This window comes from Pomacea canaliculata, linkage group LG8 (assembly GCF_003073045.1).
Source record: "Pomacea canaliculata isolate SZHN2017 linkage group LG8, ASM307304v1, whole genome shotgun sequence".
NCBI lineage: Eukaryota > Metazoa > Mollusca > Gastropoda > Architaenioglossa > Ampullariidae > Pomacea > Pomacea canaliculata.
The window spans coordinates 12,747,240-12,811,000 of record NC_037597.1 but is presented as its reverse complement, the minus strand read 5'-3'; the positions used below and the strand labels follow the sequence as shown (position 1 = coordinate 12,811,000).

General features: G+C 40.4%; 5 protein-coding genes across 6 annotated transcripts; 2 read left to right on the top strand and 3 right to left on the bottom strand.

The window, feature by feature from the left end:
• Window positions 1-12,177: 12,177 nt before the first annotated feature.
• LOC112571020 (N-alpha-acetyltransferase 20-like) lies at window positions 12,178-22,248 on the bottom strand. The gene is given in 7 exon segments (XM_025249799.1): window positions 12,178-13,103; window positions 19,128-19,161; window positions 19,163-19,265; window positions 20,955-21,084; window positions 21,281-21,371; window positions 21,824-21,848; window positions 22,089-22,248. Coding segments are annotated over 7 exon segments (624 nt in total). The 5' UTR covers window positions 22,244-22,248; the 3' UTR covers window positions 12,178-13,017.
• Window positions 22,249-28,400: 6,152 nt separating this feature from the next.
• Window positions 28,401-33,294, bottom strand: LOC112570188 (aldose 1-epimerase-like). The gene is given in 10 exon segments (XM_025248498.1): window positions 28,401-29,090; window positions 29,308-29,369; window positions 29,372-29,478; window positions 29,755-29,905; window positions 30,117-30,198; window positions 30,557-30,606; window positions 30,609-30,765; window positions 31,099-31,253; window positions 31,614-31,747; window positions 33,135-33,294. Coding segments are annotated over 10 exon segments (1,038 nt in total). The 5' UTR covers window positions 33,197-33,294; the 3' UTR covers window positions 28,401-29,012.
• Window positions 33,295-34,297: 1,003 nt separating this feature from the next.
• Window positions 34,298-39,920, bottom strand: LOC112570189 (aldose 1-epimerase-like). Its single transcript, XM_025248499.1, has 8 exons — window positions 39,785-39,920; window positions 38,865-38,998; window positions 38,389-38,543; window positions 37,773-37,982; window positions 37,462-37,558; window positions 36,057-36,192; window positions 35,601-35,772; window positions 34,298-35,419 (listed from the first exon to the last, which is right to left on the bottom strand). The coding sequence occupies exons 1-8, from the start codon at window positions 39,844-39,846 to the stop codon at window positions 35,342-35,344; spliced, it is 1,044 nt and encodes a 347-aa protein (XP_025104284.1). The 5' UTR covers window positions 39,847-39,920; the 3' UTR covers window positions 34,298-35,341.
• Window positions 39,821-50,002, top strand: LOC112570187 (heterogeneous nuclear ribonucleoprotein L-like). The gene is made up of 17 exons (XM_025248497.1): window positions 39,821-40,106; window positions 41,679-41,846; window positions 42,012-42,050; window positions 42,564-42,637; window positions 43,419-43,494; window positions 43,631-43,716; window positions 43,860-43,956; window positions 44,372-44,435; window positions 46,302-46,376; window positions 46,592-46,770; window positions 46,875-47,030; window positions 47,247-47,368; window positions 48,418-48,548; window positions 48,755-48,828; window positions 49,196-49,253; window positions 49,422-49,517; window positions 49,711-50,002. The coding sequence occupies exons 1-17, from the start codon at window positions 39,969-39,971 to the stop codon at window positions 49,764-49,766; spliced, it is 1,689 nt and encodes a 562-aa protein (XP_025104282.1). The 5' UTR covers window positions 39,821-39,968; the 3' UTR covers window positions 49,767-50,002.
• A 201-nt stretch (window positions 50,003-50,203) lies between these two features.
• On the top strand, window positions 50,204-59,983 carry LOC112570342. Of its 2 annotated transcripts, XM_025248739.1 has the most exons (4): window positions 50,204-51,425; window positions 52,980-54,681; window positions 55,891-56,079; window positions 58,215-59,983. In XM_025248739.1, the coding sequence occupies exons 2-4, from the start codon at window positions 53,646-53,648 to the stop codon at window positions 58,325-58,327; spliced, it is 1,338 nt and encodes a 445-aa protein (XP_025104524.1). In that variant the 5' UTR covers window positions 50,204-51,425; window positions 52,980-53,645; the 3' UTR covers window positions 58,328-59,983. The 2 variants fall into 2 exon arrangements, 1 of the variants encoding a protein (XP_025104524.1); XR_003100622.1 differs by lacking the exons at window positions 50,204-51,425; window positions 52,980-54,681; window positions 55,891-56,079 and adding an exon at window positions 56,099-57,755.
• Window positions 59,984-63,761: the final 3,778 nt, after the last annotated feature.

The following is a 63,761-nucleotide window of genomic DNA, read 5'->3' as shown; positions in this document are numbered from 1 at the left end:
TCCGGTGAGATTTCAGCGATAACACTTCGTGCTACCACAGCATCGCACTCTATAATATCGGGAAAAAAAAATGCTGCAAAAAATGTTATCTTTCTCTGTATGGTGGTGTAATAAATCCTTCAACATAAAGATGACTTTGTCTGATGTGCAGACGATAAAGAAGGGGTCTTTGTGAAGAATTACTCCTTTCCCTACTAAACTGGTGGCTTCTTGCTTTCTTCCCATACCATTCGTCGCTCCCTACTCCACTCTCTTCTTCTCACCACCTGTCTCCATCCCATTCCCCATCTCTCTCTTTCTCTTCTGTTTTGTTTCTTTTTAGTCTTTTTTCTGTCTCCCTATCTCTCCTAAACAAAGTTAAAACAAAACGTCGTGCTACCTACGAACAGAAAATTATTTCCGCATTTCAAATCATCACCATGCTGAGGTCGTCTTCATCAACATCGTCGTTAACAAACATTTATTGATGACAATGTGAGACCTCACCCTATATTGCACAGATTGCTATCCTCAGACAACTATTCCTGCGAAGCTGTGGCTGGTACTTGGAATGAAGGAAAGGAAAGGAAAACGGACCTCAATCTGCGGAAGTGCTTTCATTATAGGAGTGATAGGAGTGGTCATCGTGTTTAACTTTCGAGACCCCCGGCGTGGTTAATGGAGGGTACGTCAGCTTAAAACTGCCCTCCGTGCTTGCTAATCCCACAAGAGCAGCTGCCCCCAGCGGAAATCGACCCCACCTCATCAGGTCGCTGGCCACCGCGGACCGGACCTCATCAAAAGATGTCCGCGGCCATGGACGGCATGGCGATCGCCTGCTAAGATGGCGAGTCAATAGCCTCGCGACTTCGCTTTCAACAATTTCTCACACCTAACTGACTGTGTGTGAGTGAGAGAGAGAACAAACAATTTATTAGATGAGCCAATGACCTTTCCAAAATCAGGGTAAAATTCGTCCTATTTGGACTCCATCCATAGTTTCATCACTTTTGGCGAGAAGATCAAATTCAAAAATACAAAACGAAAGTAAAATATATCACTGTGTCGTTTATTTATGGTCTAACACATATTTACGGAAGACATGAGAGAGAGAGAGTGTATACACCAGAAAAGAGAGACAGAGCCAGAAGACCTGTCATTATCAGGATTTCACCGTTATTTTCCAGTAAACATAGACTTCCAAAGAGTACGGAAGATAAATCTCACCATGTCCGTTTGCGGAATGTTCTTGACAACAGGAATGCTACTGTCACAACGCCGGTCACAAGGGGGCGCTGACTGGCAGGTAATGTAGGAAACACGATTACAAATGAGGCCGGACGACTAGGTCGGGTCACCCATGGCTGCGGCTATCACTGTGGAGGAGATCAGGAGGGCAGGAACCTTGTCATCAGATGCTGTTTACTGGTCACGTGATAAGTAATCGCCGTTAATAACGATATGGCTTCAGAGATTTGTATACTCTTTGATGAAGAGGGTGTGTGTGTGTGAGGAGTGGGAATACACCCACGGAGGTGTATTTTCCACAGGAGCGGTGTATCTTGTGACATTTTCGTGTTTTCACACGTGAGACAATTGCAAGCAATAAGCACAAACACCTGTCCAGTTCTTCTGGTGCAAACTTTCAGCAGCGATGTTGAATGCTTCTCTAGCCATGTAGGCTGGACGTGGCACGAGCTAGACAAATGTTTCTCTAGTCTTGGAGGCTACACATGGCAGACGACAGACGAGGAGCCATTGCTGCAGGGCGTGAGCTCTTGGAGAGACACCCAGGGAAGATAATGCCAAGTGATGATTACTCGCTTCTGATTGTTGGCATTTGCTCTTGGCCTGCCAGGCTAGGCTGATGAACCACCACCAGAATATCAGCTTTGAAGCGACTGTTGCTTTTTATAAGATATTTCTGCCTCTTTGATCTCGTGCCGCATGATATGAGTGTTCATTACTGGATGCCAAATTTTTTAGGGGGAGTAGTGGTGTGAGGAGATACAAGGATGATGTAGATGTGAAAGTTTTATTTTAGATACAACCTCTACCATGTCCCATCCCCCAGTTTCACCGACCAAAATTTGAATCTACTAATACATGCAATATTTATATTATGATGTCAGATTGAAGTCCCCACACTAAACCTGTCTTTAAATGACACAAAGATCACCTTGTAGGTTGTCAAAACTTTCAAAATAAAACCCACATTGATTGTTGCCTCATAATTCTTTCCTTTCTCCCCTAGAACATTCACAATATATAAAAGTAATGAAGTGCCCCTTGCCAAATATATATTTATGCTGATATTGGTTCCTTAGTATCCCAGATTTTCCAACAATAAATTGAATCATAAACCCAGATACCTGGTTGCCAGGGGTTACCTCTCATATTCGGACGTTTTGCACATATGCGGCGTGGCTGGCGCGAGAATTAGGACAGGTGATAAGCAAGCAGTTCTCCATTGTAAAGAAAGAATGCATAATGTCCCATGAGCAGTTCCATAAACAAATGGACCCAAACAATAGCCCCGAGAAGAAGGAAATTAAGACACTCTCAGTCACACCCTCACCACACTGAGCAGACTGTCCTGGACGCTGTGTAAACAGCAGGCGTGGGAAAGTGAGCTGTAAACTGCTACGAACACACGGGTGCGTGCTGCTCCCGTTTGTCTTAACCTTGTTTAGGGGAGATAGGGAGACAGGAGACAGAAAGACGAAAAAGGAGAAAGAATGAGAGAGAGAGATGGGGTTGGAGAAGACAGATGGTGAGAAGAAGAGAGGGGAGTAGGGATGGATGATAGGGGAGGAAAGTAAGAAGCCAGCAGTTCTCTAGTTCCATATCCGGATGAATGCGGCTCAAAATAACCTTGCATTACCTCATTATTGCTGGCTTCTTCCGTCTGAACTTTCAGGCTGTTAACGAACCCGTAGACCATCCGCCAGGACGAGGTTGGCGGGAAAGTATAATGCCGTGCAGCCGTTTGTAATTACGACCTGGAGTGCCATCCATACAATACCTGCTCTCTGGCTCTCTACATCTCAAGCTTCCATCCTCTCTCTGCCTCCTCTCTCTGTCTCAGTCGCTTTCTTGGATGGACTAAGCTGAACCTTCAAGCCCCTTCCCTAGTCTCCCCCTTTCCTGCGAGCCCCGTATGTTGATGGCGAGCTGAATGCGCTGCACGTGTGATGTGTCGTTGAGTTCGCCCGTGCAGATTCCTACCAGCAGGTGCACTATTCCCGTGCATGTCTTTACAATAGTTTTATTCTGCTACCACCCACTTTTAATGCTAACCCTTAAAACCACTTTCATCAATATTACAACAACAATTGTGATGATGACAAATATTACAGTCTGACGAAGCTTTCACTTGAAGTTTTAATATTTAACCGATTCTCTCTTTCGTGGTTATTTAATAGTATTGCACACGTTTTGGAGTTTATTCTCGCAAGACATGAAAATAAAACAAAATAGCTAAGGGTTTATTTATGAAGCAAGGGTAAGTCGTTGTCCCGGGGAAATCAAGGGCAAGCGTCTTGACTCCGTAGTTATAATGTCCACACCCTACGGACGCTGACTTTACCACTGGGACCATAATTATAAATCAGTGGCAAAGATTCCCTAAGGTAAAGTAACATAAAGCAATATTCGGAGTCTGGGCGGTTTTCCCCATTTTACCCCTGGACAACGACTTATCCCCACCTCATGAAGACGGTCCCTGGTCTGTGTTCTGCGCCACACGTGCATGCATCATGCAGCTACTTGTGTGGTTGTGAAAGTTTTGCCCATGCCACTCACTGGGGACTCATTTCTTCAAGAAAACACAATTCTCCATAGAGCTGTTTCACAAACGGTCCAATCCTCTCAAAATCCCACAACTGTCACACGTTATCCCCTTTAAGTTTCTTTTTACCCCGCTATACCGCCATGATTCATCCTTCTTCTGCTTTACAGCATTTTCTCCTCAGAGAAAGTGATGATACAAGGAGCCCCAAACACGAGTTTCAGTAAGCCAGCAAACTTTACAAGAGAGTAGCTATGAAGTGAGAGTGAGGCGTCGTCCAGGGCAAAATGAGGAAAGTAAGAAAAGCTTTCTGTCTTCAATAATATAGAGGTGTCTAGACCCGCGGATGTTGTCTTACGTCGCACTTACAAAACAGTGGCAAAGATACTCTGCAGGGTCTGGACCCAGCTCCGTAGCTAAGATTAAGAAATTGTGCTTCCCCTTTTTGCCCCCAGGGTTACAACTCTGCCTCTCTTCGCAACAACGGATCCAGATGAGTGGGTTTCTGGACAAATTAAGAGATCGGCCTACGAAACAGATCGGCCATGCCCCGGTCTCCTTGTTTAGCAGAACCTGAAATATTCCGCATCGTATTCAGGTATATGAACCATTCATCGCCACCAGACACAATATTTACACCTGTCTCATTTTCCTTTCCGATCCTGCCCTGACATGAAATCAGACAGGCGCCTAATTGTGAGAGCATTGTTTCTGGCACTAAGACACAAGACAACTTGTTTACTCCCGAGAAATCAGATTGTAAAGATATCCATCGAGCAATCAAATGTAAATAATAGCCCTAAACTGTTATTCGTCAAAATTGCAGCAGAGCGAATAATTCACATGAGCACTTCTGGATCTTATCCCCGCGAAAGCAACAATCGTTTTCTTCCCTGTCTAGTCTTGCCCTCACCTAATTTGGTCTCTGGAAGTGGGCGAATTTTCCCCTCATGAACATCGTGAGACTAACGTGTTATTTCAAGCGTGTTATTTCCTTGGATTAGACTCTCGGTTATTCTCGGCACCTGCCTCATTACAAACCTCTCCTGACGACCCGTCCTTCCTTGGTTTGCTTTAACTTGGCGATTTAGTCTGTCTGGAGTTCACTTTGTGTTTGTTTGTTTGGTCGTGAGACTAATTATTTAACATTAGAGTGATTTCTGGATTCACCTTGTTGGTCCAGAAGTAAAAGCAAATGAGATGCAGTATGACAGTCCTAGCAGTAATATATATATATCAATATATGGATTTCGACATACGAACTTTTGTAACATATTTTTAAAAAGGAAAGAGTGTGTGTGTGTGTCGTCTTGCAAAGTCAACCAAAAAAAAAAAAAAAAAAAAGAAAAAAATCCAACAAACAAACAAATAAAAAACAAAAAACCAACAACAAACAAACAAAACAACAAAAAACAAACAATCAAAAAAAAAAAAACCAACCAACCAAACAACAACAATATGATGAATCCTTTTCACGGAGGTGTTGTCGTCGGAAGGCCAATGTTGTTTTCACCTTTGTCTGATTCTTTATCTTTGATAAGAAGAGCAGACGTCGGCTGCGGGAAGCATTACATGGCAATGCCTTGTTATTTGGAAATGGTGTTGACTTGTCTCCACATTTAGGGCTATGTCTATAGAACAGAAGCGGGGAAAAAAAAAACTTTGCCAAAGTCGGGTTTCTTGTTCGCTGATTCGCATCAAGACAGATCGAAGAAGAGGTCTGGAGATGGTAATGGGTTTTTTATCGCATCATGTGATAGGCAATTTCACATCTCTGTCCGGCGAAGCTCTGTAATTCAGTCTGGACAGGGAAGCCAATCTGGGGGTGAGATGAGGCGAAAGGTCAGCGGGTTATTCTGTGACACTGTTGCTTCTTATTCAGTTAACCAGCCCACCGGGTTATCCTAGAGTGGTGAGTGAGACTGCGGGCCCGAGTGGTTAAAGGGAATGGCAAGTGAAGAAGCAGATAAGCTTCTATCACAGCCGCTGACTTTCTGAAATATTTCCGCTGAGAGTTTTGGGATGCAAAAGAATCATGTATTTACAATTGTTTCTAGAACACATTTTAGGTCATTTTATTTATCTATTTATTTTTTGCATTAACTTTTCACACACCATATTTAACTTTTTTTTTTCTTTTGGTAAGATAGCTTAGTGGTTTGGTCTTAGAGTTTTGATGTAAACTTTTGTTTTAGGAAAAATAGTTGAGCAGACAAAGCAATATGGTCACGGTTTGTTAAGCTGGCAACCGCATTTTGGCCGTTCGTAACAACCAACTACACACTCTGATAAAACAAGAACAGTATTTTATTAGACATTGAAAGAGTTAAGTTTCCTAAGGAAGAATAGTCTATATTGATTCGTCTTACATAAAACATTAGAAAGATCAGCTCAGCTTAGTTAAAGGAGAGGATCCACATGCTGTGAACCAGTTGGGTTCATGGCCTGTAAGCAATGGGTCTCTTTGTCTTTTAACCTTTTAACCACGTTTGGTTTGAAAACTAAGCATGAGCGAACAAGCAAATCTTGGTGCATCGCTGCTTTGTCCATTTTTCATTGTGACTTCAAGCCCCTGAAAACCAGACACAGAGGTCTCGGAAGAGGAAAGCGAATGGTGACTGCCATGATCTGAAAACCGCGACCTCTCTCATTTATTTAAATACACTTCTCCCCAGATTTTCACTTTAAGCCTGTCCCCTTATTGACACACTGCGATCTCCGATAGCAGCTTCCTTTGCACATTTGTCCTATTCACCAAAAAGTCGCGATCGTATTCTCTCCTCAATGCGAATGTGGGCTCGGACCTCGGTTACCCCCCGACACTCCACCCCACCCTGGACCACAGGGGAATCCACCCGTTCAGAGTTTCATTTCCTTCCTCGGGCTGTCCGCTCCGGCTTCTGTCCTGGGGAGGGCGCTGGTGTTTGCCGAGGACGTTATCCGCAAGGCTGTGAACAAGCACGACGGCAGATCCCTGAAAAAGGACGAGTCAATACGAGACGAGAACGATTCAACAGCTTTTTGTTGAGGCTCACCAGACACCGCGATGACCTCGCCAACGAGATCTCGTGGCCGCGCGTGATAACTTTGTAACACTCTCGAGACCCGCACCATCCACCGCCAAGCTTCAAAGAGAAGGTGAAGGAGGTGGACATTGCAAAGAAAAACAGGACCAGTCATGCTTGTTGTCTGTCTGGAGTAACTTTTGAGAGCCAACACTTGCGTTGAACTGAGAAAGGTATAAAATATTTTTTTTAATAAAAAAAAGGACCCTTGTTTGAGTAAGTGTGTTTGGAGTTGGATATATAGGTACGAAATGTGTCTTTGGTTCAAGAAGTACATTCTGAAACTGTATCTTCTTTAAAGTGCGTGCGTTTGTTCGTGGAATTCAATGTGTGTGTGCTTTTTCTTTTGCAGGCCCTATGTGTCACACGAAACTTTATTCTGCAAGAGAAATATTTTGCTTCCTACCTCATCTTTGTTAACTCAAAATATATTAGGCTTCACGTTTGTTGGGCGCCACCACCGCACTTCACTTCCTCCCGCTCTTTTTTTTCCCCTTTTATCTAAATTTTTCTCTCAGAGCCAAAACCTTGTTTCATTACATTTTTTTCCCCTCATTTTTCTTAGTCGCCCGGTCTGGAAAAAAGTATCCGTGTTTACCTAAATCACGTTTAATGAAGGTAGTTCACTTCCAAAGAAAATACCTCACGTCTCTGGTAATTGGACTTCAGTTTCGCCAAGACAGGAAACAAAATCGCAGCTTTCCTGCTTCTAGAAGATGTCACTGTGACTGGCGACTGAACTTTTGTTTGTTTTTTGAGGGGAGGGTTAATTTTATTGTTTTATTTACTGTCCTTTTGCCTTTGTGTGGGTGCGTGAGTGTGCGCGTGCTCTCCAGCATTGTTGGAGGATGTGTATGCCACTTGCATGTAATCGTGAGAGCTATAAATAAGAGTAACGATGGACGGGAAATTCTGAAGGCGATAACAAATCTGGGCATTAGTCACCTGGCAAGGCCGGTAATTCCTGCGAGTCGCACGATCTCAGGTTGCGCATTGGGTGGCAGGAGGACTAGCTGGTCTCCATCATCTTGATGAACCCAGGGACATCTGTGTGCTGCAAGAAGCCCTCTGGTCCACCAGGGATGTTTGCTCTCTGTGCCTGATAATGCATCATAGAGCTGCCTCTGCTCCATCCTTGCTGTTGGCGACTGGTACACGTGGCAGTGCGTGATGGAGAGAGGGTGAGAGAACTGCTACACTAGCGCAGGGGTGAGGAACCTTTTTTTCTCCAAGGGCCATTTTGATATTTATAACATCGTTTACGGTCCACATAAAATTATCTACTTAAAAATTAGTCTGGCATTAGTCATGCAAAACACTCGAAAATTAGATAGGTGTTTTAACCAAACCAAGCAGAGGTCGTGAGGGTTGGAGGAACTTACACTAGCTCATACTCGAAAATGCTTCAGTTATTTGTGTATTCAAATTATCTTCAGCATCGCGAGGAGCTGTCGTCACTATTAAAATAAAAACCTCCCATTGTGGTTGTTTCAAAACAAACATATCTTTATTTGCTCGCAGCTGTAACGACACTCATATCTTTGAGAACTCTGAATTCCAGAACTGCAGACTATTTTCCCGTGTACCCAGTTTTGTTAAATATCCGACAGGGTTCACTCAGATACAAGGAGAAGAGTTGTGGTTGTTCATGTCAGACAGAAAGACAACACTTTGCACAGACTAAAGGTCTCGTTAGAATGCGAAACAGGATGAGGTGCTATCCTAGATAAAAAAATTGGGGAGGAGGATGAAGTGTTCGTTGTTATTTCTATTTTCAATAGTATCTTAGGACCGATGACTACCAAGTCTCTGCTGAACAGACAAAGACTTCAATCAGCAGCTGAATGGAAGCAAGGTTGGGGTTCATAGGTCACGTTAAGGTCACGAGCTCACAGTATTGACACTCAGCTGCACCACATTCGCCATTCCCATGACATGGACCATGATTGGCCTGTCCTCCTGATACCTCCTCCATGCCAGCCTTGTCTGTCTTTCCCGCTGGAAACCTTTTCAAGGTGCCAGAACTTTTCTTGTTCTCAGATTTTTTGCAAAGTAAACGTACAGACGTAGCCCGGGATCCAGTCTATTAAGCCGAGTTTGAAGCCGTTTATGAGTATTCATGTTGACACTTGCTGCAATCAGGAAAATATCAGACTTACTTGCTAATGTAGGTGAGGAAATATGAATGGCGTTTAAATAACTGTGGAAAGTGAAAACCTTTCACCGTGGTTGCCTGAGTGGCGGCGGAAATAACTTATTGCACAGCGAAGAAAATAAAAGTTTTGTCAGTCTCTCTTTTTTGTGTTTGGCGAGTATTGCACAACAAAGGCCTGTTTCATGTTTAGTTTTCTTTTTTCCTAGGGGAGGAGTGATTTTTTTCTGTTTATTTTTGCTGTCTATGTGGCGCGAGACCAAAGAAAACTTAAAGCAATCACGTTCTGAAATAAATTTGTTGGCAGTGTTGAGGACGTCTTCCAGGTTGTCTGCGTGTATAATCTGTTGTCGCACACATCCACATTCTCCTCATAGCACCACCACCACCACCACCACCACCACCACCACACATATACCACTAGTCCAACTCCATAAGGTGCCCTTTCCTAAAATTCCCCTTCTTTGTTTATCCTTATTTCTGACAAAGACTTATTTCTGGCCGAATGCTGCGCGCCCTCTCTTCTCGCCCCCACCTTTGACAATGCAGCAAAAAAGATAAAAGCGTGGTATGCACATGTTGGAGGGGTGAGAGGGGGGCACATTTAGGCACAAAAACACTTTGGGATGTGTCAAACGCTACTCTCTTAAAGGGCGGCAAACAAACAGCGGCGAGCGCGCGGCACCTCTTTGAGGGGCCAGATCCTCCCTCAGCAGCGCGCCCAGAGCAAACAGCCTGCAAGACCCACAGGAGCAGGTACCCTGACTTCTACTTTCAGCACCAGTTAATCAGGTGAAGGTGAAAGGTCAAAGGTCGAGAAGATGCGATGGCAACTGAACCGGCAAGACAGCTGTATCGGCGAAGGCGCTCGCGTTCTGAAAATGTTTTTCGTGGAAAAGGAAAAAAAGAAAGAGAAAAAAAGATCTGAGAGACAAAAACTTAGGAAAGGAGTGGGTGTTAAAACGAGTGATGATTGTTGAGTTAGGTTTAACAAAAAAAGCGAACACATTGTAAAAGATGTGGAACTTGGAATCATAATGTTTCATTCACTGACCTGCACTGACTGACCCCAGAGAACACAGTAGTGTGCTTGGAAACCGTGAGAGATGCCGCTGTGATTCCACTCCTTGCTTCCTCGCAAGAATGTTGGGGGTAAAAATGTTGGTTTACATTTTCTTGGAAAGTGAAATAATTGATATCTCAAGGTTACTAATTTTGTACTATTATCTACTGTAATGGAACCCGTCTTGATCTGTTACCTTTCAGTTGCAAGGAATGCACTTTTCTTACCTTCACCTCTTTAGCAGTATTCTTCGGCGTCTTCACTCTCTCTCATTTTATTAACAACAGTAATAAAGTGTGAATTAGTCAGCGCATACTCACGTTCACGAAGGAACATGCTCTCAGTGCTCGAGAGAAGGAGACATGGACAGTATACAAAGGATGGAAGGAGAAACAACCGTGCAGTTAGGACTGATGCAGCTGTCATACTGATACAATTGTAATGCATCTTGATACAGTTCCTTATCTCATTGGCAGTCAAAGCGGAAAATGCTAAAGTACCAGTAAGTACATTGGTAAGTGGAAAGAATTCCCTCTACAACAACGCACTATGTTAAAAAGTGTTACTGGAATAGTTGTTTTCTTTCCCCTGAATTGAAAGCCTATAATACCCGATGTTTCATCTAATATTTCCTTGTCTCAGTCTTCAGAAGAACGGGGTGGATCAACGCACGAGTGGCTGGCGGCGATCATGTGCCTCAAACACCCGTCTCAGTCGCTTTACCAGATGCGAGGAGACCCAGTTCCCTTTAACAGAGGTGATATCTTCTGCAGAACTAATTTCTAGAACATTAAATTTTGCTTTGAGATTGAAACTTTGGCCGGCCCCTCTTCCCTTTTCTGGATTCTGAATTTTCTGGTAGTAACAGTCATCACCTTCATCATGAGAATTAAAAAACTGATGACATGACAATGTATGCAGTTTAAAAATATGTTCAAACTCAAAAAAATAATAGATTTATTTACCACTTTTACAAAAGATCAGCCACGTTTCTGAGTTATAGTAGAAACTTTGAAAAAAAAAAATAGGAACACATAAGCCTCAAATATTAGTAGAGGATGAGTAGAACAATGTTAAATGTGCAATCTTACAGCAGACGACGTCCCACTTCCGGTTTGACAGCTGAGTGCATTGGTAATATAACATATGGATCTTACACGTATGTCCCAAACTTATCGCATGTAAGTTACATAAAGTCACCCTGTGAAAAAAAAACACACATAAAATAAATAAACCCAAAGTTTTCGCTTTGTCAACCTGTGTTGCACGTTACATGGTTGAGAACTCTTGTGCTTTGGCATAAATTTCCTCATCTTAAAAAAAATTACTTTCTAAATGCAAAGTCTACTGTATTTTTTAAACGCGGTTTCTTCTCCTAATCCATAAACCCCAAAATTACAAAAAATATATCAAACGAAAGTGTAAACTTTCCCACCTTTCATTGGCTATATTTGCAAGTTATGATCCGTATAAATGTGCGCAACCTGGAATTTTTCCGAGGACACTGGTTTTTACTCGGTCAAAAATGGCCGCCGGCGAAACGCAATCAAGTGTATATTTTTGTTTTTGTTTTTAGCAACACAGACTCACAATACAATTAAATAGTAGGACGGTGGGAAATCAAATCTTTAATTTCATGGTTTGTTGTTTTGTTTTCGCAAAGAAACTGAGGTATAAAGTAACAGAAAGCAGTTCTGAACATAAAAATTTCAACTACAAAAAATATTATTCAACAATAGTTTCGTCTCTTTTACTTAATGGTCAGTTGCAGCTGACATACTTGGACTGTGATCCGAGTCTTTAAAGGCTAATTTGAATGTAAAATTATTCTCAAATGAGTGGGTTTATTTCACTGAGATTCACAAAATCTGAACAGAAAACATGTTACGTTCACAAGAAACAAGCCTTTGAGTGTAAGGTCAAGACCTCAAATTCTGTAATGTCACAAATATCAGCTCGCTGATTTCTTAAAAACAGCAATTAAAATTTACTGCGCGGTTTTGAAACCAGAAAGCTGTACTTTTCCTCTAACTTGATAACAACTTGAGCTTAATTTTACAATCAACCCTTCACAGACCTTGCAGCAGAACACCCGGCCTCCCTTTCACACACATCATAAGGCGAGACGCTGGACAAGACATTTATTTACAGCCTCTGTTGGCACTTCAGGGATCAAACACGGAAATGGTTATTGGCTGGTGTCAGTGGTGTAGGGCTTTTAGCACCCTCTCAGGTGTGAACCGTAGCCTTGTAACAACAACCCTAACTCTTTGACGTCGCTCAGTGCTGACGCCTGTAGTCCCTTTCCTCAGAATCTTTCAGCCGCTCCTGCAGTTCTTCCCTCCCCCGGCTGCGTTCACACCCCGCGTCCAAATCAGCCACCATCTGTGGCTTTTTCCTTTCCTGTACGTTTCGGCTTACACGACAAAGGCGGACAAGAATAACGGCGGTACAGGTGGAGTTGAAATATTTATGGCCCATGGTCAGCAGCAGTTTCCTCTCCGCTGGTCTAAGTGCTCGTCTACAGCTGAGGTAGTTGCTGTTCTAGTTGCTATAACGCCATGAATGCCACCTTTGGACACAAAACATATTTTAAACTAACCGCTCCACTCCATTTTCTTTTCTCCCTGAGGCCACTGACACGAAGTTTGGCTACATCACAAACGTGTTACTCATCAAGGCAAGTAAGTGGACATATTATTCACAGCAGTCCAACACGAACATTCACGATTTTTAACTAGTTTTCTTTTTCAGTGGCCTTAAAATCCTTTTACAAATCCTTGGGTTGAACTGTGTCTTTGAGCCACCGTTGCAAAACGTCTTCAAAGAATCCCCAGGGTGACTCCATCTGCTCCCAAGCTACCATGGCGACAAGACCACAGGTCGTGACGACCAGAACAAAGGTCAAGGCAGCCAAAAGGTTAAGCACAGCTTGGTCGCAAGACGAGGTCACCGCCGTGAGCCCTAGTCATTCCAGCTCGTCCGGTCTCACTGGATGAGAAAGCGGGATGACAGATTTCTTCTCCTTGTCACGTGACAGAGCTTTGCGCATGTCTGAAACAGCAAACGCCAGAGATTACTGCAGTGAACATTTCAGTTTCGGTGTACGACACATCGCTACTTACATTAATTAACCTTTACGATGACAGGACCAAAAGCGTGTAGGACAGATGGTAATCGCCTGCATTACTTCTGCGATATTCTTGCTCAGTGGTATCAACAAAAGCGTCACCAACCGCTTCAAATGCTTTATTAGGTGATTTGGTCGTAGCTGTTTGTTATGATTATCATTATGTACTGTATGTAATGTGCTGTACATAACTACAGTGATACCTCGGTTCTCGAACGCCTTGACTTTCGACCAAATCGGTATTCGACCAGGAAATTCGAGAAAATTTTGTCTTGGAATCCGAACAAATATTTGGAACTCGAACATCCGAACGTCCGAGATGAGCCGAGTTGAGCAGAATGGCGTTCATTTGGCCAGCGCGCCTTGCTTGGGTCATCAGTGTGAGTGCAGAGAAAAAAACAGCAAACAATTGACAAATTCTTCCGTAAAGAAATCAGACAAGCAACTGCAGAGCAAGATTCTGATTCTCCTCAGCAAAAGATACAGAGAACAGAAACACCCGAAGAGCAGTTACCTTCTGTTTTTATTGAAGAGGACTCCCCTTTAAAACAATAACCATCCCCCTTCCCTCCTCCCTCCACATTCATTCCCTCCTGCCATAAAGTTTGGTACAGGTACAGTAAATGAAACACAATTTACTGTAGTGTACAGTACATTTTATTTTTTTGTTTTGTTTTAATAAATACACTTTTATTTCTTATTTCTTGTTGAGACTCATGTTTTTCTACATATTATATACAAATTAGGCCAGTAAATAGGCATTTTCTGGGGCTTGGAACGAATTAATCCAGTTTCCATTATTTCCTATGGGTTTCATTGCTTCGGTTCTCGAACAATTTGGTTCTCGACCGTCCTCCCGGAACGAATTATGTTCGAGAACCGAGATATCACTGTATAAGTACTACGACGGATATTTAAAAAAAAAACAAGAAAAACAGCCAAAGTCTAACTCTATGATAATTTTATCGTACCACCATCGTACATGCGGTATGCCGTGGACACTCGCATGTTACCACTCGGCTACCAGTGTCATGATCTCAAACTTTCTGCCAGATAACCAGACTTACACTGCACATAACAGACACGCATGCATGTTTTAGAAATAGTGCATAAATTTCGAAACTCGCCTGCTGCTACAACCACTCCCTTGGGGTCCACCCGCCCCTTCCTTGAAAGTGGATGCAGCCACTAGAAGGTGTAATTTAACCCATCAACTACCGCCATCCCCTTTGGGGATCCTGTACTTTAGTAACGCCATCTGCCAGTCACATACAAAAACACGAGGTGCACGTGCCTCCTAAGGATGTTGGCTGTGACAGGGAACCTAAAGTGACTGCGTGCATTCAGTGTGTTGAGAACACAAGCTTATTGTTCCGGTCCGGTTCATCGCTTTCACCAGACAGTCGAAACACGTTTTATTGAAAGCAAGAAAGACATTACCCGCCGAGGCTAGTGTTGGTAAATTTATCTTGATTCTTGGTAAGTGTTAAATTCCATAATGGCACTTTTTCATGTCATTATGATTTAGACGAGTACAATGGGCTCAAATATGTTGAGCCCAATTAGGGGCTCATGGCTGATAATGACTAGAACTTCAGCAAATATTTCGGGATTGCGTTTTACAGGAAATGGCGCGACATAGGCTGCTTTCTTTAAAAAAATATGGAAGATACTGGAAAGTGCACCGATGCTATAAAGACAAGAAGGAATAATCGCATTAGTGAACTCAAGAAGTAAAGTCCAGTAGAGTGTTCTGATAAGCTGTTTGATGACAAAAATGCTCACCTATCGTCCAGCAGACTGTGATAAATGCCACACAGAAAAACGTCCATCACTTTCAGCCTTCAAACGAAGGGCATCGGAAAATTTATTGGAACAAAAGATTTACCGTTAACCTCTGAAGCCGACACATAACAGAAATGCCGACCCGCACCTGAGCAAAGTTAGCTTTGGAATAGGTATCTGGACAGAAAGCTGAAGTTGTGACACCAGCAACACGTCAGCACAGTTTGTGTCACCGGACATTCTCTCTGGTCGATCGTAGTCTCCTTCGTCTAAGTATGAACTTGTACATCACTGATCAGTGCCAGTTCCCTCCTGGGATATTTACACCCTACTCTTGCCCTCCGTACATCATGAAAGGAGAGAAGTTCCGGGTCGTTAATTTTTTCCGAGTTTGCAAGAAAACCTTGTGTAGTTTTAAGCTCGTGAACTAAATCTTGAGTTGGAGACGAAAGAGAAAGCATCTTGGACTGACAAATATGCGGTTGACAACGTCGTCGGAAAACATATAAATACATTTGTGGTAAAGTTGGGAGTGTACTTCAAAGGGGCAAAAAGTGTCCCACAGACGAATAATGCATACAGAAGTCTTTTTTCTTGTTTTTAATTTTCTTTTAGATGATGAATGCTGCACTTAACAACCATTCCCGTGGCCATCCCGCCATTTCGCTGTCCCTTTCTTACATTCACACAAAGCATTCCAACGCAATCTCCGACAGAATGAAAGACAGAAGCAGACGAGGGAAGGGAGTGAAAGACAGAGAGAGATATCTTTCTTCATGTATCCAGCAACCCCTCCAAACTAAACACACCCATGTATATATGTAAGAAAACAAACCGCGAAGTGACAAGTGCAGTATTTATAGCCCCCCTTACATCAGATTGCTCGCACAATGTAGTCTGGCATTTTCCACAGAAAGCTGACTGGCAAGGATGCCACGATGCGCAGCGAATGCTTCCCTCCCCGAAAGCCTGAGTACAACTTGTAACAGCTAGCAGTGATGTTGCAAGTCAAGCAACCAAATGTAATCAGTCCCAGCAGGCTCTGTAATCTGCGCGGACGAAGACAGGAAAGGCGAACAAGGGCCTTATACAAATATCTCGTCTCTCACTTTTTGCCTGCTTTCGAGGGTTCCGTGCTATAATTTCCTAATCCTTTTCTCTTTTTTTGCGCATTACTATATGGACCATCAACCCGGGGCGTCGATTGGTCGCTGTAGCAACGAGTAATGAACGTACTACGCATGTCTCAGGTTCCGGAAGTAATCATCTTTACCGCGAGCTCTTGAGGTCTCTGGAGAAATACTTTAATCTGTACGGGAGTTGAGCCGTGCACCGATCGGATGAAAGCGTGCGATGAATAGGGTCTGCATTTACTCTTGTCTTCGTGATTTGCCTATAGGTCGTTTCCGACCACAGGAAATCGTTTCCCCAGACGACAGAAAATGTTACCTGTGGACTCTTGTGTCACGACAAAGAGCGAGAAAGAAAAGAGAGTAAGAAAAAAAAAAAAAGACAACTTAGTCTGAAATTAAGATTTGACTCGTCACTACTACTCGAACATAGAATTTAAAAGGATTTAATTTAATTTAAGGGAGGGCAAATTTGCAATTATAGCTAACGAGCTCTTCTGAAAAAGAGGTGATCTTTGGTGGAGCAAATGAATATATATGAGGTTTGTACCGATTTCTGGTTCATTCATTGGAAAAGGTCACAATTTTTCACAAGTGGCGCATGAAATAAAAGGAAAACCAAATAAGCGCTAATTACACCTCTATTATTTTCGGTATACAAATACTTTTGTCATTCTCAAGGTCCGGGCCCCTCAAAAAACTGACAGATATCTAGAAAACGTAACACGACCATCAATCAAGCAATCAACCGCTACCAGCTTCCTACTTCTGAAATTGCAGGGAGGTCTTACAGCAACCGCAATAAAGGCGTCCAGAAGAACACACCACTTGCATGTTAATATAAGTCTTACAAATCCGAGAGGTCGGCGTACTTGAAATGCTGCAACAGCCGTTTCATGTCGAAGATACAACCCACAGAGAATGCTGCTCTCCGTATTAACTGAAGTGAACTTTGAACGCCGACAACGCAGGGTAATGAAACCATACCGCCTCTAGACACGTTGCCAACAGGTGCTGCCATCGATGCCAACACCACCCCTGACCTAACGTCTCTACGTCAGGCCGCCAGTCGGCCCCAGCCTCTAATGCTCGCAGCTGGAGCAGTGAACTTTCGATACACTGGCGCAATATACTAACAGGAAACGTCAATTTTCCCCTTTTACCTGCACGATATTCATTCGGGCGTCCTTCCGGTTCTATCTGGTGGGCGAAATTTATCCATAGGTTCCAGTTTATCCGGATAATGAAAACGCCCCTGACAACACCTTGGCACGTGCGGCTGGCTTGGCTTTTGCAGGTTCTGGCCACCGTACTTGCTGCTAGCCGCAGACACTCTGTCAAGCGCGCCGAATCGAGCATCCATCGCAAAGCAGCTCGGAAGCGACCCATAACTCGGCTTGTTTCAACAAATCACAAATTGCCATCTGTGCTAAAGCGCCGTAACTCACTTCTGGGGGGTCAAACCAAAGCAGTCATAAAAGCATATCCCCATGCCTAAACCAGACTATCTACCGACTGGAGTATCATTCAAGACAAAAAGCAAAAGTTATACATAGAATAGGGTGCCAGACATTTTGAAATCGAATTTTAACAGAATTACTTCCACACACACACACACAGTTAAACACATGTATTATATTGTCTGTTTAGTGGGTTACTAGCCGTGTTAAGGGACAGAAACCAAATTTTCTACGGCATCTCCCCTAACAAAAAAAAAAAACTGCCTCTCGAACAGGAACAGTGGGGTGTTGCTGACCGCGAGTCCTTATAATAGACTGGTTTCCTGCGTCTGCAGGCAGCTCGCCACGAGATGGTAACACTGGCTTACTGCGCAAGGTAAGTAGTCCCTGCTTTAATCCCCCGCCCCCTCCACTACTGTCCATCAGTCTCAACGAAGATCAAATCAAACGATCAAATAAAATTTGTTACACAATTAGTCCTTGAAACAGAGGATAAACTAAGCACCACTACCACCACTAAGTGTGACTTGTATAGAAATCTCTCTCTCTTTTCTGTTTTTCGCTTCCTCCTCCTGCCACCCCTACATCCATCCTCTAAGTCTGGTCAAATAAGGTCAAGGAAAACCTAGCGCTTCTGTGAAAGAAAGCGAAATTTGAAATAAATTATCTACACGACAGTGTGTCCCTGCCTATCTTAACGCACGGACGAAGTTTACGGGCATTTCGCATCGCTAGGCAGACGTCAGACATAACTTCTTTATCGGGGCCTCTCACGGTGTGCAGTGGAGTGCGTGGATGAAGTTATACGATTGCTCTCAGTTCTGCTTTTCAAACTGAAAAACTCTTTCTTCTCTTTTCTCACTTATACGCACCACTTTCTCTCTCTTCATTGACATCCACCTTTTGGTGTTTCCTCAAACGAATGCGCTTATATTAGATGTGTATGCGAAGAACGTTATGTCCTCACTTCACTAGATTAAAAAAACTGACTTTAACCCTGTCTCACTGTACATGACTTTGTTAAAACAAGTGTAGTGATTTTTTTTTGTTTTTGTTAAAACTACCACTATGCAAACTTTATAGAGGAGCACAATTTTTTCAGTGGCTTTTGATTGGACTATTTTTCTGTTTTGGGTGTAAAACAAAAGGGATACCTACTGACCAGGCTTGACAAATACAGTTTTCATAAAACTTGGTTATAAGGCCATTTAAAAATTCAAATCATTTCCAAAGAGCAACAATTCTTTTGTCTACAATCTCATTTCGTCTATTTCATCTTTAATCACATGTTCAAGCAGGCAGTTAAGCATGCTGGAGTTGCCTACCCTGTTGCATTTTCCCATTCAGCCTGTTGTTCCTTCCTTATTGCATGCATGAACAAGTTTATGGTAAATATGACAAGTTTTCTAGGCTCTTCTTGACTCCATGAAAAACAAAACAAAAACAAAAGGATAAAGTGTGCAAGCATGAGTGTGTGCATGTTTGTGCACATATATCACATGGGTTTTGCACATGTCTTGTGTTGAAAGTGGAGTAGGGCTGAGATAAAAAGATATATACAGGCTGTTCCTACCAAAAGCATCCTCATCGACATCTCCTGAGTAGTACTTCCAGCACCCGTCGATATACACTGTAGCCCAGTTTCTCATACATTGTCACTGCCACTTGGTTGGACACACGTACAAAGAGATCCACAAAAAAGCAATGTTTTCTGGAAGAAAACAACAGGAGTCAATTTATTTCGCTTCTTTTAAACTATATACACATACATTCATGTAAGTCATGTGAGCGAAAGTTGTGTAGGCTGTGTCAGCATGTTGGGGACAGGTTGAGCCATGTCATGTCTTTTTTTTTTTTTATTAGGTTTAGCAAGGTGTAGTGGGGATGTATAAATCTCGACAGTGAGATGTAATGTTAATTTTGACTAAACTTCTTGATGACTTGAGGCAGCAAAACTGCCTACAGCTTATTTGGCCTGCAGAGGTTTATCCTCAGCATTCTTGATCTGTTCTTTCTAATGACTTCTCCAATGATAAACAATTGCAGATCTAAACTCTAAATCTTCGAAGGTGAAATGCATTACCAGGAAGCACAGACAAATCTGGTCCTCCGTTTTCTTCTGTCTCCAGGATTTCTTTTTTTCCCCATAATTTATGCATTTATTTTAATTTCATGGACTTGCTGGATAACATACACTAAACATCCTTTTTCCCCTTTTCTTTTCTGTATTTCTCCCTATCATGACATGACAGCCACCTAATAAGCCATTCAGCTCTTTAGAGATCCACCTAGCTAAGCTGTGTCTTCCCAACAAGTTTTGGTAACAATTTCTTGCCATTTTGTATTCTTGGTAATTGTTTGAATTTTTATCACCTTCTTAAAGCTCAAGCTGTTTATATCTTTGTGATTTGGAATTGCAATAAGTGCATGCATTTCAAACTGGATTTATAATTCCCAGTTAACTTGGAGGAGCCCCATTATTTAGTGTATGTGTGAGGTTACTTTTGGTTTGGAAGTGGTTCTGCAAGTGTGGTTATTTCACAGAGTATTATGTCTATGTGTTAAAGTAGGAGACATGGGTAGTTTGTCTTTGTGTTGAAACAAAAGAACATGTAAATATCTGGATGAGTGTCTGTACTGTGCCCACAAGAGCATCCTTCTCAATCCAAGACATTTTCTGAGCAATAAATGTGAGAGCCACAACTTTTTACCTAGCCACTGTTATCTTCCTGTACTTTGTGGCAGAACAGATTTCCCCCAAAGTTACCCTTCCTATACCCTCTTTATGTTGACACCACCACCTCTTGCTCAACATATACTTTGGATGGACAGTGCAGGGCTTCTGCTAAGACTAAATTCTTTGGGTCCCAAGGACCCCTTCTTCAGAATTTTAAGGGGTCCCTGTTTTTCGCCCAAATTTGAAGGGGACCCCATTGACAAAAATTGAAGGGGTCCTCCGAACTTTTAATGCGTACTGTATCCAATTTCTTGCGTAAGCAGAAGCCCTGACAGTGGTGAGATGAAAAGATACAGCTGTATAATTGGTTCTTCCTAAATAACCTTCATTAAAAAAACTAAAAAAAAAACCTTGATCCAAAATATCCTGGTTTTCTGAAAATAAAAATCAGACCTGTGTATCCAAATCCATGTAGTGCCATACATATATCAATAAAGAATGGGTGTCCATAGACTAGAAAATACCCATATCCCCTGATCTAGAATTTTGTAACAGCCATTGGCTCAAGGGAAGGAACTTTAGACTGTATTGTTTGTGGCTTCTTATTTCCCTTAGATACTTTACACAAATGGGTTACTTTTGTTCTTTTTGTTTGTAGTCTTCCTCCTCCTCCCCATTTTTACAGCTGATTACAAATATAGAATTAAAAGAATTAAAACTTACTTCTCTGAAATGTCTTCTAATTGTTTCATGAGAGTCGCTGCTAAGCCCAGGCGACGATATTCATTAGCAACACTTAATGCAGTCACATGGCCATGCCAGTTCTCATTGCTACCTTCTGCCTTTCCCATAACTGCAAAAACCAAAAATGATTCTGTTTTATTAAACTTTTGTGAGGACTATTTATCTCTGAGACACATCTCTCAAAATTTGTTCACCTTTCCTTGTAAAAAAGTAAAAAAATACTTACAGCATAAATACAGTCACCAGTCTATTAAGAAAATAGTTACAGCATAATTTCTTTAACAAATGGAAAAGGGAAGACTTACTGTATCCAACTATTTCGCCAGTAGGTGACTCTGCCACTAAGAAATATTCGGGCCAGTGTGCCAGATATTGCATGTAGAAGGTTAAACCATACTGAAGCCTGGTTAAGATCTCTCAGTTCTGAAATAATGCTTAATTCTAGTTTTGCATGTCATTTCTAACCCTTCAGTTATGCATGCCATTTATAGCCCTTAAACCCTTTGATGGTTGTTCACTTCAAGTCACATTTCTGCATACATATGCAAGAATGGAAATATTTAATGTATAGTTTGTTGATGCCATATAACGTAATATATATATAATGTAAAGAAAATTACTCAGAAATCTCAAATACTATCTTATATGACCATGAGGATCAAAACATTTTACCCATTTTAAAATATGTTTTCATATACCAATCATAATACAACAAAAACAAAATTCTTTTGATAATTGTGGATATAATGTGTGTACACTTGAATGCACACACAACACAAAGCAAGAAACAATAATATTCTCAAGTAATTGTTCCGACTATATTTACTCATTGATTTCATAAAGGATACTGTTTCAGTCAATGGGTCCAAGTTTCTGTGTGACGAAAAAATATATCTTGTAAGATTATATTTATGATGCATGTTTATGAGCAAAAAAAATAGAATATATATCACTCTTAATAATGGGGAACGATATCAGTTTGTGGTACTTGAGTACACCTGTTGGATTTTCCTAATTTTCATGTATCATTGAACGATCAGTAACGATAGACTCGTTCCTCGAATACACCTGCCAGTTACAATTACTGTAGCATATTTGAAAATTATTACTTACACGTTGTTTATCTTGAAAAGATCATCACATGTAAAAGGGCGTATTGTAGTCATCTTGCGTTGTTTATCGTTAGTCCTTGCAAGAATTCTAGCACTGCAGTTACACACGCTTCTGCTGTGCAAACTCGGTTTGAGAGTAGTGCCCCTTGATGACATCTCCTGCCGTTAGAGGTTTGTACTCAACAATGAGGAGCTTTGAAAATAATAAAATCGTATTTATACTATTTAAATTTAATGTATCATAATGTCTGTGATTGTCAACGGATTGCTGACATTTCATGATACCATAGCTCTATATTATGCGGGATACAAAGGACCTTTTTACTCTACTCCACGTATACGACGTTTGACAACGTGCGAGTTTTTTATCCTTGTTACTCTTTGGGCAGCCCCCACTTAGCCCACGTCGTTCGGACGTCCTTTGCCTCGCTCTCTACTGTATTTTTCCAACTCTCCTCTTCACCTGAGGGTTCCAGTCCAGTGCCTTCTTGGCAATGGCTGGTTTGCGCAGGGTGTGTCCTATCCAGCCCCATTTTCGTCTTTTTGATGTCTTGGTTAGTGGCAGTCTGGTTGGTTCTTTTCCACAGGTTGCTTTTCAGGCCATCTTATTCCCAGAATCTGGCGTAGTCATCGGTTGGTAAGGTCTGGAGCTTCTTGTTAATGGTGTCTGTCACTCTCCAGGTTTCAGAACCCTACAGAAGGACAGCCTTCACTTTGGTGTTGAAGATGTGGGTCTTATTTCTGAAAGATAATTCTCGGGAGTTCCAGATGGGGCGTAGGCTGTTGAAAGCATGCCTGGCCTTGTTGATGCGGCTTTTTATGTCATCATCCGCTCCACCGTCCTTGTTGACAATGTTCCCCAGATACATGAAGCGGTCAGTTTCCAGGATGTTCTCTCTCGAAGTTGGATTGGGAGTTTCTGCTTGTTGTTCTGTCTTCTTTCTGTTGACCTTTAAGCCAGTCTTCTCTGCATCCTCTGCTATAGCTTTCTCAGTTTGGTTTGTGCATGCTGCTCCCGATGAGATAGGAGACTAATACATCTTCGCTGATTCGTAAGTACACTGATACTGTTGTTGTCTTGGTCGTCTCTCTGACACCGTGCGACTCTTCATATTTTTTTTTGCTTTCTTCGTCTTGGATCAGGCTCGATCTCTTCCCTTTCAGATGACAAGGCATGTCAGTCGTGTTTCTGCTTTTCTTATCAGCCAAATTTTGGCCAGTTTAGAGTGTTTTTAAACTGAACCAAGCCTTATGTCATCTTCGGGCACAAAAAAAAACCCATCAGCAAAACTGTTATAACATTTAATCTATGACTTAAAAGTCAGTAAAATATTTTAGATTTACCATTGCTCATTTTGTAAAGTACTTTGTAGTCATTCCGTAGCGAGGTGTGGGGAGGCGGGGAAATTCATTTTTTCCTGTACTGTGGTGACCTGTTTACCAAGCGTGTTAAGTTACAAATTAAAAGGCTTTGAGGTGCTAGCCGTTTATGTCTGAGTCGTGTCTGGTCACATATTTGATCTTAACACCATCGCCTGCTTTTTACATAGTGAACCGTTGTACCGTTGTATCTAGGACACTTACACCTCGCAGGTGAAGAAAAGTGTAGGTAGGAGTGGTGGTGTTGAGGGGCAGGATACGTAAACTGATAAAACCTTTCCACTCAGCTATGTGTGCTGACATTTGTTTGTGGGAGAGGCTTGTGAGCAGTGTATGTAGCTCAAGTTATGAAAGTACCGAGTGTCTCTCTGTCCTGTGTGGTTAGATTATCCAGACGAACCTTATCTCAAATTCGAAAATAAGAAGCTTTCGTAAGGTGCTGTGAAAATGTTACTATTTGTGTATATGAGTATCGAGTGCATATGAGCGCGCGCGTATTTGTGTTTGTGTGAGAGCGAGAGAAGGGAACAATACGCGAACAGGTCTACAAACATCCTTACTCAGATAATGAGGTCAGAACATGAATATGCAGAATAAATTACAGATTAACTAATTTTTGAGCCCGTGGTGTTCATTGTTTTCTTTTTGTGCACGGTGGTTAATTTTCGGTTACTCACCAAGGTTTTACTGGACCTTTTTCTTGAGCTCAGACAAACCAAAAGAAACTAAAATCATCCTGAAAACCAAAGAACTCTATGAAGAAATGTACTAAAGCACCCAGTATACATGTCTCCAACGACACTCAAGTAGACTTGATGATGGAAACGACCTCCTTGGTGACGCGAGTGTAACACTAAGAAGACAGCATAATTTATAGAAAAAAATTAAGATTAACAGTTTTGTGGTTGGTTCCCTTTTTCTGCTTCTGATAATGTCTTCATATTCATGTGACCTTCTGTTCCCTTATTTCTCGGTTACTCAGCAGTGCTGGCATCTAAGTAACTACTTGTGTTTCGATTGCACTGTCAACAAATCGTGCGGTTTCTTGACTTTGATATCAGCGGGTGCGGCTAGGTATATGGAAGCTTGAAACGCTGTAGGGTGCCGGGGGACGTCAGACGGCACCAGCCGAGTGTGTGAACGTCAGGTAGTCGCCAAAAGTCACGCCACTCGCTGCGCCCTGTATTCTTTGGACAAAGGTGTGATAGTCAAATGTCTGTGAGTCGGGGACTTGGTGTATTCAGTCTGCATAGTTTTGAAACCACTCTCCACCACTGGAGATGCTGCCATTCGTGGGTATGTTTGTATTTCAAACCTGAGACGTGGCGTGAGTCTGCAGTCGGTCTTAGGAACTGTCACTTGTCACAAAAGAGAAGAAGGATGATTTGCCTTTGGACTCGAGATTTTTTTGAGGAGCTGTGATGAATATTTTGCATAAAAATAAAGCTCTGAAGCTACTATAGACGCAAATTCTGCTGTGAGAACTGAAAACAGGGTGTTTGTTTTCAGACAGCTGTTCACGCATGAACATGTTTCAGACAGCTGTGGATTCATGACATTATCCTGACATCAATGCAGATTAAGCGTAGGCGGGGATTGGAAGAGAAGCATCTTTTTTCTAATAATAATAATGCAAAATTGTTGACTTTTCCAAAACGATTAACAGACGAGTACAGGCTTGTTTCTAGAAAAGTCCGTAAGTCATTTTGCTGTAGGGACACTATTCGACTGGTTTATTGAGAGCTGGGGACCTCAGTGCGAGTGCCCCAGAAGCTCATTAACCGGGTAGCGCTGCTGATCGGGTACCCGTGTGTGACGTCAGCGGTCAGTCACGTGACTATTCTTATTTGGTTGGCACTTGCTTAGCTCAAATCATTTTTTGAGAGATTAAGGACACAACCACAAGCTGTGAACAGAATCACTTCTGTAAATGACAACAAGGTGATCAGTGATGATTGTTCCAGCAGAGCTCTATACCACAGCCAAAGCAGCTCACAGTAGTGGACGAGTGAACGGGATTTGTGTGCTGGAGAAGGCACCGGTGTCTGAATACTGGACATAGTAGGTAAGACTTTTGTTTCATACATCAAAAGTGTTTTACAAGATAATAATTCTATTCAAAAAGCTAAAAGGCTAAGGGCCAGTGACAACCAGCAAGGTGTGACCACAACGACATGTAAATGCTGTCGTTTATTTTTATGACCGTTCACAGGCTGTCTGCTGCTCGGAACGAATTTACGAAGTGCATAGTCGGTCAGTGAACATTAGGGGATTAGGATGGTTGTGAACGTTTGACGCCGATCCACAGCTGAGGTTCTCTAATACAACGAGCTCCTCCAGGTGTCACAGTCAAGGAGAAATTGTGTCGAAGGCAAGATCCGAACCTACAACCCACGTTTCGCACTGCCTTTCGGAGCACAGGCGCTTTGCCGCTTACCCAGAGGACCGCTAAAGAGCTTCCTGCCACCTACCCACTTAGGTGTGAAACTATGGATAAACGTACCTGCCACCATAAGATGAGGATTTGACTGCTAACTAGGTAAGAAAGACTACAGCGACAAACATATTTCACTCACTACAGTCAGTAATGTGCAACCTTGAGTTGTAAGTTAAGAAAAGGACGGTTCTTTAATTGGCCCATAAAAATGCCAGAGCACGAACAGGCTGTAGACGTGAAAGACTCTCCCAAAGAAAGAACGAAGAAAGGAATGGGAGAAGTTGTTAGGAGGCGTCAGAGACCACTGAGTGCTAGCGGATGTTTGACTACCTGTGTCCTGGAAATGTGCAAATGTTCACCCCCACCCCGTCTCTGCAGTGCCAGAACTGTTCTCAACGGCATACCTCACCCATACCCTCGAGGCAGTGAGGTGAAAAGTGACGTCATACACCAACTGCTGCAGGAAGACCCTTTGAGCTGGTCCAGGAGCAGGTCTTTGCGCAAATGTCCAAAGTGGCCAGGGTCGTCCTGTCTAAATGGCGCTGCGATTAACTGTAAGACTTTTTCAGAGGGGCATTGCTGCGGTCAACCTTCAGAGAAGCCAAGGGTATGGAAAAGTCTGGAAGAGGCAGTGACGAGGACAGTTGGATAGGCCCAGCCATGTGGAACATGCCGATCACTAAAGAGGAACTGAAGCGTGCCTTGCCTCGCCATTCAGTCTTCTCTTGTCACGACAAAGCTCTGAGGGATGCTGGCTTTGACGTGGAGTGCAAGGCGGGGCGCCAAAGAAAACGTTTGGTCCCTTCCTCTTATCATACAAATGGTGTTACAGATAAGATGGAATCAGCAGCTCCGTTAAAATGGCTGAGACCTCACAGCTCGTCACTGATGACAGTTGCCAAGCCTCAGTCGAAGACAAAGTCAATAGTCTGCCAGCCGTTTCTTCTTCTACTGATGAAGATACGGCAGTTAGTGATCAGAGGAAAGGGCTAAAATCTGAAATGTCGCATTGCATGCGAGAGTGGCGACCCTTGATACAGTATTTGACATACGTGCACAACAACCCAGAGGAATACCGCCAAATGTGCGCCAGAACTGCCGCTGCCAAAACTCTGCCTGCAAGTGCTCTTCATTCCAGCCAGGTTACCACAGAAAGCAGCGACGACCTCAGTTCTGCAAGTCTGGTGAGGATGGGCCGAGCCTTCGAGTGGAGGTCGAGAGGTGAAGATCAAGTGGCCGACGATGTCGTTCGAGCAGCGTACGCGCTAAGACCGCGCTCGGCCTATCCCGTCCGCTTTAACAAAACCACGAAAGACTGGCCGATTCTACCCACGGCCATGACACCACGAAAGGAGTCTTCAATAAATCTGAGTGCCGCAGCAGTCGCACGGCAGAAACCGAAGCCAGGCAACAAGATTCGTCCGCGACCGGAAGCAGCGGAGGATGCGGACGACGTGATGGAGGTGGACAGGCGACGCATACAGGCGGTGGAGTGGACGCAAACTGTCACGACAGAGCAGCTGACCCGCGCCAAAATCCAGGTTTTGAAAGACCTCGGTCACGAAGAACGCGAGCTGTCCCAGTGGTGGATGGCCTTTCGGACATGTCATTACTTGAGACTTTGAACTCCCTGTCCGTTTATTTTTGTGGGTAGTATGTACGTCTGTGTGTGAGTTGATATCTCGAGTGGGATTTATTTGTCCATCAAGGAAGAGAAAGCCGAATATGCGGCCGTACACTGGAATCGCTCATCTCCTAAGAGGATGGAAAGTAAGAAATTGCAGCTTGACACTTAGGACTTTAATTTCATTAGTTACAAAAGATAGTTCTGACTGTGCTCACTCCTTCCCACCTTTCTTCATTAAAACACATTCAGTTTGCTTTACAAATTCCAGAAGGATTTGATGAAATCAATCAAAGAAATGTCATTTGTGAATTGAATTGTCATTAATTAAAAAGATAAAAATTAGAGTAACACAATTGCAACTTTTTGAGTATTAAACATGTCAATTTATTCTTTATAGTGCAGGCTTTATGATAAAATCACATACAAATATACCAACACATAGTTTTTTTATCCATCAGCCCAGCCCGATTTCTAAGGTAGTTCTCTAGAATTTGTATTAATTTGTATTAATTGTATTTGCATCGTATAGAAAAATCGCATCGTTTATATAACCTAGCTTAAATGATGAGGGAAAATATGCATCACACCACGTAAAATATACGTAGACGTATTCAGAACACCACACTGTCTTGATTTTATGCATAATAATCAAATGATTAAACCATTTCCATTACATTTGTATTTTCTGTAAATTATGTTCTTTATTAACTTTGACTTTTCTATTTTAAATAATAAAAACCTAAATGCATCTGAGTTAAAATGTTGGCAGCATTATAGCTTCGAATAAAGCTGTTGAGCTGTAACATGTAAACTTCCACCCATTATAACACGATTACCGAAAAAATGTAATTAAAAAAGAAAATGATGCGTAACATGTTCTCTCCTAAGATCAGTTTATTTTTAATATTAACATCAATCACAGGAAATATAGGGCTCAAAAGAAAAACAGGCGCACAGTCGAAGGCCTAAAAAAATGTTACAAAGACATCCCCAACGCCATTCTCAAAGAACTGGGCATTGACACTGCAAAGTGGGAGGGAGGCCTTTGTCCTCACCCGCCCATCCTGGGCAAGCACCCTCACCCAAAGAACCCTTGTGCCGACGCCAGACACGTCATGGCCGCTAAAACAGAGACGAGCAGCACCCGAGACCAGTGTCCTACCCTGCACACACCCGCCGTCTCACGTAAGCTTCACACTGAAGCTCACATCGCACATCCACACGCACTCCCACCCTTGTTAGTTTATTGTGCTCATGACTACCATCGGCCTCCGATGAACCGACGAATGAAGCCTGACTCATCCTGATGCACATTAAGAGAAAAAAAGGGAATGTAAAAAATGCCATTACTATTATTATACCAATGAAGCTATCAAAAAAATCTGCTTACATTAGACTGTTATCAACATGAAGAAAAGTATATATTAATATATTTTCCCGCATAAAAATACTAAATTTTAAGTACTGACAGATTCCTAGCATTAAGCAGCTCCAAATTTGTAAACAGTTGTTTGGTGATATGTTTCACCTGGTCTTAGCACAGTATTCGGGAACGAAGGCTGGAAAGGAAAAAAAGAGGAAAGATGATAACTTCAGCAAACAAAAAGGATTCTTGATACTCTCATCAGTTTGTTCACATAAAATGCTTAAGAAGCCTAAATATCTTAAATAATTTCTAGCTTTGCATCAAGGAAAGAACAAATTATTTAGTACATAAATACAATGATAAATAAAAGTTTATAAATATATTTTCAGATGAATTTTGACATCTCTCACTTGATTAATGCTGTCTGGATAATGCTGAGCCTCTAAGCAGAAGGCTCCAAACTTTTGATAACAGCTCCTCCTTTGGCACCCGGCACATTCAGATTGACACCAGTGTAAAACTGCAGACCTGGCTCTGTGGTCTTGCACTCCATAAATCTACCTGAGGGTGGATGCTCAACCCTGAAGTGGGAGGATGGGGATGAGAGAAAACCAACATTTCCGGTTAGACAATAAGGCGAATTTGTAGACTGGTAAACATCGAACAAAGAATTTCAGTCGGGTAATCGTTGCTCCAGATAAAAACGTGCAAAGTTACAATAATTTCTAACAAATTCACGATATGGCATTTACAAATTTGTACCAAATTTCAATATTACTTTTCCAAAAATACAGCTAAAATACAGAGATGACGATCAAGTGTGACTGCACCTCATTGTAACTTATGGAGGTTAATACCTGGCAGCAAACTTAGGTTCACGACTAGAGCCTCCAGTCAGACAAAAGTTGTGGTCAAATCCCCTTCCACCAGGTACCTGCAGTAAACGATCACCCAGTCGTACTGGCTTTCTCAGATCCCATTCAGTGCCTTCCACTGGACGAATTTCTCCTGAGTACAGAATTGTCATCATGCATTTAATGTACCAGGCCACTCTCAATAGCACGTGCTCTCTCTCTCTCTCGCACACACATATTCAGCAAACAAATATGCACGAATTTCGTACAGAATATTTGCATTGTAAGTTAGAGTTGTATAGGCTTTATTTTAATCTTCGTTTTGAAGAGTTGATAAAAAAAAAAAAAAAAAAAGTACTGAGAACCTGTAGGGATTGAATTCTCATCAACAACCGTAAAGGTATCAGCGGCAATGGTGACGACACTGTCATCAAGGGTCCCTGCTTCCTATTAGTACAAGATAGTGAACAAATAAAAATATGAAGAGGAAAAAGAGTTAACGGGACTAAAGTCTCAATATTCTGCTATAGAAAAGTTTTTTTATGAATGCAGGGCATCGAATCAGATGTAGCTCCGTGTCTCTGTAATAAGACGTGACCAGCATTAGTAAAAGACTAATTAAGAAAATATCATTTCTTTGAAGAAGAAATGTTACAAAAACTAAGCAATGTGATTTTTTTAAAAGTTAATGTCTCAAGCAATTGCTTATGAAACTATTACAATTTCAAATATGATAAAGAAATTGCTATTGTAACCATTACAACATCAATTAGAATGAAAGGTCTCTCCAATAACTCTCACATACATGTCCAGCCAAGTTGAAGTAAGCATGGTTTGTAAGATTCACAGGTGTTGTTTTGTAGTTGTAGCCTCGTAAGTTATCCATAACTCATCATCGTCTGACACCCTGTACCGTACAGTTGTGGTTAGCTCCCCTGGATAGTTTTCTTCCCCATCAGGGCTGGTGTACTGAAGAACCAACTGGTCTCCATCCACACGTGCATTCCAGATTTTCTGTTTTAACAACAAGCTTGCATTGTCTTACAACAACTCCACATTCCAATAATTGTTTGGTAAATGAAGCAGCGTGTGGCGACAACTTTAGGATTAATATTCGCTTATATTGCATGAAGGTGATGTTGTTTGGTTGGTGTACCCCATGTTTTCTAGAACATGTTTATTTGTTTGCGTTAAGATGCTACCGCTGGCTTCGGATGAAGCAATGCTATGCAGAAGAAATAGCGACATAAATACAACACATATGCCGAATTAGAGACTATACAAGATGGCCAGCAGTGAAAGTAGGGAAGTCCATAGTTAATTATAATGTAGGATAGTCTAACTGACCTTGTCAAATCCAACTTGGCCTCCGTGAAGACTGTTGGGTCCATTGTTGAGAAACAGTTGGTACGTCTGACCCTCCAGGACAAACTTGCCTCCGGCGATGCGATTTGCCACACGCCCGATCAAAGCCCCAAAAAAGCGACTTTTGGTCTCATAGCCTGCATGTTTTCCAAAGGATGGTGTAAGCAAAAATTGCAGAAAAAGACACATTCACTTCTAAAATTTAGGTCCAAGAACCAGCTGCTTAGCTGTTCACATTCCCCCTACTAAAATTAGCCTTTATCCGGAATATATTAGTTCATGTAGGCTAGTTCCACAAAAAGGAAGAAATTTAGTGTGGCCCATTTGAGATTTCTGAAGAAATTAAAAAGAATAGTAATAATGTGTCTACAAATAACAAGAAGCCAATCTATCACTAATATTATGGTTAGTCCAAAGCCATATTCAACTAATTCAAGTGATAATAAAATGTAAAATATAACCGAAATAATGAGAAAAACTAGAAAAGATTAATTTACCTGCCATATCATCCAGCCCAAGATTAACATCTGAGACTTTGCCATTGCGGTCAGGGACATTAATCTCTGTAATGACACCCCCATAGTCCAGAATGCGAACAACCAGACTTCCACTGGTGCTGCTCAGTGTGTATCTAAGGCAAGCATTTTGCAAACACTTTGTACTCACTTGCAGTGACAATAGATCGAGTTGATCTTGCTGCTATTAACATGATAGCTAATACTTTAAACCCTATTGCTAGCCCACTGCAGCTTTTTGTTGTTGTGAAAAAACTGATAGGAGAAATTTTTTTTGATTGGATAAGCCTCGATGCAACATACTATGTCTCTAAATCTGGATGAATATCTCCTTAACGTTCTCGAGTAACACGCCTACATATATTAGCATTCGCAGGTCAAGGTAAACAATACTGACGTCAGGATTGTGCATGAACACGTTTACGTTAAGGCCTCAGCCAATGGAAGAGTTGGGTATATATGTTATAGGTTATATATGGTATATAAGTCGTAGGTTATAGCTCATATAGGATATCTGTGTTGTAGATTATATAGGGTATTTGTATTATAGGTCATATAGGGTATTTGTGGTTATTTGTATCGTAGCGTCTCAATTTTACTTCTTTCTGTGCATGGTGATGGTTGTAGGTGTGTTTCTGTAGAAAAGAATATTCGCTCACGGGAAAATAGAAACTTGCATGAGCTTTAACTAATCAGTAACCTATTCTCTCCAACAAGTATTTAAATTCTCGGTAAATGCTCATGTAATCGGCTGACAGCCGAGACACCAGGAACTGCGCCACAATTAGACGAGAGGAGCAGACAAAATAAACAGTAAATAGAAAGGAAGAGGAGAAAAGGATATTAAAAGAGGAATAAACAACGATGAGTTGCAGCGCATATTGAACCAACACAGTTTTAGCTTTAGAAAATGCTTTAATAATTGTTCTACTAATTGTTTACGGCGATCAGTATAGCGTCCAGTTGATCTCACGTCAGCGCCTGTCACTAATACAGAGAAGGTTGACTGTTCTGGGTTCAGTTCTCGCCTCGGGCACGCTGTTCTTTCTCTGCATGTGTTTACGGGGCTGATAAAGTCACAAGGGCGTCTGGCACCGGCTGCCCAAGTTGAATGACCGACTGCTGAATGACCCGCGTATCCTTATAAAAATGCACCCGTGCTTATTCTTCGAGATTGTGCTTACCTTATCCATATCTGTCCCACTACTACCATTCCCCTCCTTTTGTCCCCTCTTATCGCACTGCGGTAAAAATATAGAGCGTAATACCCTATCATACATGACCTCCTCAGACAAAACTCGACAAAGTCATTGCTCTATTTAGTTTTTGTTTTCGTTTTTTCATAAGTACACACTGATATTCTCCTGTTATCTCGTCCGCCCCTTTCAAACATTCGTCGTCCCATCCCGTTTGTTTAATCGTTAAATACAACAGCCAAGAAAGCTAAGTATATTCAAGCGAGCTAGAGTTTCACCTTTTTATTACTTTCAGATATTGACTTACCTTGTTACACATCTGCCGTCTTTAGTCTGGCCAAACTTATCTTGACTAATTGCAGCAGGCATTTCGCGACCTTGCAGCCTCTGAAGCTGTGTTGCTGTCTAGGACTACAGTGAGAGCAGTGATAAAGGCCCGAGTTTAAACACGAAAGTTTTCCGACTACAGCCGAAGTTTCCCGAAGACCGGCATGCAACGTTATTATTAGTTTTGTTATCTACAAGGTTTTGGTAACGATTTGTACTTGGTGAAAGAGAGACATTAAAACACAGCACGGACAGTTAATACTGGATGCGACTATGGATGGGAAGCAGGTGCAGAAAGCGAAGGAGAGGGCTGGCGTGGTCCCGTTACAAGCTCTAAGCACCAGATATGCAACAGACTTCTGTACTTCCTGGAGTTTGTGAAGAAGGTATGCAGGACAACCAGCAAGGAATTGCAGTAATCAAGCTTGGATAGAACAAACGCACAGACAAGATGTTGGTAGCGCGCGTAGACAGAATGTGACGGGATGGTGCTGATCTTGCGTAGTTCATAACAGACAGACAGCTGTAACTTGTTTATCATAATAGGCAGACTGACAGACAGCTGTAATTTGTTTTCTGCAATGACAATGAATCCCCGGTTCTTGACGGAGGACGCAGAAGTGATGTTGGTTTCGCCCACCTTGATGTGATTTGGTGGGAAAGTGAGTGGAGATAAATTTTCTTCTCGAACAATTCATGCTTCCCCTAACGACAGGTACCAGTCAAAAGACAAGTGAATTATGACTGAGATGCAAATGTGCATACCGGTCCTGGGTGGGAGGAGAAAATTGGTGTTTTACGCCAAGGCAGCGATTAAGACAATATCAAGGCAAGGCAGCCACAGATGTAAACAGATGCCACATGCTGAGAAAGAACAGCGTGCCCGAGACGAGAACTGAATCCAGGATAGCAAATCTTCACTGTATTGGTAACAGGCGCTAACCGTTGCGCATAGTGATCATGAAGGACTGTATAATCGTTTATGTAACAGAAGTCGAAAGTACATAATTGACAAATTATCTTAGCTATTTGGAAATGGCGATCACACCCTACACTTTTGAGGGACACTTAAGGTTAAGATGACGGTTAAGGCAAGGGTTAACAGATTAGCACGTTATTATGAAATAAAACACTAAAGACTACTGAGTTATGAGTTGTTTTATTTCCCACTGATTTGATTCAGCAACAGTATAAGCACGGAAAATTGAACCAGGTTACAGCTTCCATAGACTTGCCAATGAAAGACTTTGGTTCTAAATACCTATTAATTTCATTTTACATTTTAGCAATCCTTGACTTGCAAACATTTAGCGTCACAATATTATTTTATCATGGTTTCAAGTTACCATTGTCTAAAACAGGGGTGGGTAACTACAGCCCTCGGACGTTTTTGGACCGGCCTGTCTACCAAAATGTGAAGTGCACATGTTTTACATATTTTTATTCAGCCTTTTAATTTAAATTTATTAAGTACAACAGCGTCAGAAATCGAGAGTAGGTAACATTCTAAAACAAAGTATGAAGATAACAAATAACAGGGCTGACATTTCTGGTGTAGTCGTTAGAGAGCATCGAGGGCGGTTGTTTTCAAAGGAAAGGCTGGTTTTAAAGTTTGACGCTGAGCGAATTAAACAGCTTCACTTCACACAATAAATTCAGTAAAGTGAACGCCATAAGGTGTTCATTTCATTATCACTAGATTTGATGTGCAATCACCTGGCGTGGGTATTTTACCAGTCCGACACATAAAATATTGTGACCGGCCTGCAAAAAGAAAACTCTGCCCACCCCTGGTCTAAAACAATGACTAAACACTAGATATACAAAACCAGCAGACAGGACATCTAGTAGCAAGTGTATCTAATACCATGTTTTCACTATGTCCTGGGTGCAACCTAATATTCAACAGTCTTCCAAATTATTCAACTATATAATAGGAAACCGATCATTCATATACCGATATATCACCATGCACAATTATGACGAAAACGAAAAGGTAATTAAAGAATCATGAATAACATGAAAAATTGTTCACTAATACAGCTATCAAATACAAGTACTTAAAATAAAATTTTATCATTTTGTTTAACCACCCTTAAAATGAATATTTATATATATATATATGCAAAATACTTTTTTTTGCCACATAAAATATTTGCATTTTCAGTCCTGAAAAAAATCCCAGGATTAGGCAGCTCCAAACTTGTAAACCGTTGTTTGATGATAGGTTTCGCCTGGTCTCAGTACAGTATTTGGGAATGAAGGCTGGAAAAGAAAAGGGGAAAGATGATCACATCTATAATGATGATTATAATAATTTTTCTTTAAAAATCTTTGATACTTTCATTAATTTACCTACTGACCTTGCATAAAAACCTAATTAATTTTTTTTTAATAATAACAATTGCACTAAGTATATTTTCAGATGCATTTTTATATTTCTCACATGATTAACACTGTCTGGATAATGCTGAGCCTCTAAGCAGAAGGCTCCGAACTGTCGATAAACAGCTCCTCCTTTGGCACTGGGCACATTCAGGTAGAAACAAGTGTAAAACTGCAGACCTGGCTCTGTAGTTTTGCATTCTATAAATCTGCCTGAGGGTGGATGTTCAACCCTGGGTTAAAAGAACAAAAAAACAAAAACAGTGCTACTGGTTAGACTATAAGTGGATCTATATGCTTGTAAAATTGAACCAAGAATTTCAAGCAGGTAATCATTGCCCCATGCATACACTTGCAAAACTTATAGTATAAAAATTCTAAACAAGCTCTTAATCTAAGAACTCTGTTTAAAATATAAAACTAAATTTACATGTTAATTTTATAAAACACAGCTAACAATCAAGATCAACAATCAAGCATATGTGACTGCACCTCTGTAACTTATGGAGGCTAATACCTGGCAGCAAACTTAGGTTCACGACTGGAGCCTTGAGTCAGACAAAAATTGTGGTCAAATCCTTTGCCCCCAGGCACCTGGTGTAAACGATCATCCATTCGCACTGGCTTTCTCAGATCCCATTCAGTGCTTTCTACTGGCGAATTTCTCCTGTACACAGAATTGTCATCATGCATTTCCTATATATTGTATTATATAATGTTCATAAGGTCTCTCTCTCATACACACACTGTCCAATTATTTTCAGATTGAATAGAGATTGCTATTCTTTTTTGCTTGCTGATGATATAGCACTTGTGTCTGACACTCCCAGAGGGTTGCAACATCAGCTTGACCTTCTAGCAAAAAATGCAAATGTCTTAGACCTCTCAGTAAACTTAAAAAAAAAAAAAAATCACTGTTGTTTTTTCGCGTGGAAGATACTACTTGTCCAGCAATGAACAATGATTTTTTTTTCAAGATCACATGGTTGAAGTTGTAAATTCCTATAAACACTTGTCTTTACATAGCCACATGTCTCTTTAAAAGAGCTTTTGAAGATACTGCAACAAAATCACGCAGAGAAGCTATCAAAAAAAGCAGTGTGGAAAGTTAGAGCTTTACTACATCAATCTTTTTAAAGTTGTTTGATAACCAAATCAGACCTGTAGACAGATAAAGAATAAAAAATGCTGCTGCTTCTCCACAACAGTAATAAGTCCTGTTGGGTATCTAAAGTACATGATAATCTTTACAGCTACAAAGAAAGATTAGTTGATTGTTTTTCACAGAACTGGCATGATCACATATCTAGCAGTGACATATTTTTGAATTTGACATTTTGCATGAACCTTATTTTGACCTTATTACTAAAAGACACATTCTTTGATTCAGGGTTGGTACTTCTGAAATCCACTCATAAATATAGATATTCTGCCCCAATGCTCAGTTACTCAAACACCCATAATAAAAAAATCTTCTAATTGATATCCATTTTTTTTTTCAAAATGTTGCCAGATTTATATACTATGGGCTAAAATGACAGAAATACCAGTCGATGTTATATAATTATGTATGTGTTCAAGAGTACACTTTTCACTTAAACAACTTGTTTACTCTATTATATAGCCTGTTACATTACTTACACTATAATACTTTTCACAATCGACTGGTGTGATTACTCTGGTGTTGGAAGCTCAAAAATCCATTTGTACAGGTCAATGGCCTAACAATAAAGAATATTGAGTCTTTAAGACTTTGAGACTAGAGTCTCCCTCTCTAACACACTTGACAGGGGCCTACACATACTGCAAATGCAAACATTTCATTTAGATTAAATGTGCACTCTAAGTTTGAGTTTAACTGCTTCATTCCTAATCTTCCTTCTGTAATAAAAGAATCTGACTAACTAAAGAGATAACAAAACCCAAGTATTGATAACCTGTAGGGATTGAATTCTCATCAAGAACTAGAAAGCTGTCAGCAGCAATGGTGACAACATGGTCATCTAGGGTCCCTGCTCCCTGTTAAGAAAAACACCTGAAGTAAAATGGGGGTTTATAAGACTAAAGTTTTGCATACAGTACAAAATGACTCTTCTTTCCTTATAAAATGAAAATTTAATTAATAAAACGTTATGTGCTGTAATTAAAAAAAAAAAAGTCAATGCCTCATGAACTCTCTAATGTAAGAACAGTATCAAAATATTAAATGGTGCCACTAATAACTCTCACATACATGTCCAGCCAAGTTGAAGTAAGCATGGTTTGTAAGATTCACAGGTGTTGGTTTTGTAGTTGTAGCCTCGTAAGTTATCCATAACTCATCATCATCTGACACCCTGTACCGCACAGTTGTGGTTAACTCCCCTGGATAGTTTTCTTCACCATCAGGGCTGGTGTACTTAAGAACCAACTGGTCTCCATCCACATGTGCATTCCAGATTTTCTGTTTTCCCACCAAACTGCATTGTTTTATTACAGACCCCATATCTTCTAATGGATCAATATTACATTTCGCACAAATAGAATGTCAGACCATGTTTTCTGCACAATTTTACAGGAAGAGAATGTACAAGCCTTTTTTTTTAAGATCCCCACTGGTACATTTACAAACAAAAAGAACCTACATTGATAAGCAGATAATACTATAATTTTGTCCCAAATTTTTTAATGTGAAAAGGATTTTATTAACTCTAAATATTTAGATATGACCCAGCATATTTGCAATAACTGAAGTGCATTTTATACTCCACTAGGCTCTGTGTCTTCCATACGTAAACTGATCACATCAGCTAAAGTCAGAAGTGGGAATAGAGTAATTATTCAATAAATTATGGGTTAATCAAACAGACCTTGTCAAATCCAATTCGGCCTCCATGAAGAGAGTTGGGTCCATTATTAATAAACAGTTGATATGTCTGGCCATCCAGGACAAACCTGCCTCCGGCGATGCGATTTGCCACACGTCCAATCAAAGCCCCAAAGTAAGGACTTTTGGTCTCATAGTCTGCATATTTTCCAATAAATTGTTTTAAAAATGTTTTACACAAAAAGATGCATTCATATTTAAAACTTAGTTTCGATAAACAGCTGCTCAGCTGTTCACTTATTTCCTAAAGGAAATTAACACTTATCCAGAATCCAGTTAGTCCATGTAGGATAATTAGTTCCAGAAGAAGATAGAAATTGTATTTGGTTCAGTTTACGACTACCAATTAAACTGAAGCACAAAAGCAATAATGTGTATACAAATAGCCCAAGTGGCAATTAAGTGATAGCACGTAAAATATAACTGAAATAATGAACAAAAATAGAAAGAGTAATCTACCTGCCATATCATCCAACCCAAGATTGATATCTGAGACTTTGCCATTGCGGTCAGGGACATTAATCTCTGTAATGATACCCCCATAGTCCAGAATGCGAACAACCAGCCGTCCACTACTGCTGCTCAGTGTGTACCTAAAGCAAGCATTTTGCAGACATTTTGTACTTACTATTGGTACTTAAACTATATATGTACGTCTAATTTTTTTAAAATATTTTCAGTGTATAGACAAACATTATAAGCATACACTGTTCAAAGTTTGCTGAATTACATGCTTGCAATGTTCATGGAAAAGGTTTAAATAAATGCAAAAAGTGCATTACTAATATATCTAATACATTCTCTAGAGTAGCGAAATAGATTATATTCACCTTTTTTTTTTTTTTTCAAAGGCCAAGCTAATCTCGAATTGTTACTAATGTATTATGTATGTTACAATTTTCTTTTCTTCATCCTTCATGAATACTCGTTATAGAAAAAAAAACAAAACTCCTTCAACAAAACTCGACTATGCCATTTCTAGTTTATTTCTTCATCACCCAGTCATGCGCTTTTTCTGGCTGTAATCTCATCCGCCCCTTTCATTTTCATAGACGCCTTTTTATTATTCTCATCTCTACACACATCCATCAAGCTGCATGGCTATTTGTTATACTATACTACATACAGGTTTTATTGTTGTTATAATTATTTCGGAAAGATCATCGAATATAATTTCATGCTAACAGCACAGAGCACTGACAGTCAGTGCTCATCCTAAAGGTACACACTTTCCACCCATCCATGTTAACACGTAAAAACGCCGACCTATCAGCAACTCGGCTTTGATCTCTACGTCATCCACTACACGTGTCGCCATTCAACAGGAACACAGGCACCGAGGCAGCAACACAAGAAGACCAAGTTTCGGAATAACTTACCTTGTCACACATCTCCCGTCTTTAGTCTGGCCAAAATTATCTTGACTTATTGCAGCAGGCATTTCGCGACGCAACAGCCTGTGGAGCGAAGTTGCTGCATAGGACAACTAAGGGCAAAGGTAAAGGACCGAGTTTATAACGACGCTAGTTTTCCGACTACAGCCGAAGTTTCCCGAAGACCGGCATGAGCAGCGAGCAGAAGCGGTCGCGTTCGGAGGAAGACTGCAACCAAATGGGGGACGAAGATATGTCATCGGGTTATGAAGGACACATGTCCAAACGACAGAAGACGGATGAAGGAATGCATGGCATAGCTGGAAGGGTAAGCATAATCATTACGTTTTTAAATCGACTGTGACTTAAATTTTTGGACGCGATTGGAGGTTCTCATCAGTTGCCGCAGATAGGTGGCTGTAATTTAGACAAATCATACGTGATGTATCATCAGCCTCTCTTTATTCTTCTAGCAAATAATATGTACAGTATCAGGCTTATAAACGTTTAGTTAGCAGTTTTGCTCAAGTCTTTGTGGAAGAAAAATCGTTGCGCTTCTATAAATGACATCGAACTGTAAAAGTCCCGAAAAAACAACATGGCGGCTGCTGGTTCGGGGGCTGCTTTGCACACGTCTCCTGCTAAACGCGTGGCCTACTTAGTCTACTGGCTTACTACTAACATTATAAATCATTATCTATGCAGTCGAAATCTCAATCTCAGTCTTAATTTCAATGAGATTATATGATGGAAACCGGCCTGGATGAGCCTGAGGCTAAAAGTTAACTATTGTGTAGAGAAGAGGAATTTAATGTTTTTACTTCTTATGGCGTCTGAAATATTCATTACTGAATATAATCAATGAACTTGATCAGTTGGTCAAGATAAGCCTGATTTCAGGTGTGTTATATGGAAAGGATTCTGGTTTAGAGTACAGGCATTACAGTTGCGCATTGCTATTCAAAAGTTGTTTGCAATATTGTAAGAAATATATTGAAGATGTTTACTGGCGAGGTATGAATATTTAATAATAATATAAAAAAATCAGTCAGAATTCATAAAACACATGGCATCAGATTCTGTTCTTTCTTTTCCCAAATCTGACTCACCTCTTGAGCAACTGCCTTAACAATTTCTTTCTGTGGTAAACACTTTACCAATCGCTTCATGTCTACTGGTACTGTACCTCCATCAAGTGTACTGGCATCACTATACTTCTGAAGGAACCAAGCCTTGACTGTTCTAACTTAAAATGGTGCTGGTCCAGTTCCTGAACCATTTTCATTCATTCTGTTGTGGGAATCATTTGACCAAGATGGCATTGCTGCGAGTGGTAAATTATTGTCTGCTAACATTGAATTCACAGCCTTTCTCAGCTACTGTCACCCTACATCACGAGTTACACTCTTCAGTCTGTGTTGCTCTCATCTCTGTGCATGCATCAGACAGGAGAAATTAACACACGATTTTGTTCTTAGGCCCTACTGTTTCTCTTCATTCTTTTTAACCTCTATTTAGTTCAGAGTTTTTGTTTTGTCGTGGTATCATCAATTTGTTGACGCTGTTTCTTGTCTGAACTGTCAGTTTGTTAATAGTGTTCCATGAGCAGCACAGTGATATTGCATCCACTCAGGAAATATAATAAATACAAGTTTTATTATTATTAAATGCATATTAATGGGATTTTAAAGTGTGAAAGTAAAGATAATCCTTTTATTTTTGTTGTTTAAAATCAGTTTCACTTTTAATAGTTACATAGTTTCAGCATTAAACATAGCTTTAATGTAAATATAGAGAAACTGTCCATGCTCAGTATTTAAAACAAATTTATTACTAAAGAATGTATGGGATTTTTGTTTAGTGAGGTTTAATGACCTTTCAAGTTCATATTTCATGATAGGATCGTTATGAAGATCCCCACAAGCCACCTCCATCTCCAGTTGTCCATGTACGTGGACTTAGTGATGCTGCAATTGAAGCTGATCTGGTGGAAGCGGTACAGCACTTTGGAGCTGTCAGAGATGTCATAATGATGCCACGCAAAAAGCAGGCTCTTATTGAATTTGAAGTTGGTTGAACTTAATCTTTCTTTTTTTTTCTTTAAGACAGAAATTAGAGAAACCTTTATTCTACAAATATTTTTAAATGTTTCGTTTAGAAAAATTTGTCTTTTAGTTTTCATTACTATGGTTCTGCCATTCTATCACTAACTGACCACTGTTCAATATTTCAGGATTTAACTGGTGCAAGGAACTGTGTTGAATACGTTCAGGTAAAGAATGACTGCTGCAGTCCTTTATCTAATAGATTTGAATGAATTTTTGGATAACTAGTTTTATAGATTTTGATGAGAATGGCAGTTTTGTATACTGTGCAATATAGAATTCATGACCTATACCAGGGGTGCCTAACCTACATGCCACATCCTGTCCTTGAAGATGTTTCATCTGGCTCACTTATTTTAACTAAACATAATTTCATTTTTACGTCTTGATTCTGGCAAAGCTGCCACATTCTGGCCCACAGGATTTTATATCATGTTCAGTGCGGCCCTTGGGTTAGAAAAATTTGTGCACCACTGACCTGTACTCTACTCAGTCCACTGCATTCTCAGATCACATCTTATGAGAAATGGCTAGATATATGACTGACAAATTCTGGCTATCCTATTCATTTAAAACATTGCATTGAGCTTGACAAATAGCTGCATTTCCAAAAGTTTCTGTTGTTTTGATACATTAGACTGTAGAACATGTGGATCTTTAAAATGCACTTTTGCTTCCAGACAAATTCCATCTATGTTGCGGGGCAGCCAGCGTACTTCAATTACTCAACAAGCCAGAAAATTCAGAGACCTGGGTATGCAAATATCAGTAAAAAGAAATCCCTACTTAGAGTTACTAAAAATTTACCAAAATCAGGTCGTAACTTGAAGCGATCTTAAATCAACCAGGTTAATCGAATTTCTTCTGTCTGATGCACATTATTTCAGCAGAAAATTAGAACATGGGATAAGCAGTTGGCCAGTCAGGAGGATACTCCAAAAATTAAAATCGATATTTTGATTATCTGTGAAGGTTTTTTGTTATAAAGTAACAAAATAACATAAATTGCACATTAAAATGTTTTTGAGTGCCTGGAGTAAAAAATTGGGACTTAATTCAACATATTTATTTAAAGACATACGCACTTTTTAAAAATACAGCTTCACAATACCATAAATCCTATTCCAAATCTTTTAGGTGTTTTGTAAACTAGAGGCAATGATCTACAGGGTGATGTAAGAACATTTTTGATATTTTGAGATAAACTCTAAAACATGGTAACTCAAAATTGACCATGGCACCCCAAAATTGATTTTTCCTCAAGTCACATCTGTCCTTAAATGCATGGTTAAAAAAAAACATTCAAAAGGTTTTTAGAAACTTATCTCTTTCTTGAACCAGGGCCTTGATCGTCTACTACTGTGCATAGCTCTATTTCTCTCTCTCCCCTTTTGAGTGTGTGAGAGAGGGACATGAACTGACTTTTGGAATATAGTGGTTGGGAGTCAGTGCTTAATGATGTCTGCATTACAAATTAAAATTATTTATAGTACATAACAAATATTTTGGAAATTCCTCCAATATTGTTATTACAGAGATCCTGAGGACAACCGCCCAGCTAACCACATTCTTCTATTTACTATCTTGAACCCACAGTATCCAATCACAGTGGTAAGTCATTTTTGTTCTTACTCGCATTTACATTGTGACTCGATGTAGAATTATCACAAGATGGTTTTCAGTTGATCGAAGTAATTAAAAATAAATTCAACAAATGTTCTTAAATTGGTGTTTGTTTACATTGCAGGATGTGATGCACACAATTTGTAGCCCCTATGGGCAAGTTCTTCGTGTTGTCATTTTCAAGAAGAATGGTGTGCAGGCAATGGTCGAGTATCCTTTGGCATAAGAATTTGGACTTGGGACTGGAAACAGACACTCATTAATGTTTGTTGTGTGTGGGTTAGATTGCAGTAAGATGTAGTACACGAGTCTTTTTAACAATAAGTCGCATGTTGTCCCTTAACTAAAATAAGATTTGATAATGTGGAATCTGCAAAGCGCGCAAAGCAGTCTCTGAATGGGGCTGATGTTTATTCAGGCTGTTGCACACTCAAGATAGAATATGCAAAGGTAAATGGCATTTGGTGAGGTGTAATTTAAACTTTTCTAGAGAGTTTTAGTGAAGAATTTTCTGAGCAAAATAAACTTAAGTGCATGGTTTTAAACTCATGATTTCATGCTAGGAAGTAATGGCATCAGTTTGGAGACAATGGGATTCATTAGTGCAGTGAAAATTGAAATTTTCTTTGTAGTTATATTGTAACAGCAGAAAAAAGTAGAATGAGGAAGTATTATTAACTGTTTTGACATAATGTATTTGGATTTGCATTATTCGATTTCCATTTTACGCATTATTCCGCGTTACTGGTGAAGTTCATTATGTCAACATCTTAAACATATGGGATAATGTGATTTAAATGGCGCCAGGATGACCAAAATATACCAAGGCAATGAAAAATATAATGGTTCAATGTTGTTTCCACAGCCTTCACGTCTTAATGTTGTGAGGAATGACAGTGAAAGCTGGGACTACACTAACCCTAGCCTTGGTAAGCATGTGTGATCTGATATAACTAATAGAGACGTGGTGACTGATTGTCATAATTTTGGGATGTTTGTGTACTCAAGGGTTTGCATTGCTTTTGTTATAGCAGCTGTTCTTTATAATTTTGAAATTAGTGTAATTGGCATTTTATTTCTCTAAGAAAATATATTTGTAGATACTGGTAATTTCAGTTTTTGCATGTTAGGCATTTACTAAGTGCTTTGAAAGGTTTGATTGGTTTGTATCTTACATATATTTCATTTTTGCAATTTTCTATGACCTGTTTTGTTCACTGCATTACCACTTTCTCATTCATTCCCTTCATGGATAGGTTTTTTTTACATGTGTTGAAACATTCAACATTTGACTGATATATAAATAGTTGGAAACAAGAAACTTAAGAAAGAAAATGACAGGACAAAACATGGATTGATAATTGGTGGGAACACAAGTGTCATTGCCATATCTGTACATAACAAACTGTGCAGTGCATATCATTCACGGGATAACCACAAGAGTCACAGGACTGAAGAGCAACCCAACAGATTCATGGACATCCACTCAACATTATATTTGCATTGCTGATATGCAAGAAAACATTTATTTTAAGGAAAAAGTCAGGTTTACATAGACATGCTACTTGCTGAACACGATCTTTCAAGGTGCCTCTTCTCACGCATAAGAGCTGTCATGGATTATGCTGTTACACAGATGCCATGCAGAGTACAGATATGTTGCATTTTTAGTCACGACTTGCTGAAACAGGAAAATCTTCAAATGAACATTTGACTATATTAAATAACAGATGCAGACATTGCCATTTTTGTGTGCATATTTTTTTTATTATTGTGATCAACTACATTGGAAATGCTTGAGTTAGTTAAAGATTTCACTGCCAAAAAAAAAAAACCAACCCTTTTCTTAAAAGGATGCATATGGCAAACAGAGCACTGAATCATTGAGACACAAAAGGAATATGCAAGTGAATATTGCAAATCCCAAAGCGATGCACAACATTCATGTGGTATGACATCAGTTCAGATGCTGTCAGACAAGAAGATCTGACGTCAGACACTCTTTGCATTGAAGTTTATGCCATCAACCACAACAGTGCACAACTCGGGACGTCAGAAACAAGGAATCACAGACGCCAGACATCCACTGCATATAAGAAAAAAAAAAACAGACAAAACAGATCTCTGCTCCTGACTTTTTGCCATGTCATGGTATTACCATAGTAATGGGCAGGATTGTCCTCATACAGAGCATGGAGGAAGAAGTGGGTGATCCGTGGCGACATCTGTACCAAGCTCCAATTTTGACTTCTCGAATGGCAGGAAACAGCATCTCCCAGGGCTGGACTGCATTATTTTGGATTGACGTCCCCCTGGGGTAAAAAGAGTTTGAGGGCAAGACTAGACTGGTTTGTGTTGCAGGATTACAAAAAGACAAACCTTGATGACCAGTACAGAATGTATACATGTTTCTTGTTTTTACAAGCTTTTTTATATTGTTGTACACTTCAGATAATTTTTATAAGATTTCCACATTTCTTGTAATGGAAGGGAGAAAGAGACCCTGTAAGTTTTTGTTTAAAGCCCAGCTTCTTTATAACACCTGTGTCCCTTTTAATCTTTTTATCCAGAAAACTAGTCCAAGGTTTGTGCCTTGAGAATATTTTACAAAGGTTAAGTTTGAAGGCTTTGAAGGGAGTGAGCAGAAAAAAACATTAGAATATTTGTTAGCTTGTAAAAAATTTTCAGCCTACCTACAAATATAAAATGTTGCCTATAGTACATATTCACACTTCTTTTGAGGAATAATGAATTTATACTTTTACCTGAAAGCGTATTTTACTTGGTGCCCATAGGAAAAGACCCGCATCATCATCGTGGCCAGCCACTGCTTCAGGAACCTCGTTATGGAAGTGCCCCTGCCCCTTACAGTAAGTTATTTTAAAAATGAATGTCACTTTTGCCATCACATTTAAAGCTCTTGTCTGCTGCAATTGGATGCTTTGTAACATTAATGAAACGAATGCTAGATATAGATTCTAGAGCATGTGGTTAGTTTAGATCAATTTGAAATGTTTTGTTACACTGGAAAGAAAATATGAAATATATTTAATTTGTTCATGTAAGCCTTTACTTAAACTTGCAGATGGTCCTGTTGATATGAGAGGTGGCAGTGGAGCCAGCAGCGGTGGTGGTGGAGGAGGACCCGGTAGCTATGGAGGTGGTGGCTACGGTGGAGGACACAGTGGATATTATGAAGATTATGATGCTTACGGGGGTCGAGGACCCTATGGTGGTCCTCCTGACCGGTTTGGTCCTAAACAGGTTAGTATTATAATGTATTTTGAGTCTCAACTTAAACATTTTTAATATAAATCAAGACGCTTTATTCAGGCATCTTTTAACTCAGGGTTTTCTTTCCACAAAAGGAACGGTTCGGACCTGGTGGTCGTTACAGTGAACAGTCCATGGGACCCCAAAGCAGTGGCCAGGGCTGTGTTGTAATGGTGTACGGTCTGAGTATGGAGAAGATGAATTGTGAAAGACTCTTCAATCTTTTCTGCTTGTATGGCAATGTGGTGCGAGTAAGTAAAATACTGTCCTTTTTATTCCAAAAGATAGTACAGATTTAATTAACTTCAAAAGGCTTTTTGTGACAAAATTGATTGCATTTAAAAAGGTTGATTATTGAGGTTGAAAGGGTTTGCTGGTGTTGCTTTTTTTTTTTTTTTTTTTAATGAAACAGAATTGCTGTTTATGAAGATTCCTATTGATGCCAGAAATGCTTTTCTTTATACCAGATCAAGTTCTTGAAGAGCAAAGAGGGAGCTGCCATGGTCCAGCTGGGAGATGGGATTTCTACGGAGCGTGCCATACAAAATCTACACAACTGTTTCTTCTTTGGCAGCAAGCTGCAGCTCAGGTCAGCCAACTGCCAGTTACCTTGGCATCCTTTTTCATTCTCCGAACTCGCCTCAAGCTCTTCGCATGCTTGTCGCACACATGCATGCACCTACAAATGCATTTTCTCCTGATTTTATACCCACTTACACTAATGTGAGCCATAAGATGTGTGAACATCTTTCATCCAGTCATTTAGGCTACTGCTGTCGGTGATGCAGAAGTTATAAAGGGGTAATTGGTAGCTAGATGATGTGTTTTTGCTTGTGGGTGGCCACATAGGGTTTTTTTTGCCTTGTCCTCTTGACCAGGTTTCACTGCAGTTAAACCAAGCATCATTAATATTTGACATAAATACATTTTAACGTGGAAAATAAAGAGTTTGGGAAGAGAATACATTTCAGTTTGAAAAATTCAAAACTTTTATGATTAATGTTTCATGATGTATTACAACAATTCACAACATGCACTAAGAATACTAACATTCCAGATAAGTAAACCTCCACAATAGTTCTCTCTCCTTCTTGATGCCATTTGCTGTAAGACCTATCAAGACATCTAAATCTTTCCGAGGCGTTTAAGGAGAGTGACATAGGAGGTGAAGGTGTGGTGATTGGTGGTTGCCAGGGCTGAGTTACAGATCGCTGCCAGCTAAGGAAGAGTTGAAGCTGAATACAATTTCAAGTTTTATAGCTTCTAGTACTGGGAAGTAGACTGACCTAAATTCGGTGTACCATTGAGCCTGATCATGGCTGCTGTCTCAGCTGTCTCATTCTGCTGATCTGAACATGAAGAAAGTCAGCAGGTTGACATTAGCTGCAATGGCTTTCATGGTGTTGGTTTGTTGGTATATTGTTTTTAGGGTTTACTTGTCCTGTTACTAGGGAGATTGTTTTGAGATATTGCTTGTTTGTGATGACTTGTTGCATGGTTATGATTGCTGGAAGCCTGGCCATTGGAAAAACAAGAATGTAGGGTTTGCTGGGATTTGTAAAATATAAGGAAACGCTTGTAAAGTCAGCTTGTAGTGTTTGTCCTTGAACTATGAACCAAGTTTTTGTTGTGATGCAGCCACTCAAAACAGGCATTTCTGCAAGATGTCCCTAACCCCCATGAGCTGCCAGATGGCACCTCTTCCTTCAAAGATTTTATGGGCAACCGCAACAACAGATTCACCAATCCTGAAGCAGCCTCCAAGAATCGTATCCTTCAATAGTTTCCCTGTGATCTCTGGTAGCTTTAACTGTAGCTTAAAAGGTTTTCTGCTGGTGTAAGGTCTGGTGTTTTTCGAGCATTAGGGACCATGGATCCACCTTTCTTTAGTCCGTAATTGTCGCTTCATATGTTCCGCTGATGTAAATTTCTTGTTAAAAGCTGTTGATGTTGATAATCCTTGACTTCATTTAAGGCATTCAGAGTCCAGCCAAGGTGTTGCACTTTTTTAATGCTCCTCCCAGTATCACTGAAGAAGAGTTGCGAGAGGTAAAGATAAATTTTCTCTAATTGTGGTGCATTTAAATCTGATTCAAAGCTACAAATGTCTATAAACATGAACTGACAAAAAAGATTTTATTGCCATGTATGAATGTAGATAGGGGGCCTTAACATCACAGCTGAAGTAATGAACTATATGTACTATTTTACCTTCCATTAATATTAGAGAAGGGAGAGTTAAGCAGTGTTATGGTCTATGCTAGGTGAACTAGGCATGATAAAGGAGGTGCATTTCTTTGAAAGAGGTTGTATATATTAAATCATTTACTATAGGGTAGATGTTATCAATGAATATGATAGTCTCCAAATATATATCTCACAAGCACTGTTTTTAAAAATCTCTCTCGCTTTTCAGATATTTGAAAACTCGTGTGGAAAACAGCCAGTAAGAATCCGGCAGTTCCCTTCAAAAAGTAAGATATTGTTGAATTTTGGTTTCTGGTAGCTTACTTATTTTTGATGCTTTTTTTTTTTTTAATCCTTTTTTTTCGTTGTTTTTTTTTAAAAATTTGCTACAGCTTTTTGTGTGTGTGTAGTATTTCAGTTTAGTATCAAAGTGTTTCATCTGGACATTTTTTCAGCTGAGAGGAGTTCCACTGGTCTGTTGGAGTTTGAAAGCAAGAGTGAGGCTATTGAGGCCCTTGTTCTTACCAACCACCATCCCATACCCAGCCAAGGTAAAAAAAAAAAAAAATTACAAATTTCTAGTTCTAAAAGGGAAGGGGGGCTGGTAAAAGTTCTTCTCACTTTTCCACTCAGTATGCAAAGGATGTTGTACATGTACTTTTATATTGTTCCATCAAGAGCAGGAGTTATTTTCGGTATTGCTTCTTGCTTTATATGGTTTTAAAGTATTGTGTATTGTTGCAGGTGGCAAAAATCCGTTTGTCTTCAAGCTCTGCTTCTCTGCTTCTCCAATTGTGTAAACAGATGACAATTTGTTGGAAACATTTGAACTGTGAAGACTGTTTTACTTCTCCATTAGTGTTCACCATTCTTGCATGTCGACAACACCCATCATAAACCATTTGTTGTTTTATCAGTAGATATCTATAGATTGATGTTTTATTTTAAACTTATGTGTCATAAACTGTTGACTGTCCAAAAATTGCATTTTGTAGATGAAATCTCATAAATCAGAGAAATAAAATGTGTTGGTGTATTATAGACTTTGTGTCTTCCATGCTCTCAATGTTTCTTGAACCGGGAGCATTGTTTCAAATGGAATCAACTTATTATTGCTAATGTGCTGCAGTAACAGCTTAATATGACTGTTCATTCTATCTACTACCATTTAGAAATGCAATGGCTATAGGAACAGGCTTATAAAATTGGATAATGAACATGTTCTTGGGGAGGCTGAATCATACACACGTGTGATAAACATTTCCTTGACAGAGGACTTCAGGACGCATAATGTCACCAACAGTACAAACCATGACTGCTGTTCAGCCTCTGCAGTCAGCATTGTCTCAGTGTAGGGCCAACAAAGCATGCACCTTCTGTAGGAGCCTGGGTATTTCATCGCCAGCAGTCATTAACTCCTGGGAAAGTGAGGTGGATACACTGGTGTCTGTTAGATGCGTTCTTACGGACCATAGATGAGGGAAACTACTGCAGTGGTTTCTGTTTGTGGCGCTGTCGCGTACGCTCTTTCTCTCAGGTCAAGTGAGGTCATTATTGGTTTCTTGTGAAGTTATAAGAGGAAACGATACATTGTTTTCCCCAGTATGCCTAAATAAGGTTGTGGTGGTTTGTAATTGTAAACGTGGTTACATTTTTCTTTTTTTCCTTTTTTTTTTTTTTTTAAAGAAAATGGGGAAAAAAACCACCCTGCTTGCTGTCATGCTTACACTCATACAAAAGGAAACAAACATATTGAGAGATGATGTTAAATCGTGTAACAATATGAACTGTGAATGCAAATGATCAATTTATAAAAAAAAAAAAAAAGCAGAAAGGAATAGGTTTCGTTGTTAGTGCTCTTGACCGTCATGCAAAAATCGCGGGACGAAAGCTTTCTCTGGCACGTAGCTAGGAAACTCATGTCTTCATGCCCACCGAACTGCTGCAAACATCTCATTTATCAAGGAAGGTGGATTGGGCTGCCATGATCTACACACGGTGCGTCGATTCAGTCACTGACTAGGTTATGAGAGCCTATACCTTAACTCATATCTTCTAACCACACAGATAAACAGTGGACTGAAAACTCTGGAAGTCGCACCACCGACTTCATCATGTGTACTATCTTTACACCGAAGGGAACATGAACAAGCCGCAAGGAGGGAGATCAAATGGTTTTGTTTGGGGTTTTTTTCACGTTCACCGACCAACAAGTTTCTTTTAAAAAATCTAGTGACGTGCCACGCACCACTCCACAAACATCAATACCACATCAGCATTTTGCACCACCACCATAGCGACCACGACAACCGACACGCTTCATGCTGGGTGTCGCGAAGTGATTTCGGACCTGACGCGTGGCCAGTTGTGGTTGCTGCGCACAACAAGGCGGACTCGTTAGACCAGCTTGGCTTTTGTTTTATTGCGAAACGTCCTAGAAAGGGTTTCACTTGGTGAAGGTGAGCCATTTACATTTCAGTTTACTTCAACAAGCCCGCTTTGTTGACTATGCTAAGACATCTCGTGCATTCATTCTTTTCTTGAATGATGAGAAGTTCTATGAACCAGTTGTTTTAATTGCTTTGAATCTGCTGTCTTGATAGATTTTTTTTTTCTTTCTCTCTCTCTTTACCTTTTGGGGTTTTTTTCCCGCAGAGCGTATCTCCAAGACCATTAAGTATAGTCCAGCTTAATAGAGTGCAAACCAATTAAGAAGTTTATCAAGAAATATATAGAGAGAGAATGTCGCAGAAAGGACTATAGGTATACGAACAGAAAAATAGAAAGAGATTAAGATGTAACTTATAAGGGATAGGGTTATAGTAAGATGACAAAAATAAATAAAATAAAATGAAATAAACCTTTAATTATCTTGAAACACAAATATTGGGATGATCGCAGATGGAGGTTGCGGTAGACAGCTGAAAATGCTTTTCTTTCTGAATCTTACTGTCGCGAGTAAGCTGGAACCGCGAGATATTTAGAATGTCCTCTTCCGGAAACAATGGAAGCCAACAGCAGCTGTAGGCAACAGCGAGATAACATAATACTTTAGTAAGATAAGATATTTATTTATTTAACTCAGAGGGCAAGTCGGGGATCTATTGTCTATTAAGATGCCATCTGTTTGACATAGCTCATGTTCTGCGAAGCCTGTAATTTTACGTGATTGGAAGCCATGTTTATGAAGAGCTATGGTGGAGAAGAAGAGTGTAAACCGAATTATCTAATACGTCGAAGATTCTGGTACGAACTTGCCTGCAATTTTGTAACCTAATCATCGTCTTGGTTATTTAAATTTAGCTTTGACATATGGAGGCTGTACTTATCAAGCGAAGGGCAAGTAGCTGCTCTGGGGCAACATGGGAACTCAAGAAAAAGTATTTTGTTTAAGTTATTTAACTGTGTCCAGACCCCGCAGATGTTTTACGCCGTAGTTATAAAGCGATGATAATAGATGCTCGGGTAAAAAAAAAACATAAAGTAGTGTTCGCGAGGTATGGTAATCGCATTGAAACTATGGACACAAGACATTCTTCACTGAGTTTCTCATGTTGATAACGTCAGTCACCAATGCAGTGAGGATTGGCTGTCCTGGGTTCAGATCTCGTCTCGGGCACGCTGTTCTTTCGCTGCATGTTTACTTTGTTTACAGGGCTGAGTGCTGTGCCGTGATAAAACCTTAATTGCCGCTCGGCGTAAAACACCAACCCCACCCCCTCACCTACCCTTGTTGATCTGGGCAACGACTTACTCTCTCTTCATAAATACTGTCTTTCCTATATTTATCTTGCTTTTTTTTCCCTCTTGCTATTGTTCTGTTTGTGAGTGGATTTCCTTTTTTCTTGATTAGTTTTAAAGTTATCAAAGGAACAGATCACCTGTTTTCTCCAGCTCTCTTTTCATTTTACTGTCATTCGAAAGATAGAAAATGTATGCATGACTGACAAAATATATAAATAAACGAAAATACAAAAATGTAACTGTACTTACATTGTTTTCACTTTTTACAGACCGTTGACGTCATTAACAAACATTTCTTCACTGAACTTACCGAAAGTATATAGCGAGCTTGCTCCGTACTATCAGTGAAGCACTATTCACTGCTGTTAAAATATAAAATACTTTTGAGCAGCTTAGTCAAGGAAAGTGTCAGGCAATGTGAACGATCGTTTTTGGACACAGTTTGGCAGACTGAGGGGTGAAGAAAGCAAAAATGTCGACTGAGGTGGAGAAAAGAAAAAAGCGGAGAAAACTGTTGAAAATCAAGATAAGTCAATAATTAAGAGGTGGCCATGGGATAAATCAGCCTCCAAATTTGGCGCCATGACGTCTGTTGGTGAGGCTGGGCAACTTGCAGGAAAAAGAAGCTGGGCCTGATTCGCTCAATGTGCTCCACAAGGCTGGCAACTTGGACGAGAAATTAATTAACCAGAATGACAACGTTCATGTGGATTTCGTCCCCAGTCAAAAGCAGAATGGAATGCTGCATGGTGAGCATCCATAGACAATATTTTAGCTACTGCATCGGAAGATGTGAATAAACAGGCAACGTCTTTTGACGACTCCAGAGAAAAAAACGGCCGAGGCATTCTGAACAAACGCTCAACCAGATTTCTTCAATCGACGAACGCAGCATCGAAACTTCAAAGGGCGACAGTCTTGGCGGAGAGGACAGGATGTCGAGAGAAAACACTGACGTCACCGATAAAAACAGCAACATTAACGAGAAGCGGCCAGCTCCCATGAACATCCTGCAAACACTTAAAAAATCCGGAACTGATGGAATCGCGTCTGGGAGAAAGAAACAGGACAGAGACACCAAGACGCCAGAATCTGGGAGCAACAACTCGAGGATCAACGCGATCAACAACGAGAGGGTGGACTCGCCAGGGAACAGCAGAAAGCAGGAACAAGTCGTTGTCAAGGAAACCGAACCCAAGACGGCGCGGAAATCCTTAGCTCTGACCAGAACAGCTCGCATTTCCAACGACACCAAGACGACTAAACAAATCAACGATGATAACCACAAGACGGCGAACGGCGGCAGAGGTAACCCTACAGACCTTGCTTTTGCCACTGCTGATGGTAACGAGAAAGACAAGAAAACAGCCAACGGCGATGCGCCCAGGAGCAAACCAAGCAGAACGATCCCAGGGGTGACAGGAAAGAACAACTCCCGGATACTCAAGGATCAGCCCACTGCGAAAGACCCCGAGGAGCTCAAGGAAATGGCAGAAGCTCTGCTTGCCCGTGCCGTCATGAGACGCGTGGCTGCCATCAAGGACCCCCACGACAAACAGCAGAACACTGCGACTGATGTCAGCGGTGCCCAGATGCCCGGCACAGGCCCGGGGCCCATTAAGGGCAGGTCGGCCCACAAGACCCACAGCATGCAGTCACTGGCGGTGCCGGGCAGTGGACTCGGGGCTCGCGACAACGATGGCAACGGGGACGGGGCGGATCGCGTGTCCCTGGGGTCCCGTCGCGACTCTGTGCGCCAGTCAATGGACTCGGTCTCTTGCAAGTCCGTGGACTACCGCCTGCAGAACTCGCAGTCCGTGGTGGTCGGGGCCGCCAACGGAGGGAGCGGGGAGGAGAAGGGCAAGTCTGTGCTAATGCACGACAGTTCGCTGATCAGATCCGCTATTCCTGCACTGCCGCTGTCCCTGGCCTTGTTCTGCCTCATCTCCAACGTCCTGCTGCCAGGCCTGGGTGAGTCCTTTGACTGACATCTAGGTTTATTTTTGTATAAATTCTTGCAGAATTCAAGTAGTATGTAGTTCATAAAGATGTGCTACAGTGCTATGTCATTAGGTGATATGGATTTATTTCAGCCTCATTATGATCTTATCGGGTTGCTGTTGGATGTGTTATATAACTGAAATGTTATGTAGCGCTCGATCGTACTCTGGTTAGTTTAGGACCTTGATTAAGGTGGTGGAGGACACCACGAAAGAGGAGTTAGCTGACAAGGGTCTCCATCGTAGATCTTTGTGCAACAGGCCTTGGGTATCTTGAAATTTCCACATGTGCAAAGTAAACAATAGTGCATATTGTCAATAACAGCATCATGAATGACATATACACGAAACTTAAAGGACTAGTTACCTGCAACATTTTTATCTGATGCCTGAGACACTGTTTCGCGTGGGTGACACCTCCATTCCATTCTCGATGTACACGTCGACAGCACGAGAACAGCAGGTAGTTTTTTCCCCCTTGGGTGGAGGGAAGCTTTCGCCCAAATCTACAGAAATAACATTTTGCACTTACCCAATCATAACAAAAATCCCCCCCCCCCCAGACCTTTAGAAATATGTTTCTCTCGTTGTGTATTCTAAAAACACTGCTACACGGTGTCTGCAATGTTCTTGTTAAATGTAATGCATTAACAAATGATAAAGCAGTGGTGCAAAGGTTAGCGCCTGTCACCAATACAGTGAGGGTTGGCTGTCCTGGGTTCAGCTCTCGTCTCGGGCACGCTGTTCTTTCTTTGCACGTGGCATCTGTTTACAGTAAGGTGACCAGACGTTTCGGGGGCGAAAGCGGGACATGTGCCGATGATGGTGTCGTCACCGTTAAAGAACGCCGAAAAAAGTGATTTTTAAAGACAACCGGGACAGTTGATGGACTTGCCAGAAAGCCAGAAAGCGGGACATTGCCCGATGAGCAGGCGGGACACGAGGTCAAAAGCGGGACTGTCCCGCCTAAAGCGGGACGTCTGGTCACCTTAGTTTACAGGGCTGGCTGCCTTGCCGTGATATGGCCTTGATATAGTTCCTTGCTCGGCGTAAAACACCAATTTTCCCCGCCCCTCCACATCCATCATCATCATCATCGTCGTCATCAATCATCGTCATCAATCATCAATCAATCATCATCATCATTGCTACTGTCACTAAAATAATTATGTCCACTCAGGCACGATTATCAGTGGATTCTTCGCACTGTGTTGCGGTAAATCCCGACTGTCCAGTAAAGGCGACCCTGTAGTCGTCACACTTTGCATCAACGTGTTCGTTGGGGCAGCGCAGCTTGGCACCGTGACCTTCCTGCTGGTCGGCTGGTTCTGGTCGCTGGCCTGGGGCATCAAGATGGTCTTGTACGCAGGTACATATTTTGGGACACATTCGGGGTGGGGGAAAAGTCTTGTAGAAAGTCGACCAGTCTAAAATGATGTCCTCACAGATTTTCTTTTCGTGGTCATATATTTTTTGGTTGTTTGGTTGTGAAAGCCTGGAAGGATTTGTCTTGCGTCTTAATGATAGTGAGCTTATATAGTGCGACACCCCAGACAAAGAATGACTCATTGCGCTTAACAATCACCCCTCGACATATTTATAAAAACCCCTCATGCCAGACTCCGTCGAATGCTTTTTTTGTTTTTTGAAGTCGATGAAGTTGTAAAAGAGATCCAGCTGGTGTTGTAGACGTTTTTCTATCATGATGCGACAGTTGAAGATCACCTGTGCTCCTGCCTGCTCTGAAGCCAGCAGTTTTGTCAGCGGTGGTATCGAGGCAATTCTGATTACTTGTAGAATTTGTTTGGGTTGCTGATTAGGTTTATGGTTCTGTAGTTTTGGCGCTGTTTGCTGTTTCCTTTCTTTTTTTTTTTTTTTAGAAGGGGTATGATTATGGCACAGAGCAATAAAAGCCTTTTTTGCTTTTTTCCCACCCTGCTTGAGCAATGTAGCTGGGATTTTACCAATGCAGGTGACTTTCATCCCTTCAGACTGCGAACTTACCCACTTCACGAAGATATTTGTTTCCTGATGATACACATTTTCTTTTGGGTGGAATGGCCATCCAATTGATATAAATGATTTGTTAAAGGGAAATACACCCTTTGTCGAGAATTGTAATATATGGCTAGGATGTATTGCACGCAAGATCGACTTTCTCAAAATAGCGGTAATTATACATGTGACAAAAGCACAAGATGAGATACGACTGACTGGTGCAGTTAACCGCAATATATACCAAATGGCATTCTCAGAAAGCTAGTTTACCTGCCATGATGGCCTTGACAATAGATGTATAAGCACTATCGCCTCTAAGCAGCATCATAATCTGCGCAGTAAGCTGCTGGAATAATGTACCCCGATTTTCTACATATGGGACGTGGTGCGCAGTTATCAGCTCCCGAACACAAATCATTTCTGACATCTGCCCAACACAATGAGTAGTTATACATCTAACCGCAGTCACAAAAGCTTTGACTTAAATTCACGTACAGACTGTAGATGTGTCGTTACTGCTAACTGTAACATGGAACATGCAAGTCTTTCCCACTTCCCCCTCTATTGGATGGGTACTGCCCTTACGGATGCCTTGTCACGGAGACTGTGGGCAATGCAAGTGTATAGATCGTTTTCTTGCATACAATTTCCCTTCCCTTTCGCTCTCTCATTGATGTGGGCACTTAGTGTAAGAAAACGAGGAACCATGCTCAGGCAACATAACCACACTGTGCAGATCAACAATTTTGTTCTCTTTCACACCTCACCACCCCCTACCCCCTGTCCTAACATAATAACATAACTGTTTGCTGCGTAACGTGTGCTGACTTGTACCAAAAATCGAACCAAACGTGTTTACGGCCGTTGAGCGGCGGAGAAACGAGATACAAGAGTGGGGCCCTGAGGGGCAGTAACCCATCGATCTGAGGAAACAATCGCACCTTCACATTAGAGCGCGTCACCGACAGTTGGCTGCCCATGGCAACAACCAGCTGATGAAGCCAATTACTCTTGAAGAATCAAAACCCAGGAGCCCTGCATTTCATGGTAACTGCATACAGCAGGCAACACTAAGTGGACCAGTTCTTGCCTGACTGCGCCTCTCTTGAGTATTGACTGTAGAAATCCCGCGAATGTATAATCAATCACAGCATATTTGGGGATAGAAGAAATATAGTACATTAAGTCTGGTAAAAATTTAGGGATTGTCATAAAAAAAAAAAAAAAAAATAAAATAAAAAAAGATTATCTGACACTGAAGTTTTACACAAGCAGTCGTTTGTCTCTCTCCAGCTTTCTTAACGACAGATGCACTATATACTTTCTCAACGGTGAATGAAAATATTGTTTTTGTTTTTAGGCAGTATATGTTGTCTATTTTATTATGAAAGGCGAAACTAGCATGTTTCTTTGATAAAAGCATATCCACTGTACCCTACTGTAGACAAATAGCTCACACAAAATGGATGTTTAAACTTGTGTTTCCTATTCTTTATGCTATGGCAGTGGAATACCGAAAAGAACAGAAGCAGCAAAGAGAAAAAGAACTACAGACTCTGGCACTGAGTGCTTTCGGCTCTCCTGGAACACTTCGACGCTCCTTGTTGCCTCCTGTCTAAAGTGGCTTCTTAACAAGTGCAACTCGCATTTTGCAGTAAACTTTCAAGTCTACTTGCTGGTCTGAATGATACTCAAATCAAGTCATGGAAAGGACAGTAAGGTTTCTTCAAGAATTGCAGTCAAAGAAAATTGTCTGTTAAACAAGTGATTTTCACAGATGCAAGGATAAATGCATTTAATCTATGATTGCTGTTTTCTTTGCGCTTTTTTTGGGTCGAAAATCTAAAATTGTAGACAAATATTCTGCTAAAGCTGTTTAGCAAAATAATCAAGGTAATGTTGGAAGTTCTTAGAGATCTTAGCAACAACACAATAAACAGTAATAGGCATTTTGGATAAGGCAAGATCAAAACTAGATTACACAGACTGGTCATTAGATGGGTGTGTAAAGAATGCTGCATGTGCAAAATAGTCATTATGTGATCATGTTTCAAAACTAGAATGCTCAAAAGCAAGTTGTTGACAAGTACCTAAACATTAAGATTTGTATTAAAGAAACACGAGTCATCATACTTTCTTCAGAAATATTGTACTTGGTTATCATGAAATAAATTTTCCTGATATGTTGATAACTGCATCTATGCGAACACACACACTTATAGATCATAAAAATATATGTGAATAAGCCTCAAATCATATTATAGAAATATATAGCTCGCATCACATTCAGATGTGGTGACAGAACACCCCTGACATCACTAAATGAAATGTAATGACATATGGGCCATTGCTGTAGTCTTGTAACTGGCTCACTTAGTAGTGGTAAAGCAGATGTAGAGGGTTCTGCTACAGCAGAAATAGAATGTAAATCAGTCGTCTTTAACAAATGAAATCAAGCGAGGAATGCATCGTTTATTGGGTTTTTCTCTTTTGGGTTTATTGGGTTTTTGATATAAAATAAAAATGTTTTACATATATTTGTATTTTCTGTGGACATTTCATATGAAGTAAAGTGTTGATGCAAATGTGCTTTTTGTTAACATTTCTTCAATAATTCCAATAAAAATTAGGCATTAGGTCCAAAAAATCTACTTTATACAATGTCAACGTGAAATGCTGTTACCATCTCAACTCCATATAGACATGATGGGACAGACCATATCCCAAAGCTAAATATTTCTTTCAAAAATACAGTAAATAGACATGTTACATACTTTTAAATATTAATGTGAGTGAGAAAACAGTAATTTACAACAGGCTTTGCAGATATGACATATGAAACATATTTTATTTGATTGAGGGACATATTTGTAGCACTTTCTTCATGCACAGTAAAGCACCATTACACACAATCCAAAACATTCATCTTGAAAAAAAAAATTCAAAATTAACAGAATACAAGTTATTAAAGATAATTTTGTTTTTACAATGAATGAAACCATAGTAATTTTGAAATTTTGCCTTAATATACATCTTTATGCTGGCATACTTTAGAGATAGTGGTCATATTTCAGTAACTTTGTAGTGTCACACTTCCTTTAAAGAACCAGATTTCATCACCCAGTTATTCCTTTATTTGGGTGAAAATGGAGGAATGTGATAAATGGATGGTGAAATGTAAGCTAAATACCAAATATGGCCAAAAAAATTCCTACGCACAAATGCCAAAAAAAAAAAAAAAACTATGATAAAACTATGTACATTTCAACAAAAACTGACATATTCAAACACACATATACAGAAAAGAACTGCAAAAGAAAATTCAAAATAATGTTGGTGACATTTCTTGATATGTTTTTAAGGATATAAAGCCTATTTTAAGTACTATTGAAGCTTTTTGAATAACCATGAATATGACCAACACTCCTTTTGGATTCAAAGTACCAGTTCATGGCCCTTATTCCAGAAATCCATCAACTACATAACTGTATGAATTCAATGCTGCCAAACGTAGGGCTTCAGGTATTGAATACTGGATATGTGTAGCCTGTCATGAAAAATTTGCATGGTGTTTTGGCACTGGTCACTGCCCATTAATGGCGGCATAGCATGGTCAGTATGATAGCATATGAAGACAAAAGTATAATTTATTAAAATATCTTAGATCATTATTTATTCTCTTTACTCAAATACTTTTAAGGTGTATTGATCTACAAATTGCTTGAAAACAATGTCTATAAATTCTTGTGTTGAGGTTCTGTGAACTGTTCAAACTTCAGTATGCATGCATGCTAAATATAGAAGAAAAGGGCAGAGAAACACTGATATCTTATTGTATCCCTTCATTCTAAGGAAGCTTCCTTCATCAACCAGCCACAGAAATTTTCCTAAACAATTCTGAATATTTTTTAACCACAGTAAAGGTCAAAAAAGTGAAAAGATATAATTCATGTTTTAGTGGTCCATAAATGTCTTCCATGGCTAACTTTTTTGTGTGTCATTATGGTATATAAATATAATAAAAAGGAATCAATATTATTCCTAAGACATCATCAGCCATTCTGTTTTCAGCAAAAAGAAAGACATGCAAACGTTGTGTGTGAATTACTGTAGGAATAGAAAAGACTGTTAGGAATCCAGCATAAATTTGTTTACAATTACAAACATAATTCATACCTCACACTTCTATGATTCTTGAAGATGATTCTGAAAGAGGTCCTTTCACTGGACGGAAATGATTTTATTTTTATCACAGGTAAGCTTTGGATGATAGGAATAAAATGCATAATTAAAATAATATCACTCTACTGCAATAGAACAAGCACACAACAAACAGAAACAAGCTCTGAAGCAGGAAAATTTATAAACGGTGCACTCAACATGCCACACATTTTATCCATATAATTATCCACATATTCCGTCTTACAACATACTGAAAAAGTTATTGTATATGTTTTAGGTCTTATACCATTAACTTATCAAATGCTCTTTTTGAAAGGTAGATGGCATATGCATCCAAAGAATGAAGTAAACAATAGAATGAGTCTTTCTGATTATGCCTTTTCTCCAGTTTCCCAGTGATCATCTTCTGGTGATTTAGCATGTAAACTTTATTTAACATGATATCCCTCACAATATAAATATGGTGGATCATAAGCATCGTTCAGTGATCTGATACAAATGCTTTGGTACAACTTGCATGTCACACCTCCCGAAGGTCAAACATGGGTAACATCATTGGTATCCTTGGCCTCAGATCACTTTCCTGTAGGTACAATGAAAGCATTTAATGTAAAAAGAATTTCAAAGTAAAACACCCATGCAATAATTGGGGTTTTTTTGTTTGTTTTTTTTTGCATTCTCTTTAAAAATGCTTTTTCAGAATATTTTATTACTATTGGGTTGTCTATATTTTTTCCAAATGTATTCATGACTGTATATCAGTTTTTCTTCACACTATCATCAGAACTGCTCTTTTTGAACATTTAATCTCAATTTATACTTCACTGATCTACCGACAGACCTTTAGTATCTGACTTCCTGCGAACCTGCCCGGTATGCATATCATACTGCAGGCTGTTGTAAAAGTTGTAGTTAAGGGCAACATCCTCGGCTGATGGCATCCTTAAAAAAAAAACAACCCAAAAACAAAATCAGTTTGAGACAGAGAAATCTGAATGTGCCCTACAATGCAGCATTGTCAAAAATATTTGAAAGGAGATGCAATGAAAGCTCCAACTTGCCTTGTTAGCCGATGACCAGAAGAATGTTTGGATCTTGTAGGGGCAGGCTGGCTTGGAGGCCTTGGGGGCTTCACTGGGACTGTTATTGCAGCAACAAATGAAGCCTCTAGCTCTGCCATTGACTGTTTGCCATGACCACCATCAAAGGTATTGCTGCAGGATGAGTTGCTCTGTGCGGCATGTGCCTGTGCTACCATAGCCAGGTGCTTGGCCTGCACATAAATTGTGGTTACTGATTAAAAGAAACAACAGAGATCTTTAAAAGGTACCAAAGGAATAGGCAAATGAAGTGGCAAGTTGGACTTAAATGAAATTTACTGACTTTCTGAATCCTTTCAGTTCAAAAGTTTTGGTTTCAAACAAACTGTTTACACAGGTCAGTGGCATGCGAGTCATTGGATGCTATCAAGTTTCACAATGTTTTGTAAAGGAAAATAAACTGACCATAATTCTTAATGTAGTCAGCACTATTTGATAAGAAAAGCAGTTCTCTGTCACACCAGTCTTCTCCATTTTACTCAGCTCCTCCTTGCTGTACTCAGGTTGAAAATTGTATGGCATAAAAAATCTACAAGGCCAGCATTGATGCAACCACACTTACAAAACAAAAAGTTAAGTCTGGATGGTTTTGATGATGTAACTTAACAACAAAACACAGCAGCCTTCTTGTACTGCCCGAAGCGCTGTGATTGCAAAGAGTTGTTTTGCAACCTAAAAACGTGGAGTAGAAATGATTCAAAACATCAGCGTCTGTTATTTAAGCATAATTAGCTATTTCACTTTCCTTCTCCTTTAACAAGGAGAAACAGGAAGAAATAGTTCCTCTTCAGTTTCAATTCAATTCACTGAGCTGAATGCATGTGCATATAAGTGTGTGAGTGATGGTGTCACACAAAATGCACAACACTGAACTTGAGCTACTGATTAGTTTACCCAGTTAGATTTTGCCACATAATTCAGCAGGCAGGCACTGTTCTTTAAGTAGATTTCTCATCACAAGGGACTGGCTATTGATAGAGAACTGGTTTAGGGTGGAATCTCTCACCTTGCTAGCCTCTAGCATGGCCCTACTTTGCTGCTCCAGCAGTCTTTGGTGCTGGTGTTGGTGCTGCCGATGTACCACACCAGCAACAAGGTCACCCCCCATGTCCATAGAGACAGACCTGGCCGGCACAGCTTGCTGCAATGTCAGCTGATACTGGCGGCTGTTGACTGATGGCGCATGATAGTTGTTTGGGACCACTCCTGTTGTCTGTTAGGAAACAGATATCTGACCATGTAGATATTTATCAAATGTGTTCAAGTAGAATTTAAAGATGCCTTTTCTCCACAAATACGACTTCATAATAAGTTGTCTAATTCTCACTCTTCCTTGTTATCACACACCCTTTTGGTCCCACATATTTTGTGATCAAGAACTTTGGTTACACATACTTTTGTGATCGTGCACTTTTGCAGGTTGAGTTATTTTGTTTTTTTTGCCATGCGCATGGACACATACACACACATTCACAAATAAATTGGAAGTGAAAAATTAGGAGTTACAACTTCAAAATAATATAAATTGTAAAAGGCCTACATGGTTATAAACAGACTTGATGTCACTTGGCCACTTGTGCGTGCCTTCATCAATGAAATTGTTGAAAGTAGCATTAGCATTCTGCAGATGTACATTAGTCTGGACCAGCTTCCCAGCATTATGAACAGGAGGCTTGCCTGTCGGATGTTTCCCTCTCTGACCAGCCTGGTAATCTTCTGTGCTCATGTATCTTTGGAAAGAAATTTACATGGCAGTTCATGAACAATCACG

Excerpts from the sequence above, each read along its gene's own strand:
- LOC112570189 (XM_025248499.1), bottom strand. The coding sequence starts at position 39,846 with ATGCCTGCTGCAATAAGTCAAGATAATTTTGGCCAGACTAAAGACGGG. Across the intron at positions 38,544-38,864 it reads TGGGTTGGATGATATGGCAG|ACTATGAGACCAAAAGTCCT; the intron begins GTAGATTACTCT and ends GAAAATATGCAG. Across the intron at positions 36,193-37,461 it reads TACAGGTTATCAATACTTGG|TAGAAAGCACTGAATGGGAT; the intron begins GTTTTGTTATCT and ends GAAATTCGCCAG.
- LOC112570187 (XM_025248497.1), top strand. The coding sequence starts at position 39,969 with ATGAGCAGCGAGCAGAAGCGGTCGCGTTCGGAGGAAGACTGCAACCAA. Across the intron at positions 40,107-41,678 it reads TGCATGGCATAGCTGGAAGG|GATCGTTATGAAGATCCCCA; the intron begins GTAAGCATAATC and ends ATTTCATGATAG. Across the intron at positions 43,717-43,859 it reads GGTGTGCAGGCAATGGTCGA|ATTTGATAATGTGGAATCTG; the intron begins GTATCCTTTGGC and ends AACTAAAATAAG.
- LOC112570342 (XM_025248739.1), top strand. The coding sequence starts at position 53,646 with ATGTCGAGAGAAAACACTGACGTCACCGATAAAAACAGCAACATTAAC. Across the intron at positions 54,682-55,890 it reads CGTCCTGCTGCCAGGCCTGG|GCACGATTATCAGTGGATTC; the intron begins GTGAGTCCTTTG and ends ATGTCCACTCAG. Across the intron at positions 56,080-58,214 it reads CAAGATGGTCTTGTACGCAG|TGGAATACCGAAAAGAACAG; the intron begins GTACATATTTTG and ends ATGCTATGGCAG.